At 37.9% G+C, this 60,948-nt stretch overlaps 4 protein-coding genes and 1 pseudogene across 4 annotated transcripts in view; 4 read left to right on the forward strand and 1 right to left on the reverse strand.

Annotated features, from left to right (window-relative positions):
- The window catches only part of LOC145503251 (uncharacterized), a 9,563-nt gene extending 1,743 nt beyond the window's left edge, over positions 1-7,820 (forward strand). The window contains exons 2-3 of the mRNA XM_081482743.1: positions 6,757-6,837; positions 7,447-7,820. The gene's annotated coding sequence lies outside the window, so the exon portion shown is untranslated. The remainder of the gene's footprint in view (positions 1-6,756; positions 6,838-7,446) is intronic.
- Positions 7,821-15,337: 7,517 nt separating this feature from the next.
- Positions 15,338-57,723, forward strand: LOC145503351 (fibroblast growth factor receptor 1-like). Its single transcript, XM_081482821.1, has 19 exons — positions 15,338-15,546; positions 18,142-18,539; positions 20,843-21,100; positions 23,186-23,464; positions 26,278-26,529; positions 27,506-27,757; positions 32,888-33,163; positions 34,313-34,594; positions 39,017-39,124; positions 40,114-40,126; positions 42,102-42,292; positions 42,700-42,816; positions 43,675-43,859; positions 44,667-44,786; positions 45,230-45,306; positions 46,522-46,562; positions 52,428-52,524; positions 52,793-52,889; positions 53,235-57,723. The coding sequence occupies exons 1-19, from the start codon at positions 15,338-15,340 to the stop codon at positions 53,382-53,384; spliced, it is 3,402 nt and encodes a 1,133-aa protein (XP_081338947.1). The 3' UTR covers positions 53,385-57,723.
- On the reverse strand, positions 29,417-31,598 carry LOC145503240 (uncharacterized). The gene has a single exon (XM_081482732.1). The coding sequence runs from the start codon at positions 30,794-30,796 to the stop codon at positions 29,600-29,602; it is 1,197 nt and encodes a 398-aa protein (XP_081338858.1). The 5' UTR covers positions 30,797-31,598; the 3' UTR covers positions 29,417-29,599.
- Positions 47,934-52,421, forward strand: LOC145503352 (uncharacterized). Its single transcript, XM_081482822.1, has 3 exons — positions 47,934-47,942; positions 48,295-48,450; positions 50,127-52,421. Exons 1-3 carry the CDS (start codon positions 47,934-47,936, stop codon positions 51,270-51,272), a joined length of 1,311 nt encoding a protein of 436 aa, XP_081338948.1. The 3' UTR covers positions 51,273-52,421.
- On the forward strand, positions 57,145-59,936 carry LOC145503353 (heat shock 70 kDa protein 12A-like; annotated as a pseudogene).
- The last annotated feature ends 1,012 nt before the right edge of the window (positions 59,937-60,948 follow it).

Below are 60,948 nucleotides of genomic sequence, written 5' to 3' on the forward strand. Positions count from 1 at the left end.
TTCAATTGTTGTAAGATCTTATTTATAACACTTTCACTTGAAAATGGCTAATTTTAATTTTAAGCTGTTGTCCTTAATGCTCGAGGGATTCGTGACTTTCATAAACGTAAAACAATTTCAACATGGATTAAGAAACAAAAGGTTGACATCGCTTTTCTGCAAGAAACTTACAGTTCCCAAGAGACTGAAAATCAATTTTAGCTGCAATGGCGAGGTAAAATGTTGTTTGCGCACGGCACAAATCATAGTAAAGGTGTTCTCATGCTCAGTTTCCATGAAAACCTCCAAATTGATATCAAGCACGTGCTGGGGGATAGCGAGGGCCGATATATCTTTGTGGAAGCTCTCGTTCAAGATGCACCTTTCATTCTCGTAAATTTATATGCACCGACGAGCAATCAGGAGCAATGTGTTTTCTTTGATGGTGTTGCTAATACTCTATAAAATTTGGATCTGGACCGTAACTGCCAAATCATTTTTGGTGGCGACTTTAACTGCCATCTCGACCCCAGTCTTGATAATTTAGGAGGAAGAATCGAGTCCAAGCCATCTGTCAAAAAAATCAATAAGATAATGACAGAAAATGACCTCATCGACATTTGGAGAATTCATAAACCTGAAAAAAAGCAGTTTACTTGGACGCAGAAAAAACCCTTAGTAAGACGACGCTTGAATTACTGGCTCGTTAGCACGGAAATTCAAGATGATTTAACCGAAACAAATCTAATTCCTGCCATTAAGTCGGATCACTCGGCAATTACTCTAACGCTTAATAATTTAGATGAGCAAAAATTTGGTCCTTCTTATTGCATGGAAATTCAACTCTAGCCTTTTAGAGGACGCTTCTTATATTCAACTCATCTCTTCGAATTATCCTAAATGGCTTGACGAATTCAAAGATGTTAATGACAAACAGGTCTTATGGGACTTAATTAAATACAGAATTAGACAAGCATCAATTAAATACAGCAAGCAAAAAGTTAGAGAGCGCAGAGCCCGTCTTGCGACAGCTGAACAGAAAGTTAAGCAATGCGATTTGTCGTGTAATAGTGATCCTTCAGAAAAAAATATGTACGACCTTGATGCTGCGAAATATGAATATGAACTATTATTCGACTATATTGTGCGCGGTAACATAGTGAGATCTAGAATCAATTGGTATGAAAAATGCGAAAAAAATTCGAAATATTTCCTTATTCTAGAAAACTCAAGATCCGGTCAATCTACCATTCACCGGCTTTTTGATTCTAAAGGAAGAATATCGGTTAATCCACAATCCATAATGAATGAACTAAGATACTATTACCAGAACTAATACGGCAAGCAAGATCCTGACTTAAATGAAGAACTGTGTTCAACTTTTTTAGACAACAACATTCCGATTCTAAGTGAAGAATCAATGATGGCTTGAGAAGGCAAGCTTTCGCTCGTGGAATGTTATGAAGCTCTGCCAATGTTTTCAAATGGTAAGGCTCCCGGTCAGTAATGATGGTCTTACGGCCGACTTTTACAAAGGTTTCTGGAACTTACTAGGTCATCAACTCACTGATGCCTTAAATTATCCTTACGAGCATGGTGAGTTATCTAATTCACAAAAACGAGCTATTATTAGATTGATCGGCAAGAAAGATAGCGACAGGAGATACATTAAGAATTGGCGACCAATCTCCCTTTTAAATGTCGATGTTAAGACCGCCTCGAAGGCCATTGCTATACGCATAGCAAACGTTTTACCAGCGATTATACAAGTTGATCAATACGCTTATGTCAAAGGCAGAACGATATTTGATGCGGTTCGCACAATTGACGATATCATGGAATACACCAAAATTAAACAAATACCTGGACTTATGGTTGCATTTGATTTCGAAAAAGCCTTTGACTCACTAAGTTGGTCTTTTTTATTCAAAGCATTAAATTCGTTCATTTTGGTAAATGGTTCATTTCATGTGTTTCCGTTTTATACTGCAATATATCAAGCTGCATTCTAAACAATGGTTTTTCAACCCAAATGTTTGAAGTATGCAGAGGCGTAAGACAGGGCGATCCGCTGTCAGCGTACCTTTTCATTATTGCCCTTGAACTTTTGCTAATTAATATTCGGCACGACAAGAACATAAGAATTATGGTGGAAAACAGGTAAATTAAATTAACAGCCTTTGCTGATGACCTGACGACATTTTTACAAGGTATTAAGTCCTTTGAACGCCTTTCCATCACGCTAGATAGATTTGGTATCTGATCTGGTTTGAAGTTGAATACTGAGAAAACTGAAGCCCTGTGGCAACCCCTCACACATCAACATTGAGAAAATTAACAAACCTATGAAAATTCTAGGCGTCCATTTCACCTATGATTTGCGCAAAAGACAGGAACTAAATTTCGAAAATATATTGAAATCGCTATCGAAAACTTTGAAAAGATGGAAATGGAGACACCTCACTTTATATGGGAAAATTCAAATTGTGAAGAGATTTGTCATACACAAGTTTATGTTTCGTGCATCTCTCATTTCTCTTACAAAAAAATATTATTAAGCTAATCGATTCTACTATTTATAGCTTCATTTGGAAAGGTAAGGATAAGATAAAGCGCCTTGCTTTCATAAGCGACTATAAAAACGGCGGATTGAGAACGCCTCACATTCAGACAATGATCGTTATGCAACGTATTATGTGTCTTAAAAAATATACTGAAGATTATATTAGCCCTTCGAGGCAAATACTCTCCTTTTCTCTGAAAGATTATGGTGGTAAGTTTCTCTTGCATCACAATTTCAGTGTTGCTGACTTGCCTAAGCTGTCTTCCAAATTTCTATAGGGAATGTTTCGAAGTCTGGTGCAATCTATCCGTAAAACCCATTTTGTCCCGTGAACAAGCCTTAAATCAACTACTATGGAATAACCAATTCCTCTGCATCGGTGGTAAACCTATTTCCAACAAGACGCTCTTCTCAAAAGGTCTCATATCTCTTGCTAATATCTTAAAAAATACTGGTAGCCTTAAACCTTGGACTTTTTTCAAGGCGGAAAGGCTAAATTTTAATGATTATTTGTTACTGTTTGGTCTCTTCAATTCCATTCCTCTCACATGGAAAAAGCTCATCAACTCCAAAGACGACACTTCAGCTGACACTTCAGCTGACACTTCAGCTGAAACTTCAGCTAACACTTCAGTTGACTCTCGGAATATCATGCTCAGGTACACTCTTTCCTTAAAAGATAGTACTCTTCCTCTTGATTCAATCACCTCCTCGAAATTGTATTGGAACCTTATAGAAATTATTCAGGTGTATCCTTCAGCACGGCATAAATTTGGTACCTTGTTTCAGAATAGTGCTTATCTTAATTGAGAAGTGATCTATCAAATTCCTCATGTTGTCGCGCTTGACACTAAAACAAGAGTTTTTCGGTATAAATTACTAAATCGAATAATTTTTACCAACAAATCCTTATACAAAATGAAAATGATTGATTCACCCCTCTGCACTTTTTGCAAATTTTCAGATGAATCTCTCGAGCATCTTTTTTGTAGATGTGATTTCATTGTAGCATTCTGGATGTCTGTTGTTCTTTGGCTTAAATCCTTGAACATTGCTATCGATTCTCTAAACGACTGTGACATAATTTTTGGATTGACGCAAAAAAGGACTCATTGGTTGCTTTTAAATCATATTATCATCGCTGGAAAGCTAGTTATTTACCACAGTCGTCTGAAGAATATTTTACCATCATTGCGTCATCTCATGATAAAATTAGATCACACAGAATCCAATGAACTATCTATAGCCATAAAGAACAACCGACTTAAAATCCACAAAGGAAAGTGGAAGCCTCTCATTAATTAGAGACACTTATGTAGTGTTGTAAGCGTTGTAAACCTTACTGATTTATTTCCGTTTCGGGTGTTAAGTATAAGTAGTGTGAAGTAGTGTAGTATACAATGTGAATGTAAAAGTAGTATGTAAAGTAATTAAGTAAATTACTATGTAGTGTAGAAGTGTGTGGTAGTGTAACTTAATGAATGTAATGTAATTATAAAAATAAATAAGTAAATAATAATAATAATAATAATAATAATAATAATAATAATAATAATAATAATAATAATAAGAGATATAGAGCTCTGGGCTGGTCCAACACCGGAAGTCCCCGAATCACGGACTTCCCGTCAAATCTGGCAAATATGATTGGCTGAGAATACGAAACGAATACTCTGCGCATGCTCAGAAAATCGGGTCCGGCCAGAGCCCTCGATCCCTGCCGCAGGTCAGAAGGACCGTGGGCTCTGGGGACGAGAATGCTCTTCCTTCAGTTATGGTAGTACTGCGCATGGCACAACCAGTTCCGGTTCCGCTTCAAATCATTCATGTACCCAGTGGCGGCGCTAAGATCGTTCTCTAGTTGTGTGGAGGTTCAGGAACTGAATTACACGTGTTCGGTTCAGGTTTGTGCGATGTGCAGTAGTACCATAACTGAAGGAAGTGCAAAGGGGGTGAGACTAAAGATATCTTACATCATGGTAGTGAGAAGGAGGAGATATTTAATACCGGAACCTTCGAGAATGAAATATGTGAAGTGTCTCTGATGTATAAAATTTGAGAAGTCAGGTTTATTATAAGCAAAATATACCAAAAACTAAGATCTATCGACTTAAAAATTGAAACAAAACTTGTTTGAAAAGTTTAGAATTTCCCTCTTTTTTCGGATGTATTTTAACTTGATTTGTTGTTTATCTGAAATGTCACGCTATCAGCAAAAAACTAAAAAACAAAGAAAGAACAAAACAAAATCTTGTGAGTCATTTTTTAATAAGTTTGTAACATGACTAAGTTAGTTCAGAGGGCCAATAACTAAAATCAACCAATTAGATTGCTCTATTGCCGGTCTAATGTTCTCTCAGTAACTGGACCGAGCGTTGTCCTGAATGATCCCGCGCGATCACTCTTGAAGCCCTCGTGATCGCTCTTGAAGCCCGCGTGATCACTCTTGAGGCCCGCGCGATCATTCTTGAAGCTGTTTGTTGCATGACTTACGTTCCTGAAAGAACAAAACTAATCCTTTTCTTTTTCTTCCAACTCTCTTTCCCTTCTGATTTGTTTAACGTCAGACGGCTCCCAGTCAGAATTGCGCGCTTTTTCCAGTCCGTGATTGTGGGATTTGTTTTATATAAATATAAACATTTTCAGCCCTGTAATCTCTTATTAACCAAGCATACTCGGGACCGTACGGGGAGAATATCGGCCCTCCGTCTTTCTTTTTTTTTTTTTTTTTTTTTGTACGGACGTCGAGACGTTCGATCCGTACTGTCAAGACCTCGGGCCGATATTCTACCAGTACTCTGCCTAGATCACAGTGACTCCCCATATATTAAATAGTGTATTCAAATGATGATGGAAAGAGGAAGGCACGATCATTGGGACAGTTGCCATCAGAGAATTTTTCATATTCAGACTGCTGTACCATTCTTTTCAATATGTCCTCGTTTTAGCTTTTTGGAACTGTCAGTTCTAGTAGTTGTAAAGCAATCTTAGTTTTTTCGATTTTTTGCTTGCTGTAAACATGACCTCTCACGCTAAATCAGCGATAATTCTCAGTGAGACTTTGAACACGTTTTACTTCTGAGGGCTCTGGCAATTTATCTTTATCCTTATTATGATAAAAGATATCTTTTTTTGCCCCTTTTGCACTTCCTTCAGTTGTAGTACTACTGTGCGTTGCAAAAACCTAAGCCTGGATGAAGAGGTCCTTTACCGTAACGTCACGCTCCCATTACGAAAATCTTTTATGATCCATGAGAATAAATCCAAGAAAAGATAAATTCATTGCTAATTGAGCAAGTCTTTGTAATTTTAAAAATCAGCCACAAGTTGCCCCAAACCATTTATTAATCCAATACTCAATTGTTTTATTATTATTATACAGTAAGGTAGGCTTTATGTATTCATGTCTCAAGGAAGTGATGAAACGAGGCCACCTAGCATACGAGCTTTGGTCGAAAATAGCGACACCGTTTCAGCGCCACTTCCTGTCATTTCAGCTCTGCCAGCAATGCACTGAAACAAGGTAGGGTCAAATCAAGGTGTAACATTTTCAAACATCAGCCGATTAGGCCGGAGTGAGGTGACATTGAGCAACCTTCAGAATATTTACTAAGGGTTCGCTGATATGAACCTTTATCCACACTACTTTGCATCAGTTACAAGAAGAAAGAAGACTTGCTGCTTTTTCACAACAGAAAAATGGCAAGTTTTTCTTTTCGTTTGTCATTTGTCTGCTGCTAGATCCATGCAGAAAAGCAAGACAACAAAATATACCCAGAAATGTTGTCGTATTTTCCAGTTAAAGTACGCAAGAGTGCATTTATACTGTCGCTAGAAAGTATCTTTCATCACTTCTTGAGTTTTAAGTTGTTGCCGGGCAAATAGGGTGTCAACCAGATGCCTGTTTATCGGGTTTTGTGGTAAACACTTCACATTTTGGACCTGCAAATTAGTTTTGAGTACGATTTAGAAACCAAAACTGTAAAGTTTGAACTTTATCTTTCCCGCACGATCACTTACTGTTTTGAATTGTCTTTCTTCAAGCAATCCTGGCTTCTAATTAGATGATCTGCACGAAACAATACGAATTAATTAAAACAGGTCACACTTGTGCCGCATGCCGCGGGATCCTCACTGTAAAATATTCACTCGCTAATTCAATTGATAAGCGAAGTAATTTTAAAAAAGTTCATCTACCTAATTTTCTTCTTTAGGGTTTCAAATTGTTGATTTAGTGCCTTGCTGTCGCTGTGTCTGCCTCGTCAATCTACAAAAGCGGTTCACTTGAGGAAAAGGTAATGGTTGAAGCATAACAACAGTTATGATCCATCAAATATTTTCGCTCGCGCGCGATTGGTCTAAACGCGTCCCGTGACCGAATATTCCCCAGCTAAAACGGAATATCCGAGAATATTCCTCGATTTTCGAAACTGCGCGTGTTGCCAAAAATATTTGAAGGATAATAAACACAACAGCCTCCATTTGTCTTTGAAAATATGCTCGGATATTTGTCCTTGGATATTATCTGTTCCTCGAAGCTCAAAGTTTTCCTCAAACTTCGCTCTCGGAAACTGTTCGCATCTCGGAACAGATCATGTCCACGGACAAATATCTGAGCATATTTTCGCGCCAAATGAAGGCTATTGTTTATGTATTTGCTTTATCTACCACATGCGTTTTCAATTGATGTATTTGTTCCTATCCAAGGGCACATGATTTAGAGATTAAGACTTGCTTAGCGGTGTATGTCAGTGTGATATTAGTTGCGAAAAGGTTGTCTGTTTTCTAATATTGATTGCTTTCATCGAACCTTCAAGACCACCAAATCCGGCAACTAGCTGCCCTCATCCCCTCACAGTATAATTAGATGAGTTGAAATACATGTATAATTCTTCGCTCCTCAGGCTTTGTAGGATTCACCTGCTAGTGATCCGGTGAAGAAATACAGATGACAATTTGAGACAGAAGATGGAAAAGAGGAAGAGGAAGAGCAGGAAGAGGTTGAAATTACCTAAAGAAGCAAACAGATCAATACATTTTAAGTCGCACTACAAAGATTTCTTTTAATTTTTTGGTTTAGGAAAGTCAGATTTTATTTCACTTGTTGTAAATGACAACTCTTTCAAATTATTTCAACGTGTCTAAACATGTTGAAGTGAGCTTGTGGATATGGAATAGCAACTAATAACTTTAGCAAAGTTGTGATAAATTAATTGTATGTGTTTTCATTAGATAATTACAATTTAAAAGAAAATACTGAATTAAACAAAGTTAAAAAGCCTATTTATGTGCCACATAATGTGTCCAAGTGTTACACTATATATATTCTATATATAGGACTGTTTCGGGATCATTTTTTGTCTTCGTCTCCTCCTGTAGGTTCATAATAGTTTATTCGGTGTTCCTTAAAACCCAGAATAACTGGCCAGCTCAGAAACTGAACCGCAAAACAAGTTCTATAAGTTCCTCTTGGTATTGTAGAATCCCGGAAGAAAGGACCTACTCCCCCCTCCAGTACGATTCTACCTCTGCCCTAAATCACTGCTCGTCGCCAAATTTGTTCGGTGTGCACGCAGAACTATCTCCGAGATCATTTCTTTCTCAGTTGTAAAATAATGTGTATCTTTTTTTCCTCTCTGTAAAACGTTTTGAGTGGAAACAGGCAGAAAACCAAAAGCAGACTGCGGGGAATTATACTTCGTACAAGCTCTCACTTGGCCCTCACTACATGAATTCACTCTTTTCGCTTCACATAGTTTGTGTTTTGCTTTTGTTCTTTCGACTTTCAACTTGAGATTACGCGTGCAGAGGATGACCGTCTTTGGCCTGCAGTGCAAAGGATTCTATAACTTAGTTTCCAAGGCTTTTCCCTTAGAGAATGGGAGGGAAAAGTGAGAAGCCCTGGGAACGAAATTGAGGATACCGACACGAACACTGTGATGATTTCAAGTCTGTTTTTTTTTTCTTCTTAATTATATGATAAATTTCAAAATTAGAAGGATACTCAACCAAAAATAAACAAGGATGGTTGATTGGTAAGGCTTGAAACAATCGGCAATCATTTTTTTTCTTCAAGTTCTTGTTCGTGACGAACTCATAAAAAGATGGGACAAAGAACTTGCCAATTTTTACAAAGAAATGTATGCCATGAGGGGCAACGCTTATCCCCTGGCGTACATTTCTTTCTCACTTTGGGATCCTATGGTTTTATGAGTTTGCAACGGATTCTTATGAAACATCGTAGATTTACTACATTCGGCTTGGTATAATTGATCTGTGGAGGCGATTCTTTTGTTTAGTTGATAATTACGGAAAATTGTTGATATATAAACATTATCCTCCATTTGGCGAGCAAATATTCTAGGATATTTGTCTGCAGACATTATCTGTTCAAAAGGCTATCCCGTGTTATTATCCTTCAAATATGTTTCGCAGTTTTGACATTGGGGAATATTACTCGGATATTCCCTAGTTTTAGTTTGAGTATATCCAGTCAGGGACGGGCGCGCTTTGACCAATCGTGCGAAGGCGGAAATATTCCATGGATTACAAATCAATAATAGCCACCATTTGGCGAGAAAATAAGCCTGGATATTTGTCCGCGGACCTTATGTGTTCCGAGAATCACCTTTCCGAGAGCGTAGTTTGAGGAAAACTGTAAGCTTGGAGGAACAGATAATGTCCAATTGCAAATATCCGAGCATGTTTTCGTGTCAAATGGAGGTTATTATGCTTATTATCCTTCAAATATTTCAGTTTTTCTCAACGCGTGCTGTTTTGAAAATCGGGGAATGATTATCTCTCGAAGTCCCGAGTTTTAGCCGTAGCATATTCAGTCACGTGACGCGTTTAGACCAATCGTGTGCGAGCGAAAATATTAAATGGATTATAATGCGTCAAATCGGTAGTAAGGTCCCTTTGTTTTGAGCGCGTACTACATATTTAATTGAGAAATAAACTGAGTACATTGGCGATTATTGAACAATTGAATATTGGTGTACTGCGGATGTACACCAACATGGCGTTTTCATACCGGGCTCCGTAAATTTCTGAGAAACATTTCGACAAATACCTGAAGTTTGGGGAAACGCACAGGCCTAAAACTTGGAGAAGTGTCTCATCTAGTTTCATCTTCCATAGCATCACAATTTCTTAGTTTTTTTCACTGGATGGTTGTCGATTTGTTTTTTATCGTGTGACGGTCAAAACGATCTATATATTAAAAAGAAAATGGGACGACCAAAAGCGACAGCTCCACAAGTACGGCATGCAAATAAATCTACCTAAAGAGCACTGAGGTACCTCGCACGAAGAACTCTTGTGCTTTTTCATGGAAGCCCGTGTCTATCAAGGACGCAGATATAATAAGTAGCGTACAGCTGTTCAGGGAAAAGTTCTAAGCGGGGCGTTTCCCAAACGAAAAATTTGAGGTCGACATAAGTCAATTAGGTATTTTGCGTAGTCTGTTTCACGTTTTTTATTGGTGCTATTATGCTTGAGGTACTGATCTTTAATTAAAAAACTTATGTCCATCTATAGACTTTTCATGGAGTCCACGCCACTCTTAACCTTTTGCGGTGGAATCAGTTTCGGTCCCGGGATTATTTGCGGTCCAATTTGGGGATCATTTGCGGGACGGGATTATTTGCGGACCAGTACAGTACGATGACCGTTTCTCGTAAATTTCTGTGAAAGTACAGCAAATACGAAAAAAGCTTCGCTCATTCGTGAGATATTGTTCTTGCCACGAGAACATAAAATTCATATCCTCGAACTAACGTGCAATGTTCTTTTTATTGTATAGTCATACTGTGACGGCGTTTTTGACGCTTTTCCGACGATGTCCGAGGATTCTTTAAATCTTGTCCGAGGGTCACAGGAATATTCCGAATGTTTTCCGAAAATTTCCGAAGATTACCAAAGACTTTCGAGGAAGACTCGAAGATGTTTCGATCGTACACCAACAAATTTAAGTACAATTTAACTTGATAGTGAAATTATCGATATCTTCACTAATGAAGATATGGAAAATACGCCACCCGAGTCTCCGATAGGGTTTCGCATGAAGTTTGATTTACGGGTGTTGTAGTTTCCAGTAAAACACTCGTGACTATATAATAAAAGATCTGTACGGCACGCCGGAATAACAACGACTGAATACAAATTTAAAAAAACCACAACGCTATATACAGAATTTTGAGCCAAAATAATAGACTTGATGAGGTTACATAATTAACAATAAGCGATTACATAACACGACGCGAAAAACTAGTCTACATTTAATCTGCACGGAAAAAGTAGGCAAAAAATGAGCTTATAGATGCAGAAACTGAACTGAACGCGCCAAGAAATATTTTGACTAAAATACAAACAAAGACAAAGCAAAAAAGGAGACGAATTAAAAAAAATAACTTTCGTGGCTACAGCAAGGTTCCACGGTATAAAACAATCTGTTCAGAGAGATTTCCCAGAGAGGCTTATCAGGCTACGCAGAAATAGATACATATACAGCGTGGAAAACAGTAAGTCAGTTCTTGTATTTTCTATGTCTAAACTGTCTCTTTAATAATCATCAGTTTGTTTCCAACATTTACCGAAATCGTCGTTGACGCAACGTTCCGCTGCTGAACTGCTTGTCATTGGTAATGAATGTTCTTCGTTCTTATTATTGTTTTCTAGGTTGAACATGGACCACCTCAGTTTTATCTTCTCCTTGCTGTTAATCCTTTCGGTTACTACTACTACCTTTGGATTTGCGATCAGAGCAAACAATCCAAATGGAGAGGTAACATAAAGAATTGGCTAATGTTATTACCTTTAATCAAACTCTCTGTTTGCAACCCTAAATGGCGTCTCTCTTGAAATTTCTATGGCATTTGTGGTCCGTTTTACGCCATGAATGAACTTCTAATTTTAACACGAGCGTAAAAAATGGAAAAGAGCGTGAACATTAGCTTCAACAAATCGAGGTGCTTTTTAGAATCTGACATTTAGCTGAAACCCGCGCTTACGTAAAGACTTTAGCAAGAAAGTAAAATTGAAACTGCCACAATTTCATTGAAATACACTAAGTCAATTTACGTGCGAAAGGATTTTATTTATATTTTTAACACTTTGTAAAGGGTGAAACACGTCTTTGCATGGGTTAGACACTAAACAATATAACCGCTAAGTCCTTTGATATCTTTTTCTCCACATAGGAACCAAAAGAACTTCCCAAAAGCAAGGTAAAAACATCTGTCGCGCTCTTTATTTGAAAAAAAGATATATAGTAAGCAACTACATGTAAAGTAAACAAATCATGTTGTTGTTGATGTTTATTGTGTGTTGTAAACTGATTCAACTATGTCACCATAAGATGAGACTTATACAAGCCATTGAAAGGTTAAATTATTGCATTAAGTGTAAATAAAAATGCGACAAGAGAGTTTTAAAATATTACTAACTGTTATTCTAACATTTTAGCTTTTTTTCTTTTCCAAGCGGGAAATTGAAGCATTGTTAGCAGATGCTGGCTTGGACCACTTTCCTGAAATGGTTCCCAATCGCCAGGTAAATTTTTTTTTTTCCCGTAGACAAAATTATCTTACTTTTCGCTTGATCAATTCAATTCTTGCTTTACCGCATGTTATTAAACTCTAACACAGATCTCCCACGGCTTAACGTCAGACATTAGCATGCTATTTCATTTTATTAACAAATTTATCTGATTACCGCTGGGTCAAAAAATGCTTTCTTTGAAAGTATGAAAAATATATATAATTATTTACCGAATATAACTTACTTTCCTGTTGCTAATGTCCCATTGAGACTAACAATGTTACTTCATTTCTTTTATTTTTTAAAATAAATTTTCAGAACATTTGGCACATGAATGTAGTAAGTGATCGAATGTTAAAAGCGTGTGAGATTTATTTTCTTGTTGTGTTTAATCACTCCCAGTTTAAAGATAGCATACATGTACAAGTTATGCAAGGATTTCGATTGAATACCATGGAATGTCCCACGAGTCCCTTAATTGTATTTTCTCGGTACACACACGAACTGTCACAATATTGCCTTCTATGTTCTTTATTTAAAAACGCAACGGGTACTACACGACAACACCAGCAGACAATATGGCGGATACCAGATCTTTTTTTTACTTCAAGCTCCCGAGGCCCGATGGGAGCACATGGCATGACGTAATATGACACGAACCTTAAGGCGAGTGTGTATACCAAGACAATACAAGTGATAAGTGGAATATTCCATGGTGTACCACTAGAGAGCGTTGCATAACTATTTTATACCATGAACAGAAAATAAGTGGTCAACACAATCAATATAACGTACGCGCGGCGCATGATGGGTAGGTTACATGGAATACCGTCGAATATGCAACGACTTTCCTGCATTCTGATCGGCTGTATTTTCTATGGCATGGCATAAATGCATATGAAGGTAAACTTGAGGGATCCTAATTTCCAGAGCGATATTCGGCCATGGTGTTGATGCTGCAGTTAAGGTAGCTCTAAAAATAGTTTACAAAAGAGGAGAAAAAAGTTAAAACCAACTGAATGAGATGACTGTTTTGCTTTTTGCTACATAGGAACTGGAGGCCTTTTTAAAACGATCTCATAACGCCGAAGCTAAACTGCAGAGGCCGAAGGATTTGGAAGACCAAGACAGCGAAAAGTATAAGCGCAAAGGTAAATGATTTTTAGTAATTGTAGTTAGTAGACTGACAAATGAAATGAATTGTCTCCATAGTTATAAAAACCGACTTAGAATCGGTCTCGGAAAAAAAATGAATACACAGGGAACAATACTGTACGAAAAAGGGTTAAAACTTTCCAGAACTTGTCCTCAAGGTTCCTCACCACTCCTGAAAGTCAGAAACTGATAGTTTAGGAAGTACTCTGACGCTAGCTAGTTTGCCCGGGGTAGGTACTCTGTAAGTCATTGGGTAGGGGTCTGCCCCTGGAACATTGAAACCCTTATCCTATACCTGACCATGATCAGACAAGGCACCTAAAGCCCTACTCTATACCAGACTAGTTATTTTCCATGCAGAAACTTTGTCACTATTGTACTCCAACATACGTTAAATGAACCGATATCTTACAAAGTCACTTTCGAGTTTCAATTGCTATTATTGAACCCCGAGTAAAAACCCTGCTCTACCCTAAATTATTCAAACTCTGGCCACTTGTTTGGGACATGATATCCTACTCTAGACCAAAACTGTCTGATTTCTTTGCCCTATCCCTGACTAAACTGCTTGCAAACCATACCCTACACAGCGGCACACACCAATATAGCTTTTATAAGGACTGCCTAACCCCTCCCCGGCTAGTTTGTCACTAACAAGAGTAACTAGAGCAGTTATGGCCCTCTCTCTGTCTCGCAACGCTACGCTCTCTCTCGAGAGCGTAACGAGAGAGCGTAACGTTGCGCGACAGAGAAAGCGCCAGGCACGGTTGTTCGAAAGGTAGATAACGCTATTCTCCGGATAAATCACCACTATTCAGAGGATAGAATGGTCTGTTTTGTTCACACTTAACCACTGGATAACGTTATGTGGACTCGCTAGTAACAAGTTTTTTTACCAAGTCTTAATTTTTTCTTTTGTCAAGTCTTTTATCTGCTTCCCTAGATCGGTACCACTTCTGGTAACGTTTTAGCAAGATTTCGGTTGATAAAAACTTTGCAAGGTTTTATTAAGATCCCACTAACTAGCTTATTTAATTTCAGTTGATGCAGGAACTGTCATTGAAGGTGCCGAGCTTAGAGTCGGCCTTCTACAAGATCTCCTAAATGTTCTCGCTAACGTAAACCGCAAATGCGCCGTTGGTGTTGAAAACCAAAGTGGACTTGGCTGGCAGCAAGGTTCTACCTACTTCTTTTCTGGCACTGATGAAAACTTGCCTTATTCTGTTGATAATGGTAAAAGTGAATTCAGTATTTACATGAGGCTCGCTAGCACAGTACTAATCATGCTTGAACTTGACCAACACAATATGACCAACTTGATTGTTACACCTTGTTAGACAACAATTTGTTTTTCTGATAAGATTCTTGCACAAATATCCTTCGCCTTTTTACGTAATGCTTGTTTTGTAATGTGATTGTCCAAGTGACATCCCTATTTTTCAGAATTGGCCTCTTTTAAAAAGAGCCGAGATTCATAAGTAAGAAGAAAATTAAACCGTTGTCAATAAAGCGCAGACCAAAAACAAATTACTCAGCACAGTGTTTTTCGTTGAGAGGTCTTAATATTAATTTTATATTTAAACATGTGATAAACATTTCAAAAGCAAGACACGACGTTTGAGTTTCAGTATTCATAATTACAAAGTTCTAAACGCCGTTGAATTGACAATGAAAAGCATGTTTTCTAAACTGAAACGTTGTCTGGGATACTTGGGATGTCAATACTGTCCTGACGTACTTGTCAAGCCTTCACCCACCTCAGGATTTAACTTTGAAGGATCTCACATACAAAACTACAATGATTTTAGCATTGTTGTCTGGGCAGAGATGTCAGACACTGCATTTGCTGTCTGTCAGAGGTATGGTATTGAAGCATGATAGCTGTGTGTTCACTATTCACAAACTTTTGAAGACCTCTCAACCAGGAAAGCATGTGTCAGCATTAACATTCACAGCCCTCTCACCAGACAGCCGTTTGTGTCCTATTGTTTGCCTATCTGAATATGTCAAAAGGACAAGTGAGCTTAGGAAAGGGACTGACCAGCTGCTAGTGAGCTTCCAAAAGCCTTACCAACCAGTTTCAACCGACACAATTTCTCGATGGCTGTAAACGGCTCTACAAAGTCCGAAATAGATACCTCGGTCTTTAAAGGACGTAGCACCAGGGCAGCTTCTACATCTGCAGCTGCAGTGTGCAAGGTTGCTTTATCCACTATCCTGGACAATGCAGGCTGGTCAAATGCCACAACCTTTGGAAAATTCTACAAGAAACCCATTGTCCCAGCAAGTAAAGCTTATGGACAGCTCTTGTTGGAAAACCTCCAAACATAGGATTATTGCAGTTTTTTCCACTGTAAACCAGTACTTATTATCACATGTTGTTGCGTTTGTTTAGTGCCTTCTATAGGCAGATTTCCTTGGATAGGCAGTAGGTCATTGTTTACTGTCTTTATTTATGTGCATTCTGTGTACCATAAACTGACAAGCCATATACTGTAGCTGTTTACACCAATATTTTGGCAATTAAAGCTGTTTCTGTTTATTTTTTCCGCTCATGATTGCACGCTTTGAAGTCTCACGTGACTGACTAGTGAGTAGGACTAGTATCGAAATAGAATTTATAAGTTAAACGAGATTTACCTGAAAGTTGAAGTTTGACTGTAATTCTATGAGATACCATCACGAACTAGGGAGTCACGTGCTCTACCCCTTCACTGGGTTCTGTAGTTTACTCTTCTACTTATTTTCCCACCCGTTATTGTTTGCAATTACTTGTTATCTTTAAAGACTAATCGCTCGGGCTACTCGCACATATCTCACGTGACTCCCTAGTTCGTGACTGGTATCTCATAGAATTACAGTCAAACTTCAACTTACAGGTAAGTCTCGTTTAACTTATAAATTATGCAATACAATATTAACTCTTGTTAGCAATAAAATATTGAGACTTTCTTTTTTCCATTTTACTATCAATGTTGGAAAACAAATCAGCATCTAAGTATCATTCTTTTTATTTTTTAATACATTGTGTTAATTTCTTTTCAACCAATCCAGTTAATGTAAAGTTACTTAGTGGTCTTGTGTTTCTTTTTTAATTTTTTTTTTTTTAAGGAAGAAAACGTTGTCTCTTTTAAATCTGAAATTATGCAATACAATATTAATCCTGTTAGCAATAAAATATTGAGATTTTCTTTTTTTTCCATTTTATTATCCATGCTGGGAAACAAATCAGCTAGTAAGTATCATTCTTTCTACTTTGTAATGCATTGTGTCAATTTGTTTTCAACCAATCTACTTAATGTAAAGTTAGTTAGTGGTGTTGTGTTTCTTTTTAATTTTTTTTTTTTTTTTAAGGAAGAAAACGTTATCTCTTAAATCTGAAATTATGCAGTAAAATGTTAATTCCTGGTAGCAATAAAATATTGAGATTTTCTATTTTTTCCCATTTTATTATCAATGTTGGGGAACAAATCAGGGGGAAAGTATCATTCTTTCTACTTTTTAATGCATTGTGTCAATTTCTTTTCAACCAATCTACTTAATGTAAAGTTAGTTAGTGGTGTTGTGTTTCTTTTTTAAATAATTTGTTTTTTAAAGGAAGAAAACGTTCTCTTTTAAATCTGAAATTATGCACTAAAATATTAGTTCCTGTTAGCAATAAAATATTGAGATTTTCTTTTTTTTTCCCATTTTATTATCAATGTTGGGGAACAAATCAGTTCGTAAATATCATTCTTTCTACTTTTTAATGCATCGTGTCAATTTCTTTTCAACCAATCTGCTTAATGTAAAGTTAGTGGTCTTGTGTTTCTTTTTTAAATTTGTTTTTTTTAAGGAAGGAAACGTTATCTCTTTTAAATCTGAAATAATGCAATACAATATTCATTCCTGTTAGCAATAAAATATTGAGATTTTCTTTTTTTTTTCCCATTTTATTATCAATGTTGGGCAACAAATCAGTTCGTAAGTATCATTCTTTCTACTTTGTAATGCATTGTGTCAATTTCTTTTCAATCAATCTGCTTAATGTAAAGTTAGGTAGTGGTGTTGTGTTTCTTTTTTAAATAATTTGTTTTTTTAAGGAAGAAAACGTTATCTCTTTTAAATCTGAAATTATGCAATACAATATTCATTCCTGTTAGCAATAAAATATTGAGATTTTCTTTTTTTTCCCATTTTATTATCAATGTTGGGGAACAAATCAGCTCGTAAGTATCATTCTTTCTACTTTGTAATGCATTGTGTCAATTTGTTTTCAACCAATCTACTTAATGTAAAGTTAATGGTGTTGCGTTTCTTTTTTAAATAATTTATTTTTTTTAAGAAAGAAAACGTTACCTCTTTTAAATCTGAAATTATGCAATACAATATTCATTGCAATACAATATTCATTCCTGATTTGTTCTAATTTGGTATAGATTCTTATCCCCTTTCTGCCTTTCTTAGTTTTGGACAATACTAAGTCTCATTGAATAAGCCATAACCAAGCTAAGGGATGTTAATCCAAAGCCCATTTGACTTGGTTTTCCCACCTGGCCTAATGATTCTTCCAAAGTCAATTGCCATGCAATAACCCTTGATTGAAACTGTAAGCTTGCAAAGTTCTTTTCTGTTGTTGTTGTTTCATTACTAATGTTAAGTTACAGATTGACGTTATTCAAATTATTTACAAATTAATGTTGAAAATGACCGAGAAACAAACAGTAATTTGGATTTAAAGTTCATGTTGATCCTGTATTTATATGTGAAACTGGCTATGAACAACAAAGTTTTGAGATAGAGAATGCTCATTTATTTGGTTAAAAGGGTTTGACGTAGGGACATTATGTTGTCCCTACATTTACAAGGACAAATGTTGCCTTAAACTTTGTTTCTCCAACAAAGTCCATCTTGTATGTGTGAAGCAATAAAGAAACCCAATTAATATTTTTTAAACTTATTGCTAACCTATCCTTCATTTCTAATTCTGTAATTCCACAAGTTCCTGTACGCTTAAATGGTACAAAAGTAGATTATGGTGGAAGAGTGGAAGTTTTTTACGAGGGAAAGTGGGGAAAGATCTGCCGTAAAGAATGGAATTTTGAAGATGTGAAGGTTATCTGTCGTCAACTTGGCTTCAAACGTGCACTGGCTGAATTTGTTGTGGACGATATCAAGGATGAGGACATTCCTTTTATAATGTCTGATGTAGCCTGTAATGGAGATGAGCCCAAGCTGGCATCCTGCCCGCGAACTGATGGAAATCTTAATGTTGACTGTCAACATGATGACACAGGTGCTCAGGCATTGTGTGAACCAAAAAGTAAGTGATCTTTTAGCATAGTTTAGCCATCAACTTACTTAATAGTCAAGTATTGTCATATCTAGAATGGCAACGAGGAGGTCTTACTAATATTGTAAACCTCAGGCATGGTTTCTTCCTCGTCACCACTCTTTTCCACTAGTGTCTCTTAATTGTACATTCATATCTTAAGTTTACATGCATTTCTGTATGTGTGGGAAATAAAATAAATTCAAACTCAATCATCAAATAGAATTATATTTTGCCTTGATCATCTTCTTTAGTGTACAATGTACTGTACATGTGAGGTAACTTGAAAGAAATTGTCAATTGTCAAATCCCTTAGTGAGGGTTTAATAAGGGTCCATTATTAATTTGTGTCTTGGTTGTATGCTGATCAAAAGAAATCGAAAGTAAAACTGTAGTGAATGTTTTCATTCAGCCCCATGCCATACCATCTACATGTAGCAGCTAGTGTTCTTATCATAAATGACCTGCCTTTTACTCAACAACAAACTCTAACAGACTGTTATATTGAAGACCCAAGACCTTAGATCCAACACCTGGTAATTAAAAGCAAATTAAAGTTCTCATTCTAAGACCTTCACATAGAAAATTTTAAGACCTCGAAAAGGAACATCTACAAATGCTAAGACCGGTAAAAAGAAACTTGAAAACTAATGAAGTCCTGGGAAAACTGACCTTTAATGTTAGGAATGGCATGACTCAGGTATAGCTTCACTTTCAACAGACGTCATTTGCATAATAAATTATGCCCAACCTTATATCAGTAGTGGTCAAACTGTTCTTAGATGAAGAAGCTGTCAGAAAGTAAATGTGAGGGAAGGAAATCACTTATATTGGCAGGGAAAATGAAAAAAAAAAAAATAATAATAATAATAATCAATAGTAGTAATAAAAATAGGAAAGAAAATGACAAACAGACATACAGTGATCTCATTACTTGGTTACACATCCAGTAGTTAAAGCTTAGCTTTTGTGGTCGGATAAGAAGCCGTTAACTTTCCTTGTGGTAACCATCTCAGACAAGGCTGACCTCTTGCCTTTGCGGTGTCACGTCTCTATATGTATTCTCTTACAATTGCACATTGGACTATTTGTTAACAATCATCTAGTGAGCTTGCACTTCATTTTTAGCCTCTGTAGTTGATAAATTATCTAAAATTAATGACATATGATCTGCTCAAAGCTCAGCTTGAATTCAGTGGCATCACAATTTCCATTTCTTAAAGAGGTCCATCCATTTTTTAAGTATGGTATATATAAGTCATATAGCCACCTATGTAGCCATTATCAAAAATATGGCACACTGCCCTAGCTAGATCCTTGTTCTCTCTGAAATATTGGTTTGTTGTAAGAAACCAAGTATGTACCAGTATGCATTATCTTAAATTTACCAAACTGTATAAACTAAGAGCTTTTTAAGGATCAAAAGACATGCAAAAACTAAGCATAAGACCAACAGTGAGTAGGAGGTATTTACTTGGAACTGTGTTAGCTGCTGCATGTGCACACTGCATTGCCTCCATAACTTGACACCAAGTTAAACATCACTTAATTCATTATTATTAATTCTGACATTGTCTTTCCAGCCATATGTTCTTAACATACAAATCCTGCCACAACCCTTCAACAGTTTTTTTGGGACAAGATAAATCTGTGTACAGTCAAAGTTCAAATGGCAAAAGTGCAGTTATTGATGCCAATCAGAATTTTTCAACCAATCATAGCAATGTAATCAGTGAGATGGCAAATTAGATGGTCAATATAACTGTTATCTATTTTTCATATCTACATTGGGTGGCACAAGTGTTGAGACACTTGGCAGTACAATTCGATTTTTGAGGGTCTTGGAAACATTGTCCCCCTACCCCCCCCCCCCAAACCTCCGCCACCCCACCTCCCAAACAATGTTGATTTTTCTATTTCTTAGGCTGCACAGACCACAGCACTTACACAACATTGAATTGAGGGGGGGGGGGGGGGCATGGGTATTAGGGAATTAACGCTAAATGCAAATAAAATAGTATAGGTGGCTAAATGTCGAAAAGCGCCATTTTCTGAATGTGACTCATCAACTAATTTTGTCGCCCAATAACTGTAGCGAAACTACACTGTATGTGGATGGCAATGGTTTTGCTACTAACAACATCCCACCTCCTTTAAAGCAAAGGGTTGAGTAATTAACTAGGCTAGAGATAAGGTTTACTGCCCCTTTGTTGCATTGTGTTTAAGTGAACTTTGTCTATCATCAGTTATATTTAGAAGCATCCTAGAATCTCATATAAGTCTTTATCTTTCAGAGGACAAAACAGTGTTGAATGCAGTTCAACTAGAATTCAATGTTGAAAGCACTGAAATTATTTTGTGCTTCCTTGAAAATGAAACTACCTACATAAGATGGTTCAATAACAAACATCAAGAGGTTAATTCTACATCTGGGACAAGGCTGATGGCAAACAATGGTGAACTGACCATTGAAAACATTCAGCTGTCTGATGGAGGAACCTATGAATGCAAAGGATTAGAGTACATCCGATACTACACCATCTATGTCAATGGTAGGCCAACTTATTTTTACTTGGTAGAATATAATTAATTTTGAGTATTCTGCTTCACCATGCATCTGTGTTTTTCTTGATGGTTGCATGTAAATGCATACAGTTTTTTGTTTCATCCACTTTTAGTCCAGAAGTCTAATTGACGGACCAACTTTTTGCATTCTGAGCAATTTCTACCATTGGATCTGCTACAACTGGAAATAAGGACACTCGTAGAACTTGTACTCCACACGTTTATTCTTAATTCTTTCTTCAACTTTGACGTAAATTGTAAATCATGGAGATGTAAATTGCATCACAATGATAAGAGTACTTTAGACTTATACTAGTGATTGAGGAACAAGATTGTATCATCTTAGGGACAATTGAAAGAAGGCTGAATAAAGTCAGCTTGAAACCTGAAAGTAGCCTGAATAAACTCAGGAGCATAAAGCAAGCTTGAAGCCTAGCTAAATTCAGCTGATGAATGGTGATCCCAACCAAGCTAGTTTCTCATATACACCTGCTATTTGTAGTCTCAGCCTAAAAAGCTTTGTTAGGGCAGCTTAGCTTTGTATTTTCACCCTTGAAAGTTGTGTAAAGGCAGCTTTCATTTATATGTTCAGCTTAGAAAGCTGTGTACAGTCAGCTGCGTTTTCTTTTACAAAGTCAGCGACAATAAATTCATTCTATTTAATGGACATACAAATTGTTGTGAAGGTGAATTAATCAACATGACATGAGCGTGGGACAAAGAAAAATTCTGATTCCCCGACAGGAATCGAACCCATGACCTCCTGAACACCGGGCGGGGGCTCTATCCACTGAGCTACGAGAACTCATGAAGAGCAAGGTCATTTCACTGAGTTCATATATGATAGGTGTCCTGCATACTGCTAGGAGTATGCAGGACACCTATCATATATGAACTCAGTGAAATGACCTTGCTCTTCATGAGTTCTCGTAGCTCAGTGGATAGAGCCTAGCAGTATGCATACTGCTAGGAGTATGCAGGACACCTATCATATATGAACTCAGTGAAATGACCTTGCTCTCCATGAGTTCTCGTAGTTCAGTGGATATGGCAGGTGTCTTTTACAGGTCACAGGTCACAATCAAAACACTCAGTAAATTTACTCCTACAATAGATTTTCACCGAAGATTTGCATTTTCTCGACAGAATTCCACAAAGCTGATGATTTGATGTCCTCAAGTATGATTTCAATAATTTACGTTAATTTGATGTTTTTGTTTTTAATTTTTAGAATTAAGGTAAAGCATTCAGTAAATACTCCTAGCAGTATGCAGGACACCTATCATATATGAACTCAGTGAAATGACCTTGCTCTCCATGAGTTCTCGTAGCTCAGAGGATAGAGCGCCCGCCCGGTGTTCGGGAGGTCATGGGTTCGATTCCTGTCGGGGACTCAGAATTTTTCTTTGTCCTACGCTCGTGTCATGTTGATTAATTCACCTTCACATTTCATTACCGAGCTTAAAATTCACCATCTTTATTAACTTATCATACAAATTGTTATTTATCCAGGTGTAAGATCTAAAGTTCGCTGAAAGTACAATATTTAATGCACTATTTTTACAGGTTTCCGGCAAAAATAACTTCTAAAACACCAAAAATCATACTTTTGTCTTTTTTCAGTTTATGTGAACACTATAACCTCAATGAGCCTATAAATTCTCGTAACAAAATGACACCTGTGGTAAACAATAAATTTTCACCGAAGATTTGCATTTTCTCGACAGAATTCCACAAAGCTGATGATTTGATGTCCTCAAGTGTGATTTCAATAATTTACGTTAATTTGATGTTTTTGTTTTTAATTTTTAGAATTAAGGTAAAGCATTCAGTAAATCCATGAATAAAATTTAATCCAAAATTGATAAACACTGGGATAAAATTTAACTTCATAGACTTGTTTGCAGATAGACAGTAATTGAAGACTTTTAAAGTGCAGCACTATTTACGTAAAAGTCATGCGGTAGCAATATCCTTTATTGTTCTTTTATATATTAAGTGCAAATAGCTCACTCAAAAGATGATATAAAATTAACTTACAAATAAACCAATGTTATTGATTCTTTCAACAGCAAGATTTATTGATTTGAAACCTCAACAAAATGTTATTGCTGATTCTTGTGGGATTATAAGCTGTAGTGCCGAAGGAACTCCAACTCCACAGATTGAGTGGAAGAGACAAGATGGAATACGACTGGACGAGGGAAGATTTATACACCATTCTCGTGGCAGTTTAAAAATTAATCCAGTTCGCCCACGAGACAGTGGAACATACATCTGTACCTTCAGACAAAGTAAAGGAAGTAAAAGGGTTACAACAAAAGAACAAACCATCAATGTTTTAGTCATATGTGAGTAACAAAATTAATCAAAGAAATTTATCAGACAAATTTATTAATAATATTAATAAACAGCTGTATTTAGAAGGCAGTAGCTTCCATGCAATGTTTGCTTAGACTGAGATTTATGAACATTTTTTTGTGATAACTTGATAGGAATCCTTTGTTTTTGAAATAGTTAACAATTATTCACCGAAGTGGAGGTGAATAGTTGTGGATATTTACTGAGCCACGAAGCGGCGAGGTAAATATCCATCACTTTCACCAACACTGAGGTGAATAATTGTTTTAGTATATAACACACAAGCTGAATAATTAACGGACCAAACCGTATTTTACGTGTGACAAGCGGTCGCAAATTTTAAAATCTCTCATGCCGACTGCTCAGAGGTGAATAATACTTGCTAATCACCTCTGAGTTAACCAATCAGAGCGTGCAAAAAGCACTATTCATTTGTGTGGTATATACTGAAATGATTTATTAGGGAGTGGGCATTTTTATTGCCATGCAGTTAGACTCTTGAAAACTAAGACATCAGACCGAAGACCCATCTTAATTTTTGTCCTGTGGCGAAAGATCCCAATGTAAAGCGATGTATAGACAATGAGAAGTCCCTCTTTCGCTTAGTCTGTCAAGCGAGACCATCAATAAATCACGAGGAAAAAATGGCTGTGTAAAATCCTGAGGGCGAGCTGCAAACGAAAGGAGTGACTACCGCTTAAGCCATGAAATTTGAATTATGGGTTGTCCTCACAATGCAAAAATATGATTGGCTTTTTTTTTAAATAATGTTAGGAGCATTGACAACAGGTTGTCACCATTTGAGATGTGTGTGGCGTCTTGCAGGAATGTTTGTTTCGTTCTCTTAAAAGAGGATGCTTCGGAACTGGAGCAAATCAAAGCATTGGAATTGCATCTCACAGACTCTAATGTTCTAGTGATTCTGCCAATAAACAGGCTATGGAAAGAGTTAAATTTATCAAGTGTTTTGTTTGGCAAAGCTTTTTGCATCGAATCCAAATGCGAACATGTTAGTAATTTTGCCACTCAACACCAGGTCAACTGCATCTTCGAAGAACAATTCCTTAAATACGAATTGATTGAGCTTGGCCTTTCTGCTGTTCATTTCAAGGATTAAACTGGACTTTCACTTAAAATGGACATTCACTTGCAACTTTCCACTGCTATCGGCAAACGTGTCACTACAGTTGGATGATCTCCAAAGTCAAATACATAATGTAAATTCTCAGTTGAACTCTGCGTTTGAAAATTTCGCAATGACTTTTAAAATTTAAACCTACAGACGACAAAAAATTGTTACAAGATGCCTCCTTTGCCATCTTCTTTCAAAACTTTTTAAGCAGTTTCACTTAACGAACGCCATAATGAAGTTACACTTCTCACGGTATGGTTTTGTTTTGCTACTTGGAGAGAAAAGCGATTTTATTCAAGATATCTCCCAGGGTCATTGGTAATAGGCAATAACGAGAGCATGTCAAGATAAGGAATCCTATTGGATACGTGTAATGAGATTACAAATTTGCACTGAAAAATCACTCGCCCGTGAAAGGTCAAATTCTCTGGCTTAGGTGGTGGTCCCCTCTTTCTCGTGCTTCTTATCCCCAGGAGTTCACACAGCGATTTTTCCTCACAGTTTTCTTTCACATCACGCTCGACGGACTAAACGAGAGGGACTACTCGTAGTCTAACTGATGTAAACCGTTTAACTGTGGGTTATGCAACATTTTACTGCGGTGAAAAGGCCAATTGGCTGCAATTGAAACGTGGGATGTTTTCGTCAATTCTATTGTCAGTCCTTTGAAGCTCAGGGAGGTTGCACTTCCAAAGCATCAACATCATTCAAGATTGTCAGCGGCCCAGTCTTACAAGAAAGATGTCTTGCTGTTATTTTTCCTGCCAAAACATCCCTATGGCTGTTGTGACAGGGCCATCACACCATCTTGCTGTGACACGCGGCTATCACGTGACAAGAATTTGCAATGCTGGCATGACTTCCTGTCAGTCAAAGCTGGTAAAATAACAGCACTCAACTGAGATACACTCTAACTGATAAAAATAAAATAATCCCGGATTATTTTATTATTCGGTTTTTCTATAAGATCAAGAGCCACTTAGTATTCACAGCAATTTCTCACCAAAAATGCTTTGCCGAATATAGAATATATAACGGTAGCATTATTTCAGGATTTGCAAAGATAATTTTATCCTTAGTATTATATTCCATCACACAACCCTTGGTCCTCATGCAAGTAAACTTTTACACAGCATTGAAATTCACCGGTTTACACCGCCTTTCCTAGTTTTCGTAGTATGATGGTGTCTAAAACTGGGCTTCGGGTCTTAGGTCTTAGTTTTCAAGGGTCTTAGTTTTCGTAACACCCTTCTCAGGCCTTGCCTCTAATGACTGAGACAAGGATGAGAGGAATACCTTTTCTGGGCTGGGATTTGGTGAGCTCAATGGTATGGAAGGGTAAGAAGAACTCCCATGAACAAGTATTTTAAAACCCTTTCAAAAGTATTTCATGGGGTTACTCAATCCATGATTATAGAAAAAGAATGTAGTGTGCATAATATTAATGTAGGTAGGTGTGAAAAGAGCACCATTTTGAATTACAGAGGTATATGAGAGGGGTCCATTTTCTGACATGAATGGCAATTGAATTGAATTGGCATATAAAAAGGGTACAGTTAAGACCTTGGGGGAAGGCTCCCCATATTAAACCTTGTTCAGCAGGGGGAGGGTTTATAAAAATTATGAAACTTTATCTTTTAATGCTGTTTAATTGTTTGTTCTTTTCTATAGCTCGCCCAAAGGTTTTGTTAGAAGCAAGAAGGCGCCCGCTAGAAGGAGATAGTGTCAAACTGACTTGTAAAATTATTGAAGGTTTTCCTGAACCACAAATATCCTGGTTTAAAGATGGAAACCCTCTGTCTAGGGAGGTGAATGCAACTTTGATCTTAACAAATGTAACAGACAGGGACGAGGGATGGTACACCTGCGAAGCACAAAATGCTGGTGGTAGTTTCACTAGTAGCAGAAATATCACGGTTGAAAGTAAGTTAATAAAAATTGTCATGAATATACCAACAATTGAAAGCAACAATTTATTTTGCTAACTTTCTTCAATAAGATATTGCTTATTGATGACAGTATAAAGTTGGGCTTCCTATTAAAGGATTAGCTGTGATATAGTCTTGAAATTATTGTCATTATCAATACGGTAAATATAGAAACCCTGTAAATCAGCCATCTCTGTTGTTTGACTCCAGAAAATTTAATCCAAGTATACCTATGTTGTGCACAAGTCACTGGACATTCTGAGGGGTTAGGAGTTTCAAAAGCCAAAAGGAGAGGTGGTGGGGGAAGGGGAGGGTGGTCCAAACCAAAATGTCTTCCATGGGAGGAATATGAATATTTTCTGGAAAAAAACACATTGAGTTGTTGTGGTCAACAAAGGCAGAGTTCTTAAATTGTTTTTACCTCTGTTTTAAGCAGCCGACAATAATTTAATACTTGTAGTTTGGCCTTGGTTTTAAAAAGATGGGAACAGGCAAGGGTCTCAAGAATCTAAGGCAAAGATGATGAAAACCGTCCCATCTTTATTGTTGTCTTGATGTGATTCCTATGTCACTAAAATTAATGATGATCATTTTATTTTCTCGTAAGTTTCACTAGAAACTGCCAATGTTTGAGATTTGCTTTAAGCAACCTTTACATTTCCCAAAGGTGGCTACTTTGTACAGGTTTGCATGTAGTACAGAAATATTCTATATAGCCGTGCACTAGCTGCTACCTCCACTCAGTGCACATTTATTTTAATCGGAAAGTACATGAACAATTGCATGCATACAACTTTTATATCCATGGGTTTTACTAAGTGAAAAACATCCACCTCATTATAATCTATGTCTCATGGCTATGCTCTTTTGAATTTAGCTCAGTACGCATGTACTTATTCAGTCCTTGAAAGCAACATAAATGATTACATGAAAACAGCAAATTCACTCCTTTACTTTTTTTGCTTTTCAAGCTCCACCCACACTGAATCCGGAACTCAGGAATCGTTCTGTTAAACTGAACTCCACACTTAACTTGACATGCATTGTGAGAGGTGATCAGCCGCTACAAATTAACTGGACTAGGAATGGTGTGGATCTTGGTAACAGAAACAATAACACATACACTGTTGATCACATGACTTTTAACCACACGGGCTTGTATGGATGTATGGCCGAAAACAAGGCAGGAAAGACATATGCTCTATTTTGGATTGACGTAACAGGTAAGGTATCAAATTGTTAAAACCATCGTTTCCAATCAATAACTGAACCGGTTTAATGACACGTTTGGTTCAGTTGTTCAAAACTGGTGCACATTTCAATCAAGTGATGGCATCAATAGTTTTTCACATTTTTGCCTTCTGTTGGATATTTAACATTTTAAACTTGTAGCTATTGTGTTATACCAAGCAAGACTAACTTTAATTTTCTATAAAAATATTAAAAGCAACTATCCTCACAACTTTGAATAAAGGAACCTTTTCTCCCTACTTTGAGGGAATTGCTACCTTGAGGAATTAGAGAAGAGGATATCTTTTTTTATCAGTTAACAGTTTATTGTGACTTGTGAAAATGTGCTGGATTGATTTTGTTTCGAGTCCTTTTTGTTTTCAAGGAAATTCTGAAGAATCTGTTCCTTTTTTCACTCTTTATACTCTTAGGGTTAAGTTTAAGGGGAAGCTGTTTTTTTAGCAGTTGGCACAAGATAGTGCTCTGGAAATCAGATGTCTACTCTCTGAGGGTCAATATTATTTTTATAGAGGCTATATGTACCCTCTGAACTTTATAGTGCAAGGATGCACTGTTTTTGTTAAAACCCATAAGATCTAGGGTACATGTAAGTAATAAATAACTGTTGGTAGTATTACTTTCAGTCATGAAATAAATTTCTATATTAAACCAGGAGCCATAATCGGGGACAGAGACCGTAAGTCTTGGGATCCGCGCGCACCCATGATATGGGACAATTTTTCTATTTTTAGAACAAATTGCGTCATCCTGACGTCATATATCCGCAAGGATCCACGCACATGTCGGGGGTTCTCGCTTGGATGTTGTCACATTGCGTGATCAAATTGTGAAAGTTGCGAGATTTTCTTGCAGATTTTTCACAACGGTGGCAGGGAATAAGGCAAGGAATAAGATCCAGGGCTCTTATATGTAGTTTTATGTTCTGAGATAATGGAAAAGGTGAGTTTTTGAGGGTCGAAAACAAAACTTCGCGCTGTGAATGAATAATATCTGCTCGCGCTATTTGAACGTGTAAGCTTTTGCGTTTGTTCTGTAATGAAAAGTTATGAAAGAAAACTCTTTACTCTGGTATCGAGTTAATTTGAGAGTTTCCCAAACAACGCTTAATCATTACCAAAACCTGTTTTTGATAGTTTCTTATTGTTTTATGTTTGTTTGGCGAGTTTGCGAAAGTCTTTGAGTAGCTCATTTGCATAGTGCAGCGCGTGCACTTTCAAGTCTGAGTCGGTGTTTTCAATAATTTGACAACAAATCGTGACAAAGATTTCGTTCGTTGTTTTTTGTGCTGAGATGCTGCAACAATTTTCACCAATGCCAAAAGGCTATGAACATCATGTGTGTTTCTTTAACACAGTGACATTTTACACTGCGAAAATAAAATAGACAAGGAGTTTTCATAACTCAACCAACAAAATCGAAATCGTTGTTCGAGTTGATTAAAGAATTGCTTCATCGTAACTTTACCGGTTATTTCTGCTGTATTCACATATTTCAGCTAAGCTTTTAATATCAACCTTAAACATATTTAAAAACTAGAGATATTATCTGAGTTCGATGTATGTTACATGGAAGTGCGGAAGTCCAATTTGTAATGTTTTACTGACTGCACAAAACACATGCACATCGGCGGGCACTCTTATTCATCGACAACAGAAAATTTAATCAACAATGATTTAGATAAACATATACAGGCAAAAACTAACGATAGATAAATCCGACGTTTCGGCGACATCTTGGCGCCATTGTCAAGGGAAACTAATTAAATATGCGATTTCAAGAGTAACTAAGAGTTCAGAGTTTCTAATTTGCATAAGTTAGACAAAGACTTTAGCGCGAACTGAGTCTGATTGTACATTTAAACACGGTCGTAATTGTTTAATGAGTAACATCTCATTAATGAGACAATCAAACTTGTGGCATTTTTTTAACGCGCTAAAACAATTGCGAAGGTCATCCGGAATCCTGCCTGCGTGTCTATTATCATAGTGATTGCGTACTGACGAGGTCTTGCTTCTATGTCCATCAACGCGTACGAACAGATGGCCACGGGTGTAACCGACATAACCAGCATCGCACTGGTCATACTTGAAGTTATACACAACGCATTGTTGATCAATGAGCTGAGGCTTAGGTTCGCTTGTCGGGAACTCCTGGGCAATCTTGCGGCTCGTAAACACCGGTTGAACACTGGTCTGCAGCTTCACACTGAGATCTTTCAACTGTGTCTTCATGATACTAGCAGACTCCTGGTCTTTAAAGGATATGACAACCCGAGTAGTGTTTTCTGTCGTAGATCTGGACCGTAATGAGGGCTGGTCAGCGACCTTTAAATTTAGGAAGGTTTTGACAGTGGAGTCAACAAGGTGCTTGGGATATTTCAGTTTAGAGAAAACAGACTTCAGTCGTTCGCACTCCTCAGTGAAGTAGGACCATGACGAAGACAGGCAATGTGCGCGATCGAGCATAGTTGTCAATAGTCCGCGCTTGTACCTATTATCGACATGACTGTGGTAATGGAGAAGCAGACCACTGTTTGTTGGCTTCACAAATACTTTAGTTTCAATACGAGGCGCTCTGTTTAGGAGTTGAGTACCGAGAAAGGGAAGCATTCCATCATTTTCGACCTCCATAGTGAAGTTGATGGCGGGGTGAGCGTGGTTGAGGGTGTTAAGAAAGTCCCTAGCTGTAGACAAATCGGGCATCACAGTGAATGTGTCGTCAACATATCGACGATAGTAAGGTGGCAGCTTGCCCTCAACATCTAATTTCTCTTCAATAGACGACATGAATACATTGGCTAGCAAGGGCCCAAGGGGTGACCCCATCGCTACTCCGTCGATCTGTTCATACAGGGATCCATTAAATTGGAAAAGCTGCCCCTTGGTGGCCACACCCAAAAGATCAATAAGGTCTTGCTTTGAAATGTTCAAATCATACTCGGAATTAAACCAGTTGTTTCTAAAGGCTCTGTCTACGAGAATCGTAATGGTTTCATCCAAAGGTACATTCATGAACAAGGAGGACACATCATAGGACACCAGCAAGTCACCAGGTGTTATGTTGAGGTCTCGCGGTAGTTCGTTCACAAAATCGAAAATGTCCGTGACTGTGTACTGATTTAACGACAACGGTTTGAGCTTGTTGTCCAACCATTTCGCCAGAGCATAATTATACGTATTAGTCGCTGATAGGATTGGTCACATGGCTAATTTCTCCTTGTGTGTTTTCGGCAACCCGTACAGGTGTGCCAGTCTAGAACCGGTCGGACGAAGAGACTGGGCCACAGCGTGAGGGAGGATCCTTGTGATGATAGATTGTACAAGAGCCTCCTTTGCTAAAAGCGGATGATAGTGTTTGGGTGGTCTGCCTCGGGTTTTTGGTCGTTCAGAAGGAATGGGACGAAATTTGCTGGTGTCATTGACAGAAGCTTCGGATAGTAGATGTATATATTCCGACTTATCCATTACAACGACACCTGAGCCTTTGTCCGGTTTTGTTATGACGATATCATCACGGTGCTTTAGTTGTTTAATGGCTGTCAAAAGCTGTTTAGGAGGACTCGGACCTTTATGGTTGATGTAATTGAGAGCTATAGATTTTAATGTTGCGGCAGCCAGTTCCTTAGAGTTCTCACTGTTTAGATGCCGTTCCAAGTCCCAGTAGGCCTTCTCAAAGCTCGCCTTAATCTCGATGTTTGAGATACGCTGGGGTATGGCGAACTTTAAGCCTCGACAGAGAACCAATTTCTGAAAGAAACTGAGCTCATGCGAGGAGATGTTTGTGATATGCTCGTCGACATCGACTTCAGTGTTTAGTAACCAGTGTTTAGTAACCAAATTAGAAACTCTGAACTCTTAGTTACTCTTGAAATCGCATATTTAATTAGTTTCCCTTGACAATGGCGCCAAGTTGTCGCCGAAACGTCGGATTTATCTATCGTTAGTTTTTGCCTGTATATGTTTAACAGAAAATTTGTTGGAGTTTTTCACAAACAAGACTGAGTAGCGTCTACAGACATAAACTTATCGTCACTCGTTGGATCTTAATGAAACATCAAGCGTTGCTTACAATTTGGGCGAAACTCAAACTTGCAGTTATTTTTTTTACTTTTCAGTCGCGATAGACTCTGGCAAAATCCTTGCAAGCGTGTGGCAAGAGGAGGGTAACTTTGAAGTCCTGAGACGCTGCTGTATCCAAATATATCCAACTATTTTTTTTGCTGTTATGGAAAAGCTGTTAATCTTCAACATATATGAAACTCATTAGAGTAGGGTAATGTAGAGCTCTTGTAAAAGAAGCAGCGGAACATAACTTGGTCAGTGATATAAAGCAGAACGTAACTAAATTTGACACTGTCTTACTTCAATCAAACTGGAGGAGCTTACGACGAAAATACTGAAGTAAAATTCCAACAGACATGAACGTAGTGAGCTGTGGGCCAAAAGCATGCATCAAACATTTCGGGAATTTCAGACGCCATTTTCCTGCGCTACTCCGTAAAACTCCTCACAGCGTGTACGCACGTGCATGTGCCGCACATGGTGATGCAATTTGTTCTAAAAATAGAAAAATTGTCCCATATCATAGGGACAACCCCAATACTAGAAATAGCGCACGCTTATGGTCTCCGTCCCCGATTATGGCTCCTGATTAAACCTGGAAAATACGTAGTACAAAATGCTGAACCTAGGGTCAAGGCTACAAGCAAATATTTTGGGCTTACCCATATCGTGCAGCATTCTTATTCAGCTTGGAGGGGTCCTAAAGTGCCTGCGCTGATGTCAAAATATTTCTAACTTGAATGATGTTGAAGTTATCGTGGTCAAGCCTTTAGACTTTCTGTGAAAAGTAACGCGTGTTAATGATTTGTTCATGGTCCTTGATGCTTCTATGACAATCTTGTTTTCAAAGAAAGTTTTGTTCAAGTTGAGTTTCAATTTTTGTTCTGTGAGATTTTTGATTAATTAAAGTTGTTAATGCTAAAATTCTCCATTCTCACAAAAAGCATACTCAGGTCAAATATAGGATTGCATGATTTATTCTATTGTTTAATTGCCCTAGCTGAGACCATCAGTTTAAAAGAGTATACGTTTGGTAAAAAGTCTCTCCTCAGATTTATGTTTCTCCAAGAAACAAGTCTGTTCCTGAAGGCCACCCAGCAAACTTCAGCTGCAAAGCCACGGGTGTTCCCAAGCCAACTTTGTCCTGGAAATTTAATGATGATGAGGAACTCCCGTCAGGTGTCAATCAAAACAGTCTTGGTGAAGGATCATTTCTGGAGTTGCCTTACACTACAAAGCAAATGGAAGGCATCTACAAGTGTACAGCGCAAAATAAAGCTAACCCAACAACTTCTTCTGCTTATCTTCGTGTTTTTGGTATGGATAGAACAATACATAGTATACTATAATAAACATCACCACAATTATTAATACAACTTAAGCCGTTTCTGAGAGCTGCAAACATTAAGCCTGAAGAAAGTCCGGTTTTAAAGGGATTTGAAACCTTGACCTCCTAAGAGTTGTTTAGTACTCTCACCATAAAGACAACTGCATTTGTGAACTTTTGCCACCTTTGAACCTCACTTATGATCTCCAGCTTCCTGCTATCTTGAATTTGAATAATTATCTCTTGAATATGTTTAACTCGTATCTTGAGATGGGCTCAACTGTATATACATGTCAACATTTTTACCCATCTCCAGAGGCAAATATTTGTAACATTTGTATACCGTAAATCCTTGAATTAGTGCCCCCCCCCCCTCGAGTAAGCATCCCTTCGAATAAACGCCCCTCATATCAGCCAAACTTTGAAATAAGCATCCCCCCTCGAATAAGAACCCTCTTCAGCTCTGTCCATTTTTTGGACGAGTACCGAGCCAACAAAAGATATATAGTTTTCGTCATGTAGTATTAGATTTGTACATTGTTTCAGTTTGAGAACATGTTTAAAAGTGAACACGTTGAACACATTAAGTAGTAACGGTACCACAATTTTAACTTAAGGATGAATTTTTTATGTCGATAAACAGCTTATGTCGTTGTTTATGTGCAGGTGGTGTATTAAATAAAAGGATCATGTCTGGCCACGATTTGGGAAAAATTAAATAAGCGCCCCCTTGATTAAACACCCCCTCAAATAGGCACCCCCGTCTTCTCTTAAATTTGAAATAAGTGCCCCGGGCACTAATTTGAGGATGTACGGTATCCATAAACTGCTAATGGCCAGAAATTGTGCTGATTGGTGAATTTGAATCAACTTGCATGCTTAATTCTTTTTATGGCAAGTTTGGCACTTGCCATGTTGAGAAAAAGGCGAATTCTATCTCTTTTCTCAGTAAGTTTACATGTAGGAGAGATGAAGCTCAAACTTGGTGAAGGTAAATGGGGAATGGAAATAATAAAAACTCATGATAATAAATTCTCCAAAACGCCATGTGAACAAAATTAATACAAGCCCATGACTTATCAGAATTTGACTGTTTCTGTTAAACTTTGCTGATTGCTTGGTGGTGTTTGTCTTTAAAGAAAAACCCAGTGCTGAAGTAAGCCCAAGGCCTTATCCAAAACTCTCAGTAGGAGATGAGCTCAGATTAACTTGTCAAGTCAATGAAGCTACTGTGAAGATCATATGGAAGAAAGACGATGATACAGTAAGCCCAAGAGCACAGATTGATACACAATCAGATGGCAAATTGAGCAAACTCTTTATTGAGGGAGTTGTTGATGGTGATAGTGGTGAATATTCTTGTGAAGCACATAACAGACCAGGTATTGTGGCCTGCTCTTCTGTGAAGATCAATGTCAAGGGTAAGATGACTTTTCCATTTGTTTGGTAGAGGATAATTATCATTTTTATACTAATCAAATTGTTCTTGCATTTTGATTGGTTCTTACTTATGATCTTTTTGTTTCTTTGTAACATAAAACAAATAGATTCTATGTTGCTGTTCATTTGCTCAGCAATTAATCACAGAAGAGGAAAAAATGTAGTAAAAACATCAGTGAATCACTCACCTATTGGTAAAAGTGAAGAACAGTTCCCAAGAGATATTGTTGGGCGGCTGTCAACCGACTGTTGGCCAACAGACAACCAACAATTCTCGTTATATTTCGGGCCATAGTGTGAGCCAACTGTCGGCAACCTATCGGTAACCTGTCGGTGGGTCATAAACTGAAATGACCCTAAACATTTACTTATCTATTGCTTTTAAAACTACATAGAAAGGGGAAAAGTCAATTAATAAAGATACCTTGCTCAGCCTTTCCGATAGCTACTATGGCTTTTGCCCCGTGGACGTGTTTCTGAGGGCCAGTGGGTGTTTGGAATGGTAGAGCAAGATACTGGGAGAAGTCTAGTTTTTCGTATTACAGATCACCAACGAGAGACCTTGTTAACCAGACTAGTGCGCAATGAAGGTCAGAATGGCATAACCAAAGCCAAACTGCCAGGTTACCTTGACGAATTCAACTGGAGTAAACTCCATCAAGAGGCGAACCTGGGAGACAGATTCCATTACATGATGTTCAACTGGAAAAGTTTTGACTCTGTTTTTGGTCAATTTTTGGTCTACTTAACACTATCGGGAACATAGTGACATAGTGAGGATATTCATGACGTCATTTCCCACTTTTTCAGGGTTGTTTGCCCGAGCAGTGAGTTTGTCTATATAACAAGAACAAATTTACTTAGTGGCTTGAAGATATGCATTTTATTTTCTCCTGTTGAGAGCAATATTTTACGCACTTACTGTACTGTGCTTGTTTGTAAAATGTTTTTAACACTCAAAATAAAATTCATATATTCATGCCACCGTGTAATATCCTCTATTTATTACTAATCTTGTCCCTACAAATGGTAAAAAATGTTACAGGTAGTCTTTCATTGTCACTGTTGTAGCTTAACTTCTATGACCAGCTGCTGCTAAATTCGGCAGGGTGATGCTGGCAGTACTACTCTACAATACTGCAAATCTACAAGTCTACAATAATATTGTATAAACTCATAACTGCATATTTGTAAGCTACAGGCTATCTATTAAAGGCACAACACTTCAGAGTAACTTAGCAGTGTATGTGACAGATGGACTAAATTTAACTGCTTACAATTTGGGAATATGTGGAGGCTGCAATGGTGCATGGTGACCAAATTAGACACCCCGGTCCTCCAGGTTGGGTGTTGGGCATAGCGCTGACAAACCTACCCCATAAAAAGCTAATTGTTACAGAAACCTACACCAGAGACCATTAAGCTGTGACAGCAGAAACAACACAATCCAAGCAACTGGACCAATGACAAGTGTTGAATTGGCCAAACCCAGTTGAAAGCCAACATCTTAAGAGCAGAGCTTCTGTTTTCAAAAGAGAAGATCAGAGTTGGCTGCTGGAATGTATGCACCATGTATCAGACTAACAAGCTGGCTCAAGTCGTAATGGAGATGGACAGGTACAGAATAAACATCATTGGGATAAGGTGAAGGAAGATGGACAGGACCAGGGATGATAAAAGAAAGAAGGATCTGGGCACAAGGTGATATGCTCGGTATGAAAGGACAACCAACATGCAGAAGGGGTGGCGATCACCATGTCAGACAAAGCAGCAAAGGCATTGACAGAGTGGTAGCCATTTAGGGAAAGACTTGTCATGGCTATATTTAACTCCAGGTACACCAAACTCACTATCATGACATGCTCGCACCCAAAAAAGATGCTGAGGAAGAGAAGAAAGATGTTTTCTATGATGAGCTACAGCAAGTCAATCAAGAGGTACAGTCACATGATGTGCTTTTCGTAATTGAGGATTTCAACACTCATGTTGAGAATGACAGTAAACGCCATGATAAGATTATGGGGAAAAATGGGTGTGGTAACGTCAACAGCAACAGATGCAGATGTGTGTGAGAAGAATATAATTTGGCCATTTGAGGAAGTCTATTGCAGCACAAAGAGATTAGCAAGATGGCTTGGTCATCACCAGATGGCAAGACGCACACCCAGATAGATCACATTATCATTAGCAGCAAATGGAAGAACTCGCTTTCAGACAAGGAGGTACAAAGAGGAGTAGATGTCTGGAGTGACCACCGGTTGCTGATGGCAACACGGACCATCGCCCTGCACAAAACTAAGCTCCAGAGACCAAGACAGCCTCTAAGCTTGAACTCAGAAACTACCTCCAAGCCCTCAAGGAAGAAGTGGTGGAACCTGACCTCTGCACTTTTCACTATTGGACAGTGAGAGAAGCAGGAGAGAAGTTCCTTTGATTCAGAAGGAAGAAAGAAGACTGGATTCAGGAAGGAACATGGGACAAGATGTCAGAAAGAAAGGGGATGAAGGGGAAGATAGATTCTACAAGGTCAGAGAGAGTGAAAGATTGCTACAGAAAGAAATACCAAGACCTGGACTATGAGGTGAAGAAGATGGCCAAGAGGGACAAGAAGGACTACATTGAAAATCTGGCTGAGAAAGCAGAAGTGGTTACAGCATGGCAAGCACTGAATATGCTTTATACCATCGTGAAGATACTCAGAGTTGGATATAACAGTGGAAACATGCTTGTGAAGGATGAAACAGCAGAGTTTTGTCTCGAGTAGAAGACAATCTAAAGAGATGGCATGAGCCTGTCCATGGTATCTAACCCTAATCCTAACCTCAATCGTGCTAAACCTAAAAACACAGCCCCAACATCCGAACATGCTCAAGACATGGACATAAACACTGAGCTGCAGTCAATCCAGGAAATCAAGGCCATCAGAGAGATGAAGAATGACAAAGCACCTGGATCATGGAGTAGTCGACATCACCACTGAACTACTAAACACAGTAGAATTTCTAATGCCCACCATCCTGCTGAAGATTTTCCACGAAAATTGATTTCCAAGAATATGCCTGAAGACTCTAAGACTGCCTTGATGGTGAAGCTGGTGAAAAAGGGAGACCTATCTAATTGTAACACCTGGAGGGGTATAACACTCTTGAGTCCTACAAGCAAAGAAGAATGAAAAAGAACATGCAAAGGGAATTCTTGCAGTGACCACATCTTAATGCTCAGGCAGATCTTGGAACAAGTATGAAAATGGACAGCACATAACAAAGAAACAAAAAAAGAGTGTTAATGACATCTATGCCAACTTCATAGACTTTGAAAAAGCGTTTGACAGTATTCACAGAGAAATGCTATAGCACATCCTACGACACAAGTTGGCACAGACTTCGCTCATCGAAACAGGTGTCAATCAAGGATGCATACTCTCCTTATTCCTATGAAGCAAAAGATGACAGGGGCGTTTGATGGACTTTCTCAGACATGCTCGATGACCATTATGAAGATGACATTTTCCTCTTAGCCTACCACCACAGCGACATGGGGGCCATGGCCATGGAGCTATCATCCACAGCTGCTATGCTTGAGCTCGGGTGGGTTGGTTGGTGTGTGCGTGTGATGATGCCTGGGACATCCAGAGGCCTCCACATTTGCTCACATTTAGGGTGTTCCTGGGTTAGCGCTAATCAGCTTTTGAACAACCAAGGTGAGATTGAGAGTGACACTGTGATTGTCTTAACCAAGAACTCAATGCAATGACCCTGGTCAGGGCTTGAACCTGGACTGCTTGGGTCCAAGTCCAGTGTGCCAACGTTAGGCCACTGTTCCTCACACCTGACCTCCACGGAGGTCTGTTGGTATCCCTAATTAACACCTTAGGAACAAATTCATCCACACATGATAGAAACAAGTCATACCAGCAAGCAGTACTGGCGTCAATGTCGTTGTCAACAAATACAGTGTCCAAAGGGAGGTACCGCAGCGCTGACTTTAAGCCAGACAGGTCAGCTTTCTTTAGGTTGTAAACGGACCGACGCGATTTCTTTAAGCAGGTAACCTTGGTAAACAAGGAAAAGTTAACCATAAAATGATCAGAGCTGAGGTCCTCGTGAACGCTAACATCGATTATTTCAAAATTTTTTATCGTGATTATCTTATTTTTTAATGAGTTTAGAGTAATCTTTATCTAGCTGTACAATCATACAATGATACACTAAGGCGGCTTATATTAAGGAATTTTGTATTCTGTTTTAAGCTGTCCTCAAATTCATTGGATTGACTTGTTCAATGTAGTGTAATTTAGAATTTGTATTAAAGATTAAAGGTTAAAGATTAAAGATAAACAACACTAAATTAGAAAACTACCAAACGGAAGTTTTGTATAGTCATGCTAAATGTTCCCTACCCAGGTTCTATTGCCAAGCTGGCTCTGGAGTGGTATTATATTGTGGGACCTGTGCTTGGTTGCATTGTCATATTTACTGTTGGCTGGTACATCTGCAAACGTCGAAGGGCAGGTGAAAAGATTTTGCTCAAACTTTGAGCAATAGGTGCAAAAAATATTTACTAAAAATCCACTCACAACACGGTAACTTTTTGAATACTATTTAAAACATCTCACTGTAATTCATTTTTGTAAGTGACTCCACAATTAAATCCCCAAGCATTCTCTAGAAAGTTAATGTCAAACCTCGTAAGAAGGCTTAACACATGAGTTATTGTGTTTTCAACTAATGCAAAACGTCAGTTCTCATTGAAATATGGATCACTTCGAGTTCAATTTTCTCTTGCGGGGTCAGCTTAAGAGCTTAAGTCTCAATAAGTTCTTCTTACCTTTAATCAAAGTATTACCATGCTATGAGGATTTTTTGGTAACTTTATTTTTGCCATTATTGCTCGAATTTTCTGGGGAAATCATCTTAAAAGTGTTTATCTTAGTCCTCCGTTTTGCTGTGCTAGTCTTGCTAAAAGATTTTGTTTTAAAGAAGAAATAATCCACTTTGGCTCTCTTCTCTACCAATAAGTCACAGATTCATCAGAAATTTAGTTTCAGTGCCATGTAAAACACCTTCAGTTGAACTGCTCAGCCCAAGACATCAATTGTTGTCACCTACACTGTAATTTAGCTACACCAACTAGTGAATGCCGGATTTTAGAACATGTATTTGATAATAGACCATAAAATTATTCGTATTCTCTGTATTGGACTGGAACTATAGCTTGAAACTGAGGCTAACGCTGGGAATCTTTTTAAATCCAAATGACATCTATCTCTTTTCAATGATATTCCCCTGCATTGCAAGCTAGTTCCAGTCCAGTCTACTGAGAATACGAATATGGTCTATTGCTATTTAAGAAATCACTCTAAAGTCCAATACAGCAATTTTTATAGAATTTTTAACACACCTCCGGTCTGGCACATATTACACCTGACATTATTTTTTTGTTTGTGTCTTCTGCACATGTGTAACTTTTGTTATCTTTCGTTGGGAATGTACATTTACAGCTATGGCAAAACTGTAAGTCGAGAATTTTTGTTATAATTTTTTTTAACTGTAGGTGGTTACATAACATTTTACATCACTGAGTTTAAACATCCACCGATAACCCCGAGAAAGCTTGGTAAATACATATAGGAGATTTATTAAATGACAGAAAATGTTCAGAAAAAGTGCCACTATCATTGACTGGAAAAACGTTGCAAACTTCAAGTTTGCAATTCTGATTGGGCACCAACCAGGCATATACTCTCACCTCAGCTGTTGAACGAAACAGAAGGGAGAGTTGAAAGAAAAAGAAAAGGAATGTTTTAGGTGAAAGCAAGTTCTTTAAAAATCATAAGCCACAAACTTACCAGAAAAGCTTAAAGGGTTATCATGGGGAAGCATTTGCGGCAATGTCCAGTCCAGTACCAAGGACATTAGACTGGTAATAATAGAACAATCTGATTGATTAAATTTAGTTATTGGCTCTCTGAAGTAGCCTAGTCATGTAGTAATAGATCGTTTTCACTGTCACGCAATGAAAAAATAAATCGAAAACCATCCAATGGACAAAGCTATGAAATTGTGATGTTATAGAAGATAACTAAACTAGACACCTCTCCAAGTTTTAGGCCTGTGCGTTTCCCCAAACTTCAGATATTCGTCGAAATGTTTTGCAGATATTTACAGAGCCCAGTATGAAAACGCCATGTTGGTGGACCTCTGTGGTACACCAATATGGCGGCCGAAAAATAGTGTAAACATCTGGAACTTACTTTGGCTATCTAGGCGACTGATTATCAGTACTGATCAAACAAGCATTTACATAAGCACTTTTCCTAATGCTCTAACTTCTAAAAAGGCTCAAAATCATGGGATAAGTATATATTTTTCGACAAACTCGATCATAACCTTGTACATGTGTCACGCACCTCCATAACCCTGAAATTCAAAATGCTCTGGTTTCCAAACGAAGCACGCTATTGAGCTGTAAAATTGTAAACAGATATAAATATACCTTCTCTTATGCCTGATGAGGATAAAAACTTTGTTGGCTCTTTAGTTTTGGATTTTAGAAAGTGATGACGTCACTTGAAAACCATCTATACAAGGTATATTAGTGCCCTGAAACTTTCAAAGGGGTGTTATCATAAGAAATGCATGGGCAAGTTTTGATCTGAGGTTGAAATCAGTCAAACACTTATCAAAATTATCTCTCCCTCCTGCTGACAATTTACATTGTAGTTTCTTTTTGGTGTTCAAATGGGCACATTTTATGTATGAGTGAAGGTACTTATTCATAAACCTAGAGGACTGTATTGGTCAAAAATGGAGCAAGATCCTCGTGAATTGTCTTTGAGCATGAGCATTCACGTATGGGCATGTTTTGAAGTACAGGATTTCAACCCTGCAGGCATACAATATTGGGAAATGTGGCATGAACTTTCTCTGTCTGATCTCCCACTGAAGTCAAGAGGGGTGGGAGGGAAGGAATGAATTATGGACAATAATAACCTTTGTGACTGGGTTTCTTGAAGGAGGATCTGTCTGTAATTGAATAATTAATCTCTTTAATTTTTTTGGTGATGGATGTACACACGGTGTGTTGCTTTGCTTTATTCTGTTGTTGCCCAGTCATAAAGTTCAGTAAGTCCAGATATGCAATTTTGATCAAGGCTTATTTTCAGATTCTTTGGCTGAGGGAAGACATACAGTAAGCAAGACCTCTGCATGAACTACACTTTTGAGGAATGCATGTCTTTAGAATACAAACTGATTAAAGAGGCTTTTGGATTATAAATATGATAACAACAGATAAGAGGTGCCCTTTAATTTTTGTAGAATGTTCCTCTTCAACAAAAAGATAGTTTTATAGATTTGTTAGGTTTGTCACATTGTGTTTGAATGTATCACAAAATCACTGACTTATATATAATTAGTTGCAATATTTTTTTTTATTAGTTAGCCCTGCACTGTCATGGTTTTAATAGTGTTGACTCAAATTGTTTAGTCCGGATCAAGAGCAAGCAGTTGAGATGCAGTTGCTAAACGTTGAAGTGGATGAATGGGAGATTGCAGTTGACCGTATAATACTTCAAGAGGTCATTGGCAGGGGGGCATTTGGAGCAGTCTGGAGAGCACTTTTGAGTGAATCAGATGGAAAACCTGGAAATCGGACAGTTGCTGCAAAATCCTTTACACGTAAGATCATGTACAGATGTACTGTAGGAGTAGCAAGACAAACCGAGATGTGTGCTATTGCTATACTAAATACTTGATTGTATTAAATTTATATCTACATTGGTGTAGATATAGTAAATTGAAGTAAAAATAATAGTTATGCATTGTTTATGTTTGCTTTTTTGCAACTTGAAGAATATACAGATACATACTTTACATTATCTGTTATGTACTAGGTCATTAAATAGGCAGCTAATACATGTAGTTGATGTCGACCTACCAAAGAAAGAGTAATTACACAATTTTGCGAAAGCTTACTTTCTCTATTCATTCTCATTCCATGTTAATGCCGTTCTCTCAGTAGTATAGTATATAGCTACTACGAATAGTTTATTTGTACCTTATTATGTTGTGGTGTTACACTGTAGCCACTTCTGGCGAAGATGGGAGGAAGTCTCTGATGAGAGAAATTGAGCTGGGAAAGCTTCTTGGAGGAAACCATCAGGCAAACATTGTCCAGTTTATTGGCTGTGTTACCACCCAAGGTAAAACGTTGCAATTATTGTGCTTGGTAAATGAATTATGGAAATTATTCCTTGTTTGGCTGCCTTCTTGCATGTCTGAGAGCTCTATTTGATACGTTATGCCTAGGATAAAATGTCTCCATAGGTCTAAGTAGAGTGAAGGATGTGACCTGTGGAAATACAAATGAAATGAGGTTGTGGTCATGGCAGTTGTTGTCACAATTTAAGCAATTGTAAGTTAAGCCTTACAAAGGGCTTTTGGGCTTCATCAGGATTGGGACCTGTAGCCTGCATTGCTGCTGCAATGCAATGTGAAATTAGCTCTATCTGATTTGTTTTTTCATTCTGTTGTTCATATATCAACCTTAAAACCCCAGAGGTGGCACCACTGCATTTGGTCGGGGGTACACGGTCCCTATTTTTCCTAAGAAGAGGTTTTTGGGGTTTACGTGTCCAGCTTTGGCGCATGTGGGACATTACTTAATGTATCGTTTATCCACTTAGTTGTAAGCTTACATTCACAATTAAAACATATCTTGGGCCTGGCTGACCAACGCACCCATGCCTCAACCTTTGAGTGTGTTTGGTTGTGTAGTGAAGGCACAATTAAAATGTGATCATAGTTATTGTAATTTAAGCAGAAGACTTCTTAACCTGTAAAAGGAAATGAAACTTTGTCAACATTGACATTGCATGTCCAACATTGTCAAACAAGACACAACAAGTGCTCAACAACACAGCAGACCTGGACCACACATTCCTGTGTCCTGTATAGTAATTGTTAGGCAAGCACATTTATCAAATTTCACAGTAATATAGAGCACCTCAAAAGTGAGTTGACTGTACATACTATTCTTGAACATGCTCTCATGCTCTTATTTCATCCAATCATGGTCATGGAGTACTTGGTGCGCGGTGACTTGCTGGGTTATCTGAGGAAAAGCCGTGGAATCCATGATAAGTATCATCTTGGACAGGGAAGTGTTTCAGAACTGCAAATATATGACCTAGTGTTGTTTTCCAAACAAATTGCTGCTGGCATGGTGTTTCTTGGATCCCGAGGGGTAAGTAACCATTTTAAAAAAATAGGATTGCAACAAAATTCTACAAGCTAACACATTAACACTCACGAAAAAATTCATACTCGTCCTGTATTTTATTACAAACTCTAAATCTCCAGGTGGTAGTATGTTGGTGTTAAGTCATTTTTTAAGCATATTTTCATTGAATAGGTTTTCTTCTTTACATAGTGTTAGGTCTGTGCTTGAGCCTATTGACTTCATCAGGCCAGGGCTTATCTCTGTTTTCAGTAGCATGAAGGGACTATGAATATTTCCACTCTCCCCGCCCCCTTCTAGATGGTATGCTAGTCCATCGCAGGGTCACCCCCAGCATTAAATTTGCTGCTACCCATTTTATGGACCTGGGTGAGGGAGGCAATGTGAGAGTAAAGTGCGTTGCCCAAATGCACTCCTGAATGTTCCCAGTTCGGGCTCGATTCCTGACTGTTTGATCTGGAGTCCAATGCAGATACCCGCTCTTGATGATATGTACTTTGGGAGTGGAAATACTACTTTGTTATTACTCGTGCATTGTAAGGCCTAGTGTTGTGAAGCGCCTGCAATCAATTTTTAACGAAAAATTGTAGCTTTTGGAATTTGTTTAGAGTTTGAATCCTCTTCTATCCTTGGATTGCAATATAGCACTGACTTATTTGCAATGGTCAAAATGGAAGGCCCCTGGTTTCAAAAAACTAGGAAAGGGTGTTGGCTTCTAGTCAAATTTATGTTTTTCCTTCCACAATTACACCTAAGTGATACTTTTTGAAAAGTGTTAACATATTCAAAATGTAAAATAATGACTTTTTGTAGATAATCCATCGAGACCTGGCAGCTCGTAATGTTCTTCTTGATGACAACTTTGTTTGCAAAGTTACCGACTTTGGTCTGGCTTATCAAAATTTCAAGTATGGCCATGGCAATGCTAAAAAGGTATCTCACTTTACAATTTTACACACCCAAGACAAAATTAACACACCAATACTGGCCGCAAGGGAATCACTCAGGGTGGCTCAAAACTGTTTCCAAGGTTTTTCGGCGTTTTCTTTATTGAATCAATACTATCACTCTTTTTACTTGACAGTATAATTTTGACATCAACCAAAGTCTCAATCATTATTAAACAAGTTATTAATAGTTCATGTAAGTTATATTTCTTTTCCTGATGCAAAAGTTGACCATAGCAATACTACAGGCCATTCAAAACATGCTCAAATTTAGCTTCAAGTACTCACAATTCGTTTTGCCAAGTTTAAAGAAAGTGTTTCAGGGTCTTTAGATCCACCTTGAGTTTTTAAATGTTGATTTAGCTAAACAAAATTCAAATGAAACATTCCAGTGTCAACTTACAAGCTTTACACTGTTTGTATTTACAGGGCTGTATACCAATCAAATGGACGGCACCCGAAATTCTCTCAGGAAGTTTTGCCGAGCTCACAACCCAGAGTGATGTGTATGTACAATACAAATTCTTTTGGTTGTGCCTCAGTTAAGGCTCTGTTAAACAAAGCCATTTTTCTTGACAACAACAACAACAACAACAACTATTTATTTGTACTCACAACTTATAAAATAATTACAATAAACATTAAATTAGTATAGAGTACTGCCTGCCCAAAATAACCATGAGGGCTAAAAAGAATGGGCAGACATTAAGTTACATAGATTATTTATACAGTTATCGGTCGGTAACACACTTACACACACACACACACACACACACACATACACACACACATAAAGATACAAACGAAATGGAAACTTACAGCGGAACAGAATATATCCTTATGAATTAATTAAAATAATTGTAATATTTAATATGAATCAATAAAGTGTATTTTTAGTTTCTTTATTTGAAAATCAAGTAATTTTTTTGTCAGACTCATCAAGAGAATTCCAAATTTTAGGTCCCTGATATCTAATGTAACTTAATTAACTTGAAGTTTGGTTACGCCGTTGCAAAACAAGTTGCACAAGACATTGCTTAGTTTTACATTTACTGAATATATTGAACAATGTGGTAAATACTAGAACTTGATTCTACTTTGTCCAAGGGTTTTTGCGACAAAAACTTTAAGAGACATGTTCATTTCAGGGAATTATACACTAAGCAATTTTTCATGCAACTTGTATCGTAACAAGAATTAGCAGTCAGACAAGTTGTGCAAAGAATTGCCTAATGTAGCAGTGTCATTAATCTCATTGTTTTTGTCAAAAGGAAAGTTAAAACAAGCAGCTACTTTCAGAAATACTGCTTTTTTTTGCTGGTCATTGTTGCAACACATTCTGGCTGGATTCTCAAGGATTTGACAGACATACTAGATGAGATAGTCAACTACCAATACAATAAGCGTTAAAGCTAATTATTATTCAGTTGTAAAAGACTCATGGCCAAATTTCAAATTGGTCGAATAGGCATTTCATCATGTGGTTTGCTATGAATGCAATAAATTTGGCAGAATTTGGAAAGAGTAGGAGAGAAGAAAACCATAATTTTGTCATAATTTTGCATTTTGTTCTTCGATCTGTAGAATTCTAGTATACTCTCTCACCTGATCTTTAATGATCTTTAAAGCAGTAATTATCTTTCTATTGCATTCCTTGTAGCTTTTCCTTGAAAATAGTACATTAGTTTAACCCAACTGTGATTTATTTTACTAATTTACAGGTGGTCTTATGGAATTGTCTTGTATGAGATCTTCACCATCGGTAAGTTTCAACATTTCATGAGTAATGACAGCAATGAAAAACAAAACAAAACAGAACAAAAACTAAAATCATGCAGTGTCAAACTAGCCAGCAGATCACAGCACACTTACATACATGTACTTAAATACGATTATTATTATTATTATTATTTTTATTATTATTATTAGTATTAGTATTATTATTATTATTATTATTATTATTATCAGTAATAGTAATCGGACCGAGTGGAGTACAATTCGTATAGGAAATCGATCTGTTCGAGAATTGTACACGTGAACAGATCGGACTTTTTAGTAATTTCCAAAAGTGGCTGCCGCAGCCACGAGTGGAAATTACACAAAAGTCCAATCTGTTCACAAGTACAATTCTCCCTTATTGTTTCGAGAAAAAAGATCGATTTCCTTTTAATAATACGGCAACCGTAAATGCAAGCTTCCATCTGACGTCTTTTCGTTATAGAGGGTTGCTAAAATGAAACCACGCTGTGATTAAATATTTTAGTTTTGCAACTTTGTTTTCTCAACACTCTTCGCCAAAGTTCTCCGTAAAATAATTTCTTTCTTTCGCAAACGAGCCACAAAGACAAGCATGTCCCAAGTTTGCATTATGAAGATGAATTCTTTTTCGTCATTGGCCTTTAGTCGCTACGGAGTCACGTGAGAAAAAAAAACCCAGAAGATCAGTTGCGTGCGATCCTTCGGGAAGGTCGGACGTTTGTTGTTTCGCTCGCTCAGTGTTGAGCAAACACTGAGAAAATTGCAGCATGACTGCCGAAAATATGAATGGAAGGGACCCCCTTTCACCGGCAGAAGAAGAAAATCTACTTTTTGAAGAAAACGAGTCAGCGAATTCTTCGCACCAGGGCACAGACATAGTGGTTGCTGACGTATTGTCAGCCATGACCCAAATGAGTTCCACCATGCTGTCCATGGAAAACGCAATGAAACGGTTAGCTGGTGCGCCAGAAGACCATGCTACGCCACCGAAAAGGGGAAAAAAACCTCCTGCAACTAGTGCAATGAGCAATAGCGGAGATTCAGACCCTGAGAAGTCAGATTCCGAGGAACTCAATTTCCCGCCCGATGGCGACCCGCCAAAACTGGGCAGCTCTGTCACAGAGGACGCATTGCTCAATGAAATTGCTCAAGACTTTGAGTCGGACAAGCAAACTGACCCGAAAGTCGCGCAGAAATTTTCGGATATCGTCAATAAGCGATGAGGTTTTAAGTTGGAGGAAGCCAAATTAAAAGAAAAATTGGCGAAATACAATCGACCCGATAATTGTGAGAAATTAACTGTGCCAAAGGTCAACCCCAAGATATGGAGTAAGCTGAAGCACGTGACCGGAGCGCGGATTTAGGTCTTGCAAACATGCAGAAAGTACTTGTCAAAGTCGGTAGTGCAGTCGCCAAATCGACTGACACACTGCTGGCTATCCGTGCAGATCATGAGAAGACTTCAGCGTCGGCTCTCACTGAGAAATTGGGGAAATAAGTCACGTATAACGCGGACGCTCCCGCATTGTTAGGCCATGTAAACATTGAGCTGACTTACCGTCGACGCGACGCTATCAAACTAAACTTAAATAACGATATTCCTTGTTGTGTGGCTCTCAAGTACCCATCACGGGCTTGTTATTTGGCGATGAGCTGCATTCTCAACTTAACAATATCAAAGCAACTAACAAAATTGGCCATACTACTACTGCAAAGTCATCTTACCGAAACCATAGCGATGGCTGGAAGGGCAAATCTTCTCACTCCAGTGGAAAGCCTTTTTTAGGGAAGAGGGGCCGGTCTTACCGGCCACACAACAACAATTCCTACAAGCCACGGGAAACCGAGAAGAAATCCAGCCAGTGAAATGCTCTGATATCCCGACAGACAAGGTAAATATGTTACAGTTTCTTGAGCACAAAGTTCACTGCTTTAAAGCAGGGGGCTGAGAGAATATTATAATCAGTGGCAGGCCTTAACCTCAGACCCTGAGATATTGCAAATGATATCAGGCCAGCCAATTGAATTTACTAGGACTCCATATCAAAGAGTAGTCCCTGGAGAGAAGAAAACCCTTGATTTGGATGAACAGCATGTCATTGATACAGAAATAGATAAACTACTTGCTAAAGGTGTTATTACCCCAAGTAGTCACGAAGAAGGGGAATATATCTCTCCTATTTTCACTAGAGCCAAAAAGGATGGCTCTTTCAGAGTTATTTTAAATCTCAAGTGCTTAAACACCCATGTGCAATATCACCATTTTAAAATGGACTCACGTTATACTGTTATACAAATGGTAAAACCTTGATGCTTTATGGCTTCCATAGACTTGAAGGACGCTTATTATTCTGTGCCTATCGGCACTGCAGACCAAAAATACCTACTTTCAGTGGCGAGGAAAAGTGTATAAATATGTTTGTTTTCCAAATGGATTAGCATTTTGCCCCAGGAAGTTTACTAAATTATTAAAGCCAGTATATTCACAAAGCAGCTGGGGCACCTTTCAGCAAGTCATAATTATTGGTGACTCATATCTCCAGGGTGATGACTGTGATGAATGTGAAAAAAATGTTAGGGATACTGTCAAATTATTTGATTCTCTTGGGTTTACTGTCCAACCTGAAAAATCATCCTTTGTTCCACAACATCGAATCATCTTCATGGGTTTTATTATAGACTCAATTACAATGACAACCTCCGAGAAGATCGAGAAGATCGAGAAGATCATTCATACCTGTCAAGGCCTGTTGGAGTGTCCACACCCCACAGTAAGAGAGGTGACATCCACCCTTGGGTTGCTCATATCAAATTTTCCAGCAGCAAAGCTAGGGCCCTTGCATTTGAGGTCACTGGACATAGACAAAACTGAGGCCTTGTGCCTAAACAAGGGTAACTTTGATGCATTTATGCAACTGTCTGAGTTGTCTCGCAGTGATTTGCAGTGGTGGATAAACTCAGCAAGGTCACTGCATAACCCTATAAGCCTTCCCCAGCCAGAGGTCACTTTATACACAGATGCAAGTATAGAAGGCTGGGGAGGAGTACTCAATAATGTAAAGATTGGGGGGCATTGGACTCCTGAAGAGGCTTCTAATCACATTAATTATCTTGAAATGCTTGCAGTGTTGTTTTCTCTCAAGGCATTTCATAAAGAGTTATCAAGGAGTTATCAAGGAATCGATAATACGACTGCTGTGTCAGATTTAGGTAAAATGGGCACAAGCCATTTCAAAAAGAGAAATGATTTAACCCGTACGCTCTGGGAATGGTGCCTTGACAATAATATGTGGTTAACCATAAGTCATATCCCAGGAAAAGAGAATACTCTAGCTGATGCAGAGTCCAGGAAATCCAGAAAAGAAACTGAATGGACCTTAGACAGAGGAATTTTCCACGAGGCTGTCAAGAAAATTCATCTTGAGCCTCAGATTGACCTATTTGCCTCTAGGCTTAATTACCAGTTAAGGCCATTTGTTGCCTACCAACCAGATCCTGAAGCAATGGCTATTAATGCCTTTTCAATTTCTTGGAAACTTTATGTTTTTTATGCTTTTCCTCCTTTTAGTATCATCCCAAAAGTGTTACAGAAAATCCAAGCAGAGGAGGCCACAGGACTGTTGGTTGTGCCATGCTGGCCGACTCAGCCATGGTGGCCATTGGTAATGAGACTGCTGGTGCAGGAACCCCTTGTGCTTCCCAAAAAGAAACACACCTTATTTCTACCTCGACGGCCAGACTTAGTGCATCCACTGCACCAGAAGCTCGCACTTCTGATATGCCACTTGTCCGGAAATCACTTGAAGGCAGAGACCTTTCGGAATCGGCTACCTCACTCATCCTGCAGTCCTGGAGAAAGGGCACCAAACAACAATATAAACCATTCATCACTAAATGGGAACAGTACTGTAGTCAAAGGAAGATTAATCCTTTTTCAGCAACTATAGAACATGGGATTAATTTCCTGGCAGAACTTTACCAAACAGGGATTGGATATAGTGCCCTCAGTACAGCACGGTGTGCTTTATCTCCTGTTTGTTTTACATCAGAGCATTACACTTTTGGACAGCATCCCTTAGTCTGTCGTTTCATCAAGGGAATTTTCGAATGCAGACCCTCTCTACCAAGGTACCAAGAAACTTGGGATGTGACGGTGGTATTAGACTATCTAGCTAAACTTGGCCCTCCTGAGAAACTTAGTTTGAAGAACTTGACTTTGAAAGTGGTTATGTTGATGGCATTGCTTTCGGGACAGCGTCGCCAGACTCTGAACACATTATCAATTGATTGTATGCAAATAAGTTCTGATAAGTGTGTGTTTTTCATTAACTCATTGTTGAAAACTTCGAGACCTGGTGAACATTTAGCTTGTATTGAGTTTCTGGCCTATGCACCAGATGTAAGTCTTTGTATTGTAAAGCAGCCTTTTATTAGTTACTCTAAGCCTCACAAAGCTGTTTCCCCTGATACAGTAAGCAGATGGATTAAGACTACACTGGTTGATGCTGGAATTGACACTTCAAAGTACAGTGCACACAGCACTAGATCAGCATCTACATCTGCAGTAAAAGGGAACAGCATTTCTATCGCCACAATTATGAAAAGTGCTGGGTGGTCCCAGGAGTCCACATTTACAAAGTTTTACGACAAACCAGTGGAACCTCGAGAGAATTTCCGGGCTGAGCTCCTTAAAGCTGTATGTGGTGACAACTAAGATAGTTTCTTACAGTTGCATGTTTGATGGCTAAGAGAGCATGTTATTAAAGCAGATTCATATTGATATAAATCATTGCTGTCTCATTCGAGTTCGCACTCACACTGCTTTAAAATCTCACGTGACTCCGTAGCGACCAATGACCAATGACGAAACAGAATACCTAAATCAAATGAGGCTTACCTGTTAGGTGAAGTTTGATTGGGATTCTGTGAGTCATTGGTCGGGAACGAAGGAGTCATGCGCTTTCTCACATGACTCCTTCGCTCCCGACCAATTACTCACAGAATCCCAATCAAACTTCACCTTACAGGTAAGCCTCGTTTAATTTAGGTATTTTATTGGCTTGAGAGCTCTCAAAACTCTGAACGCGTGAGCGACTTTTTGATAAATGACCTACAGGAAAGGAAGTGCGTGTCGAAACGGTAAAAGCGTTATTTTACGGACAAAACTCGCATGAAAACGTATTTTTGGTGTTTTTACTTACCGCTGCTTGTTCATAAGAAGCTTTTTGTTTGTCTGAGACGGAAAACGTGGAAGTTTTGTCCGACTCCATTGCTCAAATGTGACCGATACAATTAAAATTTAATTGTTCAGCTATCGATACCATTTGGGATAGCTTGGTCCGCTTCCAACCAATCAGAAGCGAGTATTTACGGTAGCAGTATTATTAAGGGAGTAACCGCGTGAGTAATTTGAAAATCAGACGAGCGTGAAGCGCAAAGCCGATTTGAAATTACGAGCACGATTACTCCCTAAATTGTTCAACATAAGGTCCAATTACTAATTAATCGTATCTATAACAAATTTCGGGAGAAAAAATGTCTTTTGAGAACTTCGTTTGAGCGAAAACCTCTGTAGCGCTTTTCATAAGCTTTGAAAACTGTAGAAAACAGTGCAAAGGAAGCTATTAAAGCGTATTTAAACATTTTTTTATCATTTACTCTTTGACTTGATAATGACGTTAGCAAAACGTCGAAACGTCGTCAACAAACTTTTAATATGCTTTTACGAAATGTTTTATCGCAATTTTTTATCGCTCAATTATCATTAATATCATTATTACATTGATGGATAGATTGATCTAATACGAAAGAGTTTTTTTCTTTAAATCAACTTGTAACAAAGTTACAACACACCTGTATTCCTTAACAGGAGGAATTCCATACCCAGGATGGTCAGAAGGCAGAGTGGTTCAAGCAGTCCTGGATGGATATCAAATGCCAAAACCTGACCACATTGACGACCAGTTGTAAGTTTATTTACAACGTATACATTTTTTTTTTACAATTTTTACCTTAAGTTACATTAAAGTGCGTTCCAAATGTTAAATGCGTTAATGAGAACTTTTTTTGTGATATCTGAGAATCTGACTGGTTTTGATTATAATGTTATGTGGCAGAAACAAGTCAAAGCTGATTTTCTTTTGACGTAGTAAATGCTTCTTGAAAATTAATTTATTAAAACATGTATTAAATAAGACTTGTAATGTTTACAAATTTTAATGTGTATATTTTTAGGTATGATGTAATAACAAGGTGCTGGAACTTAAACCCTGAATTCCGTCCTCCTTTTGAAAACCTACGAAAAAAAATGGATACGTACCTTCGTGAGGAGGTTTGTAGTAATGAGACAATTATTAATCGAGGTTAACAGAATTCCATGGACTTGTTTAAAGACCATGACGATTATAATTATAGAATTACGCAGCTGTATTCTCTAACTAAAAAAAAAATCAGAAAAACTAAAAGTTCGATTGTCTGCCTCTCTGTCTCTCTGTCATATTTGAAGGCAAGAATTTACCTACTGCAAACATGCCGCATCTTATCCAGAGAACTTTTTAATCACTATGTCCCATCCTGGCTATTCTGGGTTAATACTTACTATTTTAAACTCTTTGTAATACTAATTTCTTATTATTATTATTATTATTATTATTATTATTATTATTATTCCTTTCAGACATACACGGAACTGCTCAACATGGGGAAATATGACAGCGTGCAATACTCCAAGGTTGAAGATCTTGGAGCTCAAGATGAACCAGCAAGTGAGCAAGTCAAGACGAGCACCACCGGAAAGAAATTGGGAAAATGGTCAAGTGTTCGTTAAATGAAAGTAAATATATGACATAATGGTTGCTATTATGTTTCTAAGCACAGCAATATAGTGTAGTGTGTGTTTTGTTCAGGATGAAATAGTATTTTTATGTACCAAACTGTAACCTTGAAAAACCGTCACCAAGTAAGATATAATGATTTAATTTGTAGGCTTTTTGTGAAAACTTAATTTTAAATCTGGCATTTTCCTTTTAAGCAGTAAAGAAAATATTTACTACAAATGTTACTGGTAGTAGTCAAACAAATCTGAAGCAGACCTTGTGAAATTGTTCTTTGTTTTGGAGCTACTTAGTTCTGTAATCGCTTTAAACCTTGTTTGCTTTTTTTTGTTTTTGTGGTTATTGAGTTGTACAAATTTCTGCACCGAAAATGAGACGAAATTTGCAATGATTTCAGTTTGTTTGCAAATGAAGCAGCTCTAGTTGGTCAGAATAATATAAGAACTTTCCCTTTAAATGCTACATGAACAAAACGAAGTAACTAAGTAATAGTCGTAAACAGCCTTTGTGGAAGTAAACAGCCTCCATTACCTTTGAAATAATGTTAAGTTTACAAAAGATATTCGTTACAGTAACTTATCTGAAGAATTCTCTGATCAGTTCATTAATTTGATCAATTTAGAATAGTATGAGATAGACTCTTCTAAAAGGGCTGACTGTTTATTTAACTCTGTGCCGATGTATGCACGGAAAAAAATTTTACCTATTTAACTATTTACGTACAAAGTTAAACATGTAAACGTTATAACATGTGAAGGTTTCAAGTTAGGTTACATAATAAACTGCCTTTGGTACTATTTTACCATTGGTATCCATCATCACTGGACCTACTTATTCATTCTCTTTTTTGTTATAACGCCAGATTGCTCGTTTACCGTATAGTTGATTTAAGTGCGATTACGATGGTTTGCTTTGGTAGATACGAGCTAAAATTTCATAACTGATCAAGTCAGAACAAGGAAAGTAAATAGAGTGGTGAGTTTTTATAAAGCAACTCACTGTTTTAGTGACAATTCGTTGATATGTCAGTAGTAATGTTAACCGCAGTTTGCTTTAGTAAATACGAGTTAAATTTCATTAACTGATCAAGTCAGAACAAGGATAATATTTCATAAATAGTTTGCAGAGTTTTTATAAAGCAACTCGCTGTTTTAGTGACACTTCGTTGATATGTCAGTAGTAATATTAGCTGCAGCTTGTTTAGTAAATACGAGTTAAATTTCGTAACTGATCAAGTCAGAACAAGGAAAATATTTCATAATTAGTTTGCAGAGTTTTTATAAAGCAACTCGCTGTTTTAGTGACACTTCGTTGATATGTCAGTAGTAATATTAGCTGCAGCTTGTTTAGTAAATACGAGTTAAATTTCGTAACTGATCAAGTCAGAACAAGGAAAATATTTCATAATTAGTTTGCAGAGTTTTTATAAGGCAACTCGCTGTTTTAGTGACACTTCGTTCATATGTCAGTAGTAATATTAACTGCAGTTTGCTTTAGTAAATACGAGTTAAAATTTCAATAACTGATCAAGTCAGAACAAGGATAATATTTCATAAATAGTTTGTAGAGCTTTTGTAAAGCAACTCGCTGTTTCAGTGGCACTTCGTTGATATGTCAGTAGTAATACTAGCTGCAGCTTGTTTAGTAAATACGAGTTAAATTTCGTAACTGATCAAGTCAGAACAAGGAAAATATTTCATAATTAGTTTGCAGAGTTTTTATAAGGCACCTCGCTGTCTTAGTGACACTTCGTTGATATGTCAGTAGTAATATAAACTGCAGTTTGCTTTAGTAAATACGAGTTAAAATTTCAATAACTGATCAAGCCAGAACAAGGATAATATTTCATAAATAGTTTGTAGAGCTTTTGTAAAGCAACTCGCTGTTTCAGTGGCACTTCGTTGATATGTCAGTAGTAATATTAACTGCAGTTTGCTTTAGTAAATACGAGTTAATTTTCAATAACTGATCAAGTCAGAACAAGGATAATATTTCATAGTTTGTTGAGTTTTTATAAAGCAACTCGCTGTTTTAGTGACACTTCGTTGATATCTCAGTAGTAATATGAGCTGCAGCTTGCTTTAGTAATTACGAGGTAAAATTCATTGACAGATCAAGCTAGAACAAGAAAAAAATATTTCATAACTAGTTTGCAGAGTTTTAATAAAGCAACTTGCTGTTTTAACAACACCTCGTTGATATATCAGAGTAATATTAGCCGCAGTTTGCAGTTCAATTTTCATTATTACCAGCTGATTAAGTCAGAACAAGGAAGATATTTCATATAGTTTTTATGGGTTGTTATATAACTTGAGGTTTTAGTAAAACTCACTCAATATATCAGCAACAAGTAAGAATATATTATTTCTCTGGTCAACACAATTCATGATTACTGAAGAAAATATTTAGTACAGCAGTTAGTACAGTATTTTCACGTTGTTATTTAATGATACTATCCGTATCTGCCTTGTTCAATCAACATGTTCTTATTGATATGAGTATGCTATTGCTCGTTTGTCGCACATTAAAGTGCTTTGTTTCTGATATTAAAACCTATTAACCATTTTGCTGTAATTCGATAACGATTTATGTTAACTGCTTTTTCTTAAACAGAGGAATACCTCTTTATAGAGTGTTATTTAAGTTAAAATAGCTATTTTAGTAACGGAGTTTAATGTGCAGAAGAAAAACACTTGTTGACAGTGCACGTAACAACTTAACCACGTGAGAGGGGTTTACTTACCATCAGCAACAAAATTTCATTTCACCCCATAGTCAAAATGAAAGAAGAATTCACCTGTGATATTTGAAAGCAAGCATGATGGGGGTGCTGGCTAGCCGAAATAACCTCATAGTCGAGAGGCACTAGAATCTGAAGAGGTGTTTTGAACTGCACAACTATCCTTAAGTAATATTTGATTCTTGTTAAACACTCTATATAACAGCTCGAATAAAAACGTAAAACTAAAAGCTAACTTTGTGTACAGATATTTTGCGGTACAGATTCATTGTCGTTCCCATGGATACACTGTGGAAAACTTCAATTGACTAGCAATTGTTATTGGCTTCAGGTCAAGAGGACTTGTACTAAAATAGCCGGACTTTGTGCATTAATGAACCTAAAATTTCAGTTTGAAAATATCGTGTGCCCGACCTAGAATAGGCCCTTTTACAGTTGTGTGCTTAGTTACCTAGCCTATGAATGCAAGCGAGGCTGGAGGTGACCTTGCTTTGATACAAACCTCTCGCCTCTCCTCATTTAATGCCAACTATTTAGCATTTGACCAACTTGATTTACACAACAAAATCAGTGAGATCATTATCAAAACAAGGTCACCTCTAGCCTCGCTGCCATTCAGAGGCCAGGTCACTGAGCAGACAGCTGTAAAATGGTTTATTCTCCCGCGGGGTACGATGTATTTCCCATCAAAATCAAAATCAAACCAACGGGTGTTGGAGAAAAAGGTGTACAGCTGCTGTCGAAAAGGAGCAAATATAGAACACACCTTATAAACTAATGATGGTAGAAAGAAAGCCGGTAACCCAGAACACGTTAAAGAAATCAATAGAAATTCCAAAGAAATGCTCGAAACTGTTTCAAGTTTCCATACAGTTGCTGTAGTTAATGAAACACTTTTTCAAGATCTCCCAAATGTATCACATGTAACATTCGGTAGTGATAGGTTACAGAAGATATTAATGCAATGTCCAGGATCAGTTTGTTTCACAGAAACATTGCACTTGGCCCAGAATATGTATGCACTTGTTGTTGATCAGTTGTGGTACAAGTCCTCTGTGGTGAAATGCTCACAAGATGTGGTCAAGTCCTGCCTTACTGGTTTTAAAAGTGTTAATGACTCTGAATGGATTTGTATAACTTGTGATTCAAATCTGAAGAAAGGCAAGTTGCCCAGCTGTTCTAAAGCCAATAAAATGGAGTTTCCTGACAAGCCTGAAGTATTAAATTTGACATCTTTGGAAGAGTGACTAATATCACCACGTATACCTTTTATGCAACTCCGTGAACTACCTAGAGGAGGTCAATTGTCTATTCATGGAAACATTGCAGATGACCCAAGTGATGTCAATTCCACTGTACATTGTCTCCCAAGGCCACTAAATGAATAACAAACTATTCCTATAAAATTTAAAAGGCGTCTCAGTTATAAGCACCATTATCAGTTTCAGAATGTTAGAACTAAGAGAGTATTAGATGCAGCCAAATATCTTGTAGACACAAGTGAGACCCTGTTGGGGGTAAATTCTGACAAGCGACATGGCCTTGAAACGGCGACATGAGAGCAATGAATTGGCGACGAACGACAGACTACCCCAGCGAAATAGGGAAAACGACACCAATGGCAAGATAGAGTCTGGCAAAGAAAAAATGAATACCCATCAGCTTCAATCAACTTAGGAATTAATCAGCTTTCATGCCTCTGAGGTAGACAAAAAAAGTTTCCAAAAAAACAGTGCTGAATATGGAAGGACATTAGTGATTTAAATACAGCCATTGATGAATTTTGAATCTTTTTTTACTCGCTTAATATTTCAGCAAGAACTGGCTTTTAGGTTTAGCAGCAAATATTACTATTCAACATGTCATTTGATTTGGTTTGAATTTTTAAGTAACTACATTGAGGATCGGAAGGGTGGTGGCCTGCTGGTTAATGCGAACGACTCCGGATCGAGCAGTCCGGGTTCGAGTCCTGTTTGAGGATATTGCGTTGTGTTTTTAGGCAACACACTTGACTATTTCAGTGCCTTTCTTCCCCCAAGTGTGTAAATCAGTACCGGCGAATTTAATGCTGGTGGTAACCTTGCGATGGACTAGCGTCCCGTCCCCGTCTGGGAGGAAGTAGAAATACCCCTATTCGCTTCATGCTTCAGAAACCAGAGATAAGCGCCGACTTGGCTCGTATGCAGACCTTATTTACCTCTGCATTGAGAACTTATTTCTGAACCTAAATCGACCGATTGATTCGCAACATTTACAACGGTCGAGAAAGAAGACAGATGGCTGACTTATTATGTAATAAGATAGAAGCATTCGAAAAAAGAATACAACCAAAAAACTTATATGCACATGACACCGGCTTTGGTGCCAAAAGATATTAATTTCATTGCATTACGGTTTCATTACATTTCAGATAGCATTGCAATCCGATTTTATTTCAGCCAGATTTCATTTTCCTCCTTTTTTTGTTTTGTTAATGTATCACTGCTTCCTTGAGTTTGTTGTTGGTTCTCGCTTGGCTCCAAGGGTTTTTTCCCCGGTCACTCCGGTTTCCCTCCATCGTGAAAATCCGGCATTGCCAAATTCCAATTTGATCAGGTTAGAGGACCTTCATGAAAACTAGCTGTGGCTGATTTGGCTTCCTCTCTAAATATTATAATTTATTTATTTATATGTTTATTTTTTCTAGCAGGAACTCTTGACGTATCAGCACATCACATTCAGGAAAACGGAGCACTTAGAGAGATTTTCAAATCCACCGGCGGTAATTTTGGCGGACAGAATGTCAACAGGCAGTTCAGAAACGTTCTTGAATCAATTTTTACCCAAACGGTTATCGAGAATTATGCCCGTCAGAATCCGTCGATTGGTTTTGCCTCTTGGAAAATTTAGAATGGAAGAAACGCTTGAAGCGACTGTTGGAGGGACAAACGACAAGAGTTTTGGTTACCTAATAGTTTTACAGACAAATTTCCGAGCAGCGAGGGTTTAGATATAAAAAAGTTGTGATCCAACAGCAATACAGCCTGGACCCAAATCGAAGTCCTCCGTAACGAGTACCTTTGTCTTGCGCCAAGAGTCACGAGGCAGCTTTTTAGTCCAGCCTTGGATGGCGTCATTTCGCATTTCTCCAACCTATTCGCCTGACCAGAATTGTCCAGAGTCAACTACGTCTTTCACGTAGGAGGTTTCGCTGACTCGGTAATTCTTCAGGAAAGGATCAAGATTCATTTTGGTAGCACTTACCGCATAGTAGTGCCGCGCAACGCTGCTATCACGCAGTTGATCAAAGAGTAGTGATGTTTGGGCAGAAACCTGACCCGCTTGAATCTCGAATAATGACTTTGACCTACGGTATCCGTGTACACAAGTGGTTTTTGGATGGGCTGCATCCGGAATCGAAGAAAGAAGTCATAGCAGGAATCCCACGCTGTAAAGATGTCTTCCTCAAATTCGTCAAAGTCAATGAAGTCGTTAAAGGCGGAGTAAAGCATAGATTCCTCAGCTTTGCTTCTTTAACAGGCGAACAAAGACACGGAAAAATTGATTTTTTCCAATCAGGACGTTCAGATGAGGAGTTTGTCTCCGATTCTGGTGTGGAAAAGACTCCTGGTCGAGAATTGGTACTTGAGACACCAGAAGCTTGGAAAATCGGGGACATCGAAATCAATTTGTACTTTGGAGGAACAGAAATAAAGGTGACCGTGGTAAATCTTACAAGTAGCACACAGTTTACAGCTTATCTAAACTTTTTAGCTACCAATTAGCTCATTGCTGAGTTCTGCAGTTGAATGCAGCACAGTGGAATAAGGTAAACACGTTCGTCATGTTGGTGTTAGTGCTTTGTTGTTTTGACAAAGGAGGGAAACGTCTCGAAATTTATCTATTTGTTAAAGACAACAACGCACACGTTCATTTTTCTTTAGTTTACAGAGGAAAAAATATACAATATACAAATACAGAAAAGAAAACTCGAGTAGGTAATATGATTTCAACAACAACTAGGAAAAAATATTTTTATAAATTGGTGAAAAAATAAACGAGAAAACGGATCTCTTGAATACAGTCCTACAATATACGGAGTCATTAACTGGTAATTTTGTAATCATATAGTTGCTTTTTTTTCTAAGGCCTAGCTGATGACCTTGTAGTAATAGATAGAAGTCGATATAACGACAACAACTAAGGCAGCTTCCACACTACGCCGGAGGAATTTGAAAATGCAGCTTTATTTCTACGGTTAGGCTTGCCGTCCACACTAAACGGAGCTTTCCGCAAACGCTCTTCAAACCGGAAGAATTTGAAAACGACGGCTTTTCGATTTCCCGAGGACGGAAAACATTTTGAAAATGGAGCTTTTCTAAAACGATGGCGTCACGATAATCATGTGATTTCCCTGACCGCCGGAGTTTACCTCAAACACAAATCCAAAATGACCGGTGATTGTTGTGTCTTTAAATTCCTCCGGCGTAGTGTGAATGGAAATCATTTGATGCGTTTTCAGAGTGAAAGCTCCGTTTTCAAATTCCTCTGGCATAGAGTGGACGGGATCTTATTAGTAGTAGTAACTTATTTTATCCACATATCGCATACAATGAATGCAAATATGCCCTACTAGATGTAATAAATAAGATGTTAATTTTAATTAGCTCTTAATAACCGAGCAGGAGGTCTGTATGGGAGAATCTTGACCGAGGTATTGAGTACAGACCGAACGCAGTGAGTTCTGTACTCACGACCGAAGTCAAGTTTCTCCCATACAGACCGAGTTAGCTTGGTTAATAAGATGTTTATTATATGGCAAAGAAGAAAACTTTAAT

The sequence above is a fragment of the Orbicella franksi genome, chromosome 11, assembly GCF_964199315.1.
Source record: "Orbicella franksi chromosome 11, jaOrbFran1.1, whole genome shotgun sequence".
In the NCBI taxonomy this organism is placed as follows: Eukaryota; Metazoa; Cnidaria; class Anthozoa; order Scleractinia; family Merulinidae; genus Orbicella; species Orbicella franksi.

What these genes read in the sequence shown, in the direction of transcription:
- LOC145503240 (XM_081482732.1), bottom strand. Translation starts at nt 30,796, where the DNA reads ATGAATGTACCTTTGGATGAAACCATTACGATTCTCGTAGACAGAGCC.
- LOC145503352 (XM_081482822.1), top strand. An exon ending in CTGATATCCCGACAGACAAG is followed by an intron (nt 48,451 to 50,126) that starts GTAAATATGTTA and finishes TCCTCCTTTTAG; the next exon opens with TATCATCCCAAAAGTGTTAC.
- LOC145503351 (XM_081482821.1), top strand. Translation starts at nt 15,338, where the DNA reads ATGGCTGTAAACGGCTCTACAAAGTCCGAAATAGATACCTCGGTCTTT. An exon ending in TGGCTGTGTTACCACCCAAG is followed by an intron (nt 42,817 to 43,674) that starts GTAAAACGTTGC and finishes TCATGCTCTTAT; the next exon opens with TTCATCCAATCATGGTCATG. An exon ending in ATACGTACCTTCGTGAGGAG is followed by an intron (nt 52,890 to 53,234) that starts GTTTGTAGTAAT and finishes TATTCCTTTCAG; the next exon opens with ACATACACGGAACTGCTCAA.